This window comes from Lytechinus variegatus, chromosome 5 (genome assembly GCF_018143015.1).
Source record: "Lytechinus variegatus isolate NC3 chromosome 5, Lvar_3.0, whole genome shotgun sequence".
NCBI classification, from domain to species: Eukaryota; Metazoa; Echinodermata; class Echinoidea; order Temnopleuroida; family Toxopneustidae; genus Lytechinus; species Lytechinus variegatus.
Window position 1 is genome coordinate 35,290,308 of NC_054744.1, and position 72,089 is coordinate 35,362,396.

The 72,089-nt window shown below is 35.1% G+C and overlaps 2 protein-coding genes across 2 annotated transcripts; one reads left to right on the forward strand and one right to left on the reverse strand.

Annotated features, from left to right (window-relative positions):
* Positions 1 to 2,978: 2,978 nt before the first annotated feature.
* On the forward strand, positions 2,979 to 32,710 carry LOC121415432 (DNA polymerase subunit gamma-1-like). Its single transcript, XM_041608635.1, has 23 exons — positions 2,979 to 3,041; positions 7,263 to 7,989; positions 9,058 to 9,186; positions 9,832 to 10,027; positions 10,687 to 10,848; positions 11,302 to 11,445; positions 12,063 to 12,142; positions 12,746 to 12,928; positions 13,612 to 13,857; positions 14,308 to 14,529; positions 15,637 to 15,727; positions 16,309 to 16,398; positions 16,994 to 17,151; positions 17,764 to 17,935; positions 18,942 to 19,077; positions 19,748 to 19,854; positions 22,899 to 23,038; positions 23,568 to 23,690; positions 24,431 to 24,493; positions 26,504 to 26,618; positions 29,634 to 29,885; positions 31,345 to 31,462; positions 31,781 to 32,710. Exons 2-23 carry the CDS (start codon positions 7,301 to 7,303, stop codon positions 31,912 to 31,914), a joined length of 3,750 nt encoding a protein of 1,249 aa, XP_041464569.1. The 5' UTR covers positions 2,979 to 3,041; positions 7,263 to 7,300; the 3' UTR covers positions 31,915 to 32,710.
* Positions 32,711 to 45,842: 13,132 nt separating this feature from the next.
* Positions 45,843 to 56,034, reverse strand: LOC121416016 (RNA-binding protein 8A-like). Its single transcript, XM_041609448.1, has 6 exons — positions 55,937 to 56,034; positions 52,109 to 52,168; positions 51,001 to 51,075; positions 50,140 to 50,276; positions 48,013 to 48,155; positions 45,843 to 46,911 (listed from the first exon to the last, which is right to left on the reverse strand). The coding sequence occupies exons 1-6, from the start codon at positions 56,004 to 56,006 to the stop codon at positions 46,893 to 46,895; spliced, it is 504 nt and encodes a 167-aa protein (XP_041465382.1). The 5' UTR covers positions 56,007 to 56,034; the 3' UTR covers positions 45,843 to 46,892.
* Between the last annotated feature and the right edge of the window lie 16,055 nt (positions 56,035 to 72,089).

The following is a 72,089-nucleotide window of genomic DNA, read 5'->3' on the forward strand; positions in this document are numbered from 1 at the left end:
CAATACCGTATTCGGTATAGGGTAGTTTTCCCCACTTTCTGTCATTTTTTTTTCAATTTAATTAAGGAATAATTTTAACTCTCAAAGATTTTCTTTAATCATCATTATTTCGATCAAAATATATCATCATTTATTAATATAATATTGATAACTTTATTTCAATTTCAATATCGTCAATTTCAGTGATCCGAAACTCGGTCTTCGTTCATGGGAGAGGCCATAAAGACTATTAGGGCTATAATATGCCAAGCGTGTAGAATAGATAATCATCAATTAATAAATAAATACAATTTGAGATGTCCTTAATCACGTTGATTGAATACGACGTCCAGTGTTTCCTGAAGTGATCACCTGCATGCAGTCTTCAACCACAAATAAAGGAGATTTCGTACCAGAAAAAAACATTGACAAGCAAAAAAGAAAAAACGAAAAAAAGGGACTCGTCAGGGGGGGGGGCAGTCTCCCCTCCCCTTAGGTACGCCGCGAAGCCGGAAGGGTAAGCGTGGATGAGAGGGGTAGAAACACCGTTGCTGTTCAATTTATTGTTATGAGGATGGGAAGGCAGGGGTGGCGGAACGTATTCTCGTTTGGGGGCATGTCAAATTAAAAAGAAGGGCACTTATAATTATGTCAAATCCCGTTTTCAAGTCAATATTCACCAAATACATTTCCTCGCACTCCGAGTTATTGTTTTAGGTATATAGTGGTATATGCTTCTTTTTCATGACGTCTTAAAGTGATTGCCCCCTTTCAAGGTCTGAATATGAAACATTTTCAGTCCTTGCTTACGTTCACATTAGTGGATTGGTGATGTCTGCTCTTCATGAATTCCTAAACAGTCCTTTAAATGTCTCATTTTCTGGTCTGAATATCACAAATGTTCGGCTTGCGCTTGGTGCTCGCATCAAGTGAATTCACACAAAACAAGCCTTATGAATGCCCCTCTTCTGGTCTGAATAAAAAAAAAAATCATTTCGCGCTTCGCGCACAATATTCGAGTAATGAGATACCTTTTATGTTAACGATTACAATCACTATAAAAAAGCGATTTATGTGTTTAGGTGTAATTCTAACAAAATCGGCAAGCGCATTAGATGATATGGTGAGATATGTATGCTCTTCATGAATTCCTTGAAGATAATCCTTTACATAATCCTGTTTGGGGTCAATATATATGATAAATTTCAGCTCGCGCATTAATTGTTTGTTTAATGAGACAGGTACGTATCATGATGACATACATTTGCTTAAATGTTTCTTTATAGGTCTGAATAAAGAAAAAAGTTTGCCCTTCACGCTCGCATTATTTGAAACAAAACAAATGTCATCTACGTTTTTGTTAATAGAAAGATATAGGCCTGTAACAAGAAGGCAATATGACAAACGATTCGACAAGACAGTGTTATTGAGTTGATACAAACACAAATGTGTTCTGAATAAATAAACTCTTGTTGACGCTGAAACGGCTAATATATCGGGGCGTAATTTTTGTTAACGATTCTTATCTCGCATATTTTCTTTTATATATTTCTATTCCTTTCTAAGTTCCGACATTTAAATTACCAATTCTTTCTTCCCCGGCCTATATAGCACGTTTTCTATGATGCGAAAGTCGAGAATATTGGCCACTCACTGTCGCCCAATGCCCTTGGTCCTTGTTCCGTCGCCCTATAATAGATCAACACACTCTGAAACAAATTAATCAAATTGATTGTACTTCAGTTTAATCGGTTTTGTCACAGTTTCTGCTATCATAATTAGGTTTGAACAGATATTCTTTGCGCTGATGTGGTTTACGGTACACCATGTGGAGTGTTATAGAAACAGTGGATAGAAGAAGAGAAGAAATGGATAGACGAGAAAGTGGAGATTTGAGAGTAGAGCATTCTTTCTTGAAATGTAGTCCTGAAAAGGACTGCGTAAACCAGAAGGAATTGATGAGTGAGAACAGCTTGAGTAGTAGAGCTGATGAGGAGATGCTGGCTTGAGTCGGTGAGTAGAGGATGATGAGTAGTAGAGAGACTCGAAGTTTCGGACAAGTTGACTGTCCGTCTTCAGGAGACGGACTCCTGAAGCCTGGGGGGCCACTTACATTGACGAGTAGATACCATGCGCGACCAAGAAAAACACGTAAAAATAAGGATGTCTTTTTCGGCACGTTCCGTACCACGGTACGTAACGTAATAAGGGTGTCAAAAACACAAAAATAATGAAAAAAGGGTATTTATTTCGATAGGAAAATTACGTGATTAGGGTCGAATTTGCGGGGGTTATAAAACAAAATTAAAATGTTTTATAATGTCCTTTTTGCCCCAACACTTCGTGTTTGAGTCCGATTTGCGCGAGGTGTAGAAAGTGGGGTCGTACTAAACCAAATTAGGTAAAGCCGACGACCGAAGCGGGACCCGTAACAATAAAACATTCCTGTACTTGTTTAGGGGTTCATTTCAGGGAATATTTCACACGCCAATACTTGTTAAGGGGTGCATTTTCAGAATATGGAAATTACGTGTTTAGGGTGCTTGCTTTTCGAGACCCTATGGTCGCGCATGGTATCCACTCGTGAATGGATGCCCCCCCGGGTCCTGAACCTGTCCGACTAGTCAGCAAGGGTCAATCGCGGGGTCAAACATATTTAGGGTATGTTTTTTCCAATGAAGTTTTTTTTTTTTAAAGACTAGCCAAAGCTAGGTGCTTTTTTCACCAAGCTTTTTCCCCGGGGTCATTCTGACGACAACTTTCTTACGGGCCAAAATAATAATACCAGCAAAAAAACTTGTTTAGGGGTTATTTTGCATACAGACAAAAAAAAATCTTTTAGTGGGTGTTTGGACATTATTTGGTCAAGCATGTGTACAGCAATGCAATTGACTGCCCCCCCGGAAGAATAGTTCTCATATGGGCCCATAGAGATAATGGGCCCTGGACATGCTGGATATGGGATCGAGGAATTTAGATAGTAATTTAGATTTTTATTTGTGTGCTGTAAGACACCTTTAGCGCGCTCTAGTTGAAAAGGATCGCGGTCATTCCTGAATACGGTGAGAAATGCGTCTGTTTTCTAAATTATAGAAATCTCTTTTAAAATATTTGCATGAATATTTATAGACTTAAACGTTTTTCCAAATTTGTGTGGATGTATGGAGGTTTAGAAAGCTTTATAAAGTGGTCGCCTGCATGCAGAAACGTCTTAACCCTGGCCAGGCAGCGGCCGCAGGGAGCTCCGGACCGGCCCGCAAGGGCCAAGGCGTGCCGTAGCCCAAGCTTTGGCTTTGCGGGCCGGGGTGATATTCTGAAAACGTTCCTATCTTTACTTTGTTCTTATCTTTTATGTTATCTCACTGAGTCTAAGAAGACGCTCGGCTAAAATCCTTGCAAATGGGTATTGTGAAAATCTTTTTAATGCATTCTTATCTCTGTTAGGAGAACTTAGGACTGCCCCCTTCTTCAAGTTCGACAACACACCCAGGCCATGAGCAGAGATGCCGGCAAGACAAAGATAGGGAGTTAGGTGAAAATGCCACTTTCAGAATTTGTATCTGTCTGTGCACCCATGTATAAAACAAATGTGAAGCCATTAAAGGAGGGGGAAAAACCCTATAGAAACCTATACCATGAGAAACATTGAAGTTTTATGAAAAAAATGATGTATAATCATGATAATTCAAGGACATGCTTTGCCCCGCATAGCAGCGCATTGCACTTTTAAAAAAAGTATTATACAGTCCCATTTATTGCATTTTGTGTAAGTTATGAAAATCTACTTTTTGCTGTAAAAAATCTGCACATTCTCCCATTTAAAGAGAAATATCTCAATATTTGATATCATGAGTTGATTTACACACCATTCTTTTTCTTATTTCACAAGCTTTCCAATGGTACCAAATTTGTTGGGATTCCTTCAAGATTTCATTAAGCAACTGTCTCCCAACTCAAACAAGATTTTAATTTTCTTTTTGACAGAATAAAACTCTGCATATTTCCCCCTGTAAATTGGAATATCTCTGTCAATATATCAGACAATGAGTTGATAGAGGCATCATTATTTTCTTATTTCACAAGCTTTCCAATGATATCAAATTTGTTGGGATTCTTCAAGATTTCAAAAAGTCACTGAACTCCCTAACAAAGACCAGCTATGTGTGAGATTTTCTGTGAATCTGAGTGAGATCACAGACATTGTGTAGGCCTACAATGACAATGTATGGAGATAGGCTGTGATAGTTGCATGAGACAGAGATTTGAGGGGATGAACAAGAGTCCAAAATGCTTGAGTCTCACGCATAGTGCATGAGACTTGGTAGCTCTGCATGAGGCATGACATGCATGTCCCATTTTTAAAATAAATGCACTTTATTTTTTTTGGCAGTTTTATATCATATTCATAGAAGCTGCATGTACACTGTTTCTGGCGCATTGCACGAATTAGGCATTTATACGCAATGACTGATTCTATTGTTTTGAGACACGTGCACAAAGTAAAGAAAGAAAGAAAAGAAAAAGCTGGTACGAATAAAGAATAAAATATGAAGAAAGAAATTAAGTAGGTATTAAAGTAAGAAGACAGATAAGGGTCAAAATGAAGCAGAAATAAATAAAAAATGAAAGGAACAAAGCAGAAAATAAAGAAATAAGCAGTAAACAAAAGAGGCAAGCAAAAAGAACTTAAAAAGAATGAATAAAAGAAGGAAAATGGAGAAAGAAATAGAACGATTATCAGTGATAAAGTGAAGAAGAAAAAAAATGAACAAAAAAATAAAGAAAAGAAAATAATAAAAGAACAAAATAAAAAGATTGAAAAGGAGAAGATAAATGAATAAGGAACCAAAAAAGAAAAAAAAGTTAGAAAAAACAAATAAAATAAAATAAGAAAGAAAGAAAGAGAAAAAAGGGAATAAAAATGTAAAAAGTGAAGGAAGAGAGAAAAAAGGAAAATGAAACAAAGAAAGATGAGAGAGAAAAAAATGAAAGGAAAGTTAATGCAACAATAAAGACTACAGAAAGACAAAGGAAAGAAAGGTAGATACAAAGAAAGAAATAAAAAGAACAAAAAAGGGAAAATAAAAAGTCAGGGAAAAGAAAAAAAAAAAAAATTATAATGGAAAGAATAAAGAAAAAAATTAATAGAGAAATAAAGTAAAGAAAGAGAGTAAATGAAGAATGAATGAAAAAAGAATGAGTGAAATAAAAATGAAAGAAACTAAATAAGACAAAAACTAGTGTTAGAAAGCAGAAATAAAAAAAAATGAAAGAACAAACGAACAAATGAAATAAAAAACAAAATGAAAAGAAAAAATTAAAGATTAAGGGAAAGAAGAAAAAGAAAATGAATGAATAAAAAAGAAAAGCATATATAAAGATGAGAGAATGAAAGAAAAAAAAATAAGGAAGAAATAAATAGATTACTTAAAAGTGAAGGAAGAAAGACAGAAAAAGGAAAAAAGAAATAAAAGGAAAGAAAAAGAAAAGCAGAAATAAAGACATAGTTAAGAAAAATAAAGGGAAAAAATAAAAGAAGAAAAATGAAGAATAAATCAAACAAAGCAAAGAAAAATGAGAAATAAATTAAAAAGATTCAAACAGAATAAAAGGAGAACAAACAAGATAGAACTTCTCCTTTTTTGGAGAGTCCAGTTTGTGATGATTTGTTGTATAACAGTTGTTTCATTTGTGAAAGCCTCTGGGCGAACGTATGAGATGAATAGCGATTGATGCCTGTTGCAGCCTGTCACGTGACCAAAAGGTCACGAATGGTCATACATCAATTGTGAAAGGGGCTGTTTGTTCTTACAGGACATTTTTTATTTTCTTTGATATCTTCTGCTGCAGTATGCTGCAACAGAGAAAACAGAAATAAAGTGAATTTGGGGCCTGCATACTCTAGATTTTGAGAATTCAATTAAGAGAAAAAAAATTATTGTTTTGTATCTGAGCTTGTTATGAGCTTGATTTTTTACTTCATTTTGTGTGTACTGTGTGATCAAAGAAAAAAGTCCACACAACCTGGGAACAATGCACTTCATTTTTTCTCTATCATTGAATCTTTACAATGATAGTACAATTTATGTATTCACTACATTTGATATAAATCAATTTGCACAATAAAATAAAAGTCACAAGGTCTACATAAAATGTATAAACTGAATCAAACTAAGTGGTCGTGGCTTGAACCACCGTAGCTGCAGAACTAATATTTTAAAGATTGTTCAATTTGTAATGTTTTTAACCAAGGTTAAGATTTTGAAAAGTCATAACGTAGTATGTGGACCTAGTTCATGAAACTTAGATATACATGTAATGGTAATCAAGTATTACTGAACATTCTGCCTGACTTTCAGGTCACATGACCAAGGTCAAAGCCAAAGGTCATTTAGGGTCAATGAACCTAGACCATGTTGGGGGAATCAATATCGAAATCTGGACCAAGGTTAAGCTTTGGAAATGTTGTCATAACTATATTGACCTAATTCATGAAACTTAGACATAAGGGTAATGGTGTATCACTGAAGATCTTGCTTGAGTTTCAGGTCACATTACCAAGGTCAAAGGTCACTTTAGGGTCAATGAACTTTGGCCATGTTGGGGGAATTTGTGGAATTGTAATATCTCGAAAATTTTGTGGATCTAGTTCATGAAACTTTGACTTAAGAGCAATTGAACAACCTTGAACATCCTGTGCAAGTTTCAGGTCACATGACCAAGGTCAAAGGTCATTTAGGGTCAATAGCAGCATGCATAGCAGCAATGAAAACACTGCTGCTATATTGAATCGTGTAATGCAGGTGAGAGTGCCAGAGGCATTCCACTTGTTATTCAATTTCAATTCAATTCAATTCAATTTATTGTTTAACCATCAAATACAAAAACAATACAAACAAATTAACAACAATGAAGGGAAATTACAATGATGGTAAGGTGACCCTGGAGAAGCAAGGCTTATAAAAGGGGCCACCAGATAACATATGTATCAACAAAATCTTTTGATTTACAAAAGAGAAGCAAATTTGTTTGATATATTTTTTACTCATGTCGGACCAGTAAATTTTCTATTTCTGAAAAGTTACTGGCCCGACAGCAATTTTTACTGGACTGGAACTATTGGACTGGTGCCAGTGTTGCACACTGCTAAATAAATGTATGTATTTAGAATACAGAAAAGATATTTCTGACTGACTTGCGCTAAAGAGTATTTTGTGGCATTATACAATATACACTGCCATGGTTTTATTTGTGTTTTCTTTCTACCTTTTTTAATTCACTAGGGATGAACAGATAATGACAAACCCCTTGTCAGCAACAGATGCTTCAGCTGCCAGGTTTGCCCTTCATCATCAACATGTCTATTGTGGGAAACAGTTGTAAGAAATCAATGGTTAATACAGTATGCACTTTCTGCAGATCGATCCATTACAGGCATCTCTATTGCTCGCCCAATGCTGTGTTGCTTAGGAAAATACTACCAAAGTTAAATGGATCCACAGGTTCATTACCATTGTCAACAACGTCTGTCAGAAAACACTTGCCCAGTGATGGCAGTGCAAGTTCCAAACAAGTGGAATCGTATTCATCATCATCATCACCATCATCATCGACACCAGCTGATTCGCCATCAGACTCCTCCCAATTGAGAATGAATGCAATCAACATTCAGATGCTTTCAAAAGAGCTTCATCAGCAGATATTCAACTTCCAGCGCAGGAAGGCTTCAAGCAGGTCAAAGGTCAAAGAGGTTGTGGAATCCATTGATGATGAGCTCTTGGAGAAAACCAAGCAACATCTTCAGAAGCATGGGCTGTGGGGAAAAGAAGGTTCCGTCTTACAGGATGTTGATTTCAAACTTCCAAGACTCTTTGGTAGTAGCATTGATGAGCATTTCCAGATTCTTGCCAACAAGCAGAGTGTTTCCTATCTTGACATGGCTCAGGAACTTGCAGAAACACTCCCTCCTCCCATGCCTGAAGACTGGATTTTCAAAGAAGGATGGACAAAGTGAGTGTTTTATGAAGTACATGTAATGTTATTTCAACCATAAAAAAGAACATAAAATGGAGATAGACGCTTAAAAGCTTGTTGAGGTTAAGGCACCAATTATTTGTTTTGATTTTGTTGCTACATGTAGTTCTTCTACTGAGGCCTGTTTTCATTTTAAGTCTTTCAATTACCATTTTAATTACATGCCAAGACTACAGTCATTTAGGCTGGGCTCATGCAAGTTAAAGGGGAATCCAACCCAAATAAAAACTTGTTTTTATAAGGAAAAGAAAAATCAGACAAGTTGATTGGTGGAAGTTTGAACAATATTGGACAAACAACAAGAAAATTATGAATTTTTAAAAGTTGTAAATATTGGTAATCACTATACCCATGGAGACTTCAAATTGGCCGCATATGGGATGTGATAGTGATGTAAGGCAAGGACTACTCTTCCATGTACTCCAATACACATTATGGCTAAAATGTCATTTTTCCCAAAAGTTTTATTTCAAATTATATTTTTCTTTCACGAGGACATAAAACAATATACTCCCTGGGTTATATTTAGATTACTGCCCCAGGGGAATGGGTACTTAGGAGAAAACCACAAATCCCTGATAATAAAGTACATGGCCTATGGGGAAAGTTGTCCTTGCCCCTTGTCATAATTTACTTACTCAGTTGCCAATTTGAAATCTACATAGTATTAGTGATCTCAATTTTAAAGCAGCTATAACTTCCTTATTGCTTGTCCGATTTCTTTCAAACTTTCACCATTCTGTTTAATTTATTTTTCTCCTTCCCAACACAACTTTTATGACCAAGGCTGGATTCCCCTTTAAATATTAGTGATGAATTATTTTTCCTTCTATTCTGATTTTCCTTGACTTTCTAGTTAGGCCTTGAGGCAGTTTTATAATAGGAAGGAGTGTAGTCTCTTTATGGGTAATTCAATTCAGGGTCCCATGGTGATGTTTATGGTCTGAAAAAGGCATAAAGTGATAAGATGGACTTGACAAGTATTTTAAAATTACTAGATATACATGAACACCAAAATATTTCCCACATTTTTGTCACGACTAGGTATGTTGAAAATGAGACACCTGTTCCTGCTGATTTTCCAGAAGACCAAAGTCTTGTCTTTGACATGGAGTGTTGCGTTGCTGAAGGCAATTATCCTACATTGGCTGTAGCAGTTTCAACAAGTGCATGGTAAAATGAAGAGCACACAATTATAAAGTGAGGATTAAGTAGGGAATGAAATCTGATTTCTTCTTTACTTTCTCTCATAAAGCATTTATTTTGAGATTTAGTATGAAAATGTGACTTTTCACTCCTAATTTCACACATGAATCTTCAATCATCATTGTAATATTGATTGCAATCGGTCTTTAGAATCATCAGACCTTTCACATGCTCACTCGAAAACTGATTTGAATTCAAATTCCCGAGTGAAGACGGTATGTGTCCTTGGTCGATCAAAGCACTGCATCGCAAATACAAAGTATGATGAGTGCATGACAATTGTATTATCTACGGAAGTGCTTGAACGGTCAATTAAGCTCTTCACCAAAAAGATGTTTTTGCAGTCAAGCCTTTCACACCCAGAATTCGTACTGTAATTTGAGTGAAACTTAACTGGAATTCACCTCCGAAGTAGAATTTGACTTTGTGATGGTGATTAGAATTTGTGATTCTAATCATGATCTAGTTTGGTTTCATACGGGCTAAATATTCGTCATTAACCTTATTTTTCACTGGAATCATCATTCAAATTACGATTTTTTTTATTGTGTGAAAGGGTAGTATATGATGCTATACATAGGAGTTACTTTTGTTTTTTATCGTTTTCACCAGGTATTCATGGTGTAGTCCTCGACTGATTGAAGATCATCTTTCCCTATCTCAGAAGATGACCCTTCCAGATCTCATTCCTTTAGAGACTAAGAAAGGCTCTATTAAACCACCCAGTAAGAAATGGACAGAGAGATTGATAGTTGGACATAATGTGAGCTTTGACAGAAGCTTTATCAAAGAACAGTATCTCTTGCAGGTTAGAGACAAATTGTTACACTCAAGACCATTCTCTCTGTAAGGTACCCTGTCATTATAAATTATCACATTCCATCATAGACAAAACAATTGAGAATGCACGAAAGCCACTATGAAAAGACACAAAGTACTTCTAGAGTGGGATTCTTGCTAATAGATGCAGCACAGACTTTTTACAGGGTACCAAAATGCTCTCACCTGTTCTCTTTATTTACCCCCTTTTCTCTTCCATTCTCTAAATAACACTGGAACAACAAAATCTATGCTGTAAAACTATCACACTGAAGATTCTTTTATGTTGTTGTCAGAGTATTTGAAATGCCTGGAAAAAGACCTTGCACCTCACTGGAATGCAATGTTTATTTTGTCCAGAAATTACAAATTTTATACAAGAGTAATATGGCACATATGTACAACAGTTGGATGATTATTTTTATTTGATTCTGTTGAATTTTTCTTAGATTGTTGCCACAACTGTCATTTAGAGTAATTTGTTCAGTTAGAAAGGTTTTGAAACTTTACTTGTGTTAAAAGAATTGATAATGAAAAATTTTCATTATCATAAAGTTGTATGTGAACTTGTTCTTACTTTGAGTCTATTGTAAAATGATTACACTTCTCCTACGTTGTATTCATTAAACATGTCTGATTTCTTGCCAGGGTACAAAGACTCGTTTCCTGGACACTCTGAGCCTTCATATGTGTGTATCAGGTCAGACGACCCTCCAGAGGGCGCTGTGGCAGGTCAATGAAAGAGGGGGAGGGCGTACTGCTGCACCCTGGATCCAGAAAAAGCACAATAAGAAATCCTTTGGGACTCCAGTAAGTTTTTTTTTAGTGATTTTAGTGATTACAATGGTAATGGTGGAAGTCTGATAATCTTTTATTAATGATTGCGTTATTTCAATCTGGGGAGCATTTCACCAAAGGACTTGTCTGACTTTTTATCCAACAGTTCCCATAGAAACTGTGCTTCTCAGCCAGTCAAAATGAAGAAAAGTTGGCAGATCGGACGACAAATTTTGACAAATTGCTCTCCAGAATACCCTCGTAATGTAGAATCTAGCTTCTTTGAAGCAAGAGTACATCTCAAGAAAAAATCAAGCAAGGTAAATCCATTTCAGGACAAAAAATGTCAATATTTGTTTAACAAATTAATGATAATCTGTATATATATATGTATGTATATATATATATATATATATATATATATATATATATATGCATTTCAGTTGGATCTATAATAACATATGAATTCAATAATTTGGTATACAGGCCACTGCATGGTTAGCAGAAAGCAGTCCTAACAATCTAGCGGATGTATACAGACTGTATAATGAAGATGGCAGACTACTTGATAAGAGCAAGAGGGACACCTTTGTCACTGGGAGCATGACTGATATTCGATCAGATTTTCAGGTGATTATATTTAACACTCGTTATCAATATCAAATGTCAAACTTTACAAAGCACATTCATGCATCCAAAGAGATTTCATTCAATAAATTAATGTTTTTTCTGTTTGAAATTATCAAAGATGTTCAATGTTCCCTTACTGTGACTTTTTTTTAAGAGTAAAACCTTGTTTTACTTTGAAATATGTTTGTTTAAACATTTATCACTTTCCCCTTTGTATATGAATATGAATGATTTTTTATAAAGCATGTTAAAAAATAGTGAGGGGTCAAATTTGCCCCACCAATGAAACAAAGACAACAAAAAAGATATGGGGATAGGAATTATTACAAAATCAAGTGATCTGAAAGAAAAAAGAGGGGAAAAATTTGCTTTATTTTCTACAGAATTCATTGAACTCCTAATTAAACTTAGACTTGCAGACAGGGTGTAGCAAAGAGAAAATGTTATTTAGGCTTATGTAAGTTTCCATGAGATCACCAATACTCCACCTACTCTCAGCAAGTTCATGTTCTTTTTTCCATTCCAAATGTGATATAAATATACTTCAACAGATTTGTCTGGTTCTTGTAGTCTCTCCAAATATGTATTTCATTTGTTTTAATTTTATTCTTGAATAGTCTCTAATGACATACTGTGCTCAAGATGTTGCTGCAACACACCAGATTATCAGCAAGCTTCTTCCTATGTTTCTTGAAAGGTAAATAGGTATACCACTGCAGGACTAGAAAATGAGTTTCAATACAAAAATCATTTAGGAAAGCATGATCTTGTACATCCATTTAAATTTGTATATTTATCCAAGACTTTAAGGAATTCAAACCTGTCCCAGTATATTGTTGGTATTCAAGGTAAGCTCAAGAATAATGCTAAGTCATCAAAATTGCGATTCCCTGAAAGGAAATTGTGTTATAGCAGCACATGAAGACCAGAAAAATGTTGAAAGTTCATGCAGGTCAAAGGTCACTTGTGAACAGCATCCCAAGAGAGTGTTGTGGGTTCAAATCCCAGCCCCAGGTCCCAGCCTTGGTGTAACTTCCGTCAGCAAGAAATTGGTCTACATTGTGCTCCACTCAACCCAGGTGAGGGAAATGGGTACCTGGCAGGAATTAATTCCTAGAAATACTTGTGCATTGTAATGTCGCTAGGCTAAAGTTAGGTTATTATATCTAGGTCTTATTGAAGCGCATAGATCTAGAGATGTTATATCTTGTGAGTGATACAAGAATTGTTTATTATTATTGTTGTTGTTTTTATTATTATTATTATTATTAATGTATTTCTGTGAAATGGCATTTTCCAGGTTCCCTCACCCTGTAACCTTTGCAGCCATGTTAGAGATGGGACAGGCTTACCTGCCTATCAATCAGAACTGGGACAGATACCTGAGAGATGCCCAGGAGACCTATGACAACCTGCAACAAGAGATGAAGCAATCATTGATGCACATTGCCAATGATGCTTGCAACATGCTACATCAGGATAAGTGAGTCATCCTTTATAGATAAAGTCTTTGAGACTTGCAGCATATGTCCTCAAGACATGTGGACTACAGGAGGTATTCTGACAATTAAACCAAACTGAACTAAACTAGAATTTTAAAAAACATTTCTATGGAATGCTGGGCTTCATAATATTTCATCAATATTCATGGCAACTATAATGTATAAATGAATTTATTAAAATTTATAACATTTTTGTATGTTTCTATTTGCATTTCGCAACTTAAATTTTTTGGTTAATTTTTTTTGCAGCGGGATAAGTATTGTTGATTGGTGAATGAGTGGGCAACTGGCAGTCCATAAACTTGTATTTTAGGTTAACCCAGTTTGGTTATTTCATATATGTAGATTTTGATATTGCTTTTTTTATCACTTGCTTTATTGTTACCGTATATCTAGGAGACACCAAAAGTCGAAATTCATATTTACCCTTTATTGCTAGAATCGTCTTGAGATTACATAGAAAATATGATTTAATAATTTTAGGATTACCAAACGCCATTATCGTCACTACCAAAGGCTTAATATCACCTCTTGGCATGTATTCTTTGTTTGATCAAGCACATTCTGCATCTATTCATGAGAAGTAAGAAAAGTTTTGTTACTTATCATTTGAAAGTTCTGGATAAAGCAAAAGCAAAATGCATTTTTTGTGTAATTGATGCAGGTACCGTGAAGACCCATGGCTCTGGGAATTAGATTGGTCAGTGGATGATTACAGGCTCAGGAAGACCATCCCTCATTCAGAAAGAACAAAGAAGAAAGATAAACAGGAGGAATGTTCCAGGGAGAAAGAAGTGAAAGATGAAGAGGAAGAAAGTGAGGAAGATGCAGAAGAGACTTGCGTTGGTGATGTACTAAAGACGGCAGAAAGGATTCCCAAAGTAAATCAGCATATGACTGGATATCCTGTGTAAGTGGTAGGGAAGTGCACAACTGAGTGCAAGATATTTTTTCATTCAGAAGAATAGGTAATTTTGCAAATCTGGTATTTGCTCTTGCAACATTTGCTCTTGTCGTAATATTTCAGAAAACATGGTGATAGTATTTTGGGATTTGGGTTCAAAATTAATATGAGAATTAGGATTATCATAGTTGGTTTTTATGTTGGGTTTTATGTTCAACTCCTAGTGCAGATTTTCCATGATGAATTATCATAGGTAGCATATGTTATGTACCGTAAATGGTTTGCTTTCTCAAGCCCTTCTGGAATGGCTGACCTTAATGCAGTGAGGCTTGAAGAGTTAATGCTTCATCATTGAGTTCTACATCAACAATTATTGAAAAATGTTCTGACATACTGTTGACCCATCTTCCTAACCTCACAGTTTGATGTTATTTACTATCATTGTCTTCATTGCAGTTGGTTCCGAGAGCTATGCCCCAAGAAGTCTCATGCTGACTGGTCTCCTGGACCTTCTCTGATCAGCTCACAGACTAGGATCACTCCCAAGCTCCTGCGTCTTACGTGGGATGGGTATCCATTACACTACACCAGTAAGCATGGGTGGGGCTACTTGGTGCCTGGCAGACCAGAGAGTAAATATCAACCCAGAACTGACCCTGGACCCTCCTTCCCTTTGAAGTGAGTGTGATAGAATTGATCTGTAATCAGCACCCTGTAATCTAAACCTTAGCGAGTGACCATGAGACTAATTTCTATGATTGATTGCATTGATTATTGTGTATGATCAATCTTAAGATTAAGCCCCAAAATCAATTGCTAAGCCTTGTGCTGTGGGGTCCAGGGCCCTGTCTTACAAAGCATTACGATTGATTCGATCAATCTCAAGTATTTGGAAATCCATCAATTTCATAATTTCTTCTTTAGGAAATTTGTTCAATGTCCTTTGAAAAAAAAAAAGCATACTGAATTGTCAAGAAAATAGTGAATGTATGAATGTCATTTCTAGCAAATATTTTGAACAAACATGTATTTTAGATGTTGACGTTGCTGGCCGTCCATAGTTGATGGGATCAATCGCAACTTTTTGTAAGATGGGCTTCAGAACTGACCTGATTGGAAAATGATAGTGTATGCATATGTATCAAATTGATGTTTTATTTTACTTTAAAAATGAAATGGTTTGAAACATTGCATTCTCAATCTGACGTAGGGTTTTCTTCATTCTTCAAATTGAGTGTGATATGTAAATCAATTTGTGTTATATAAGCTCTTATTTTTCTGTGAAGGAGATATACCCATGCACTGATGGAATGATAATAGACGGAAGAAAACATTATTTATGATAAACTTGGAACATTGAGTTTCCATAACACACAAAGGGTAATGTTCCAGTCTGTGGATAGTTGTATGCATCCTCTCCTCAGTTAGTTGACTGACATATATGATCTCATCCAATCACATGCAATCATTTCAATAGCTTATAACGTATGTCAGTGGCAATCACTGTCAAAGACACTTCATTGTGATTGATTGATTGATATAGGAGCGCCTGGGCGTTGTGGCGTGCGCCTGTAATCCAAGCTGTGGGGAAGTTACAAATTGATGCAGAGGTTCGAGGTTTGAGCCCTGGTCACGTCTTTCGGACGGTGACATTAAAGGTCGGTCCCAGACGTAAATAATCATATCTGATTGATACACGTCTGACAAAACTCAAATACACACACACACACCTTACAAGGTGGATATGTGCGCAATATAAATGCCCTATATTATTATCTCCTATAGGAGTCTGCAAGACATGATGTCTTCCCAGACTGATAATGTTTCCAGTGATGACATTGCTGATGAAATTACTGCAAAGGGAATTACTTCCAAGGTATGACTCAGTTTGGGGTAGTAAAATGATTTTTAAAAATGACTTATATATGAAGGTAAATGTTACTAATACTAGATTATTAATATACATGTATTCATTAAACAATAATATCCATTATCCATTATCCAAGACCAAAACATAAATCTACTGAGATTTTCTTATCTTTTCCTTGTCAAAATTGAACTTGAAATACAAAGAAGTAATATATTTTATCATCCTTTAATAATACGTTTACCTCACTATGCTTCGATGCAACAATAAGTTTGCTGGCATATTTACATCTACTCTTCTCTCAGTAATGAATATATTATATGATATATAAGTGCAATTTGTTATTAAATCCACACTACTTCAGAATAATTTGTGAAGAAAATTATTTTGTTAGTATATATTTATCCTTCACCATACACCTATCCATAGCAGAGACAAATGAATATTGTGATGGCTATGGCTCAATTCTGTTTTAGCATGCTTAAACATATTCTCTGAACATCTTTTATTGGTACTTTTTAATCCCGGAAGGATTTTACTTGAATTAGAGGAGATATTGTTTCATATATTATTGTATGTTTGTTATTTAGACATCAAGATCACCTCCAAGTCATAGTGGAAGACTTCCTGTCAAAGACATCAACATTCCAGGATGCTGGTTCTACAAACTACCTCACAAGGTTTAAGTTATTTCACTCCTATATTGGGTCACTTTAAGTACAATTTTGAAAGTAGATGTAAGAGTTTAGTTCAGCAGCTTATTTTCACCCTGATATCTATTTAACAGCAACATCGTTACTGTAGCTAAAAATCACAGATTGTTTTTAGGCTCTACATGGTTGACCATAGATTTGTTTGTTCTTCAAGCCTGATCATATTTGATCACTATATTGTGGAGCACTATAACATGTAGAGATGTAGAGCAGGGACCACTATGCTATTGAAATGATTAGGATTGCTCTTAGTTTGATATGGGTAATCCCCTTCTAGAGTATGTGGGGTCGTCTGATAAGTGGGACTGTTTCATTTCATGTTACAATCAATCAAACAGTTGATATTTATTGTGCATCACTTGCATTTGACCTTTAAGTTTGGTATGATTGCGCAGTGTTATGCAACCGGCTGGTAGGGCCCCATAATTTTTGCTCATTATAAAATCAATCTTTCAACTCTTTTAGATAACAGCTACTGATATTTTGTAAAAGAAAGGCTTCTTGTTCTTGATATTTTGGGGCTTGTCTGGAGAGGCTTAACAAGATGTTGTATATTATATAGGATGGAGCAGAGTTCAATGTGGGTAATCCCCTCGCTAAGGACTTCTTGAACAAGGTAGAGGATGGAACCCTGGGATCTGGGGGCGGGGCTCAGGCCAACAGGATCCTGGAAATCAACAAGTTCATCTCATTCTGGAGGAATGCACAGAAGAGGATTAGGTAACAGAAACAGTTCTATATTCTTGTCATTAACCCAAATTGAGACCCCTAGAATGGTTACCCCATCTGTGTTTAGCTGTTCTAAGTCTTGTTAAAGCTACAGAGAAGAGTTGAGCAAACAATGATTTCCTGAGAAAGTATTTGAAATCAAGTTTAATTGGGACCATATTATGCCAAATCTTGATATGTATGTTAATATTCATCTCACTCTGTGAAATCATGAAATCTAAGCTAGATAATGACCACACTTGAGCTTACCAACACAGATTAGCACATGTGGGACAGTATATTATTGCTTAAGAAAAGACCCAACACCTGGCTGGAATGCCATTTCTCAATCACACATTTTCTACCAGAATTGGCAAATATTTTCATTTATACAAATACATTTATATGAACATTTTTTCATTTGATAGGATTCTGATTGAGCTCATTTTCAGATCGTTGCCACAACAGGCGTTTATGATTAATCTGTCTTGAGGGCTTTATCTGTGGTGCAGTAGGTATCCAGATACTCTTTTAATCAAGGAGTGAATGCTGTTAGCAAAAATTGAATGAGCATTGCCTTTCCCTTCTGATTATCCATGAACCATACTGTTAATTAATATTTAGTTCTCAGATGGTTGTAGGCCTTGAAAGAGGTGATCTACCACTTTCAGTTCGGAGGAATCCTGATTATGATGATGATGGTTTCTACGGAGCTATCATTCCAAGGGTCATCACTGCAGGAACAGTTACTAGGAGAGCTGTAGAACCAACATGGTTGACTGCCAGTAATGCTCGAGTAAGTTCACTTAATTATGCAAAGCATTTATTTTTGTTTTGGCATTTAGAATGGATATTTAGTTTTCAGTGGTCTCATTTTAAGTTTATCTGTGTACTTTCCCTGCAATGCATGCTTACTGATATTGATTGAATGCTGTAAAAGGTTTGGAAAAGTCACGTAGATCAACTTTCACTGACTTCACCACATTTGGAATTTCACATTAACTTTCTTATTGCCCTCTGTCTTTAAAGCAACTTGTCAAAAAGTCTGCCATGTCTTATAGCAGGAATCCCGCTATAAGGATGTTATTTGTCTTTTCATTGCGGCCTTCTTGCCGTCTCCATTGTTTGTTTTTTTGGGTTATTGTGATATTATTTGTAATGAAAAGCTTCTGGCAGGATTCCTGCGAAAAAGATGCAGCTCTGACTTTCGACAAGGTGCCTATAAATTTGAATTCCTGCTGAATGATATGATCAAAAGCAAAGATACTACAAGGGGAAGATGGGACACTTGAGCGATTATTTGAAACGCTCGATAAATGCTCATGGGGAAGGGCACCCACTAGCGTTGAGTAAGTAAAGCACAGCACAACGGCACATGCTGTGTATAAAACATGGGGAAAATGAGAGAAGGGATTTTGGAGATGGCACAAGGGCAGCGTATGGGAATAATTCCACCTTTCATAACCCAGAAAACTCTGAAATATATTCATCTCTTATTGGAGCAAAAACATTTGAAGAAAAAAATCTTTAAATGTAAAAATTATATATTCATTCAACCCTTCACTATTTCTCTCATATGATTTGTACACAATTATATATACGCAAAGGTAAAAAAGGTTATTACATTTTCTTACTCAACGCTGTCAGGCGCTCTTCCCTAACGTTTCATTGCGTGCTCTATGTACTGTCCGATCTTCCCCTTGTATTATCTTTTTCCAAAGTGACTCAGACTTAAGATATGTTGCATCTCAATGAATCTTAAATCTTACTGACATTGTTTTTCTGAATGTCATTCATTGTAGACTGATCGAGTAGGGAGTGAGTTGAAGTCCATGGTCCAGTGTCCTCCGGGATATCATTTTGTAGGTGCAGACGTTGACTCTCAAGAACTCTGGATAGCAGCACTCCTTGGAGATAAAACATTTGCTGGTTTCCATGGTAATCTATTTCCAAATATTTGATGATTAGCTTGTCCTTCCCACTTAAGTGACAATTTCTATCTGAACAAATGTTATAAATGATTCTTTATTTTGTGGTGATAATGAGAGAAATATTTTCACGTGCAAAGTCAATGTAGTGCCTAGTGCCGATACGACGGTTTGGTTGAACGCGCGCATTGAAATCGCGGTCAGTCAAAACATTATATCACTCAATACAGTACACGTTTCCAATGGTATTTGTGCATTTTATTAAAAATTTGTATGGCATCACTGTGAAAATCCTGTCATATCTCAGAAAATAAAATAAATTGCTGCCTAAGAATTAGGTTATGAATAAAGTAGGACTTGTACTTTTTATTTTCTGCAAAGATCTCAAACTTGATTTTTTAAAACCAAAATTGACTGATACGACGGTTTGGATGACCGCCGACAATATGCTTGCATTGAAAGTAAGCATTCTCTGGCAAGTTGGATACCTCTTTGAATTCAAATTCAAGTTCTAAATACGTGCCTTTGATTGGATGAGAAAAAAATGTCCTAAACGATGTGAGTGGGTAAAATATGGATTTTATAACCTATTAAAAATTGAGTTGGTTTATCTATGGATGAGTAGCTGTGCACTGTAGATGAATATTATCTCAGTGTTTCGTCAATTTGTTTGTATTCAGGTTGTACAGCATTTAGTTGGATGATGTTACAAGGGAAGAAGAGCGAAGGCACAGACATGCATAGTATGACTGCTTCAACTGTTGGTATCAGCAGAGATCATGCTAAGGTAAGGCTCTGTTCATATTAGGATATTATCTTAAGAAGGTACAGACATGCATAGTATGACTGCTTTGACTGTCGGTAACAGCAGAGATCATGCTAAGGTAAGGCTCTGTTCATATGAGGATATTATCTTGTAAAAAGAAGGCGGCACAGACATGCATAGGGCCATGCGTTTTAAGTTGGGCCCGCAAATAGGTGGTATCGTTACATTTGCACGACAAGCACAGAAATAATTAATGGTATAAAACTTGAAATACATGTGCTACATGGGTATATTTGGTATCATATTAAAGGGAATCTTTATACCAATTACTTAAAAGAAAAAGAAATACTTGAGATTACTTCGTTTACCAGTAATTAGCAATTATGTAACATCAATTGGCCATTTTTGCATGGTGGTAGACGAGGGGAGCATAAATTTTCATTTCATTAAGAAACTAAATGTGTAACATCACAGTACCTAAATATGTAATAGTTTTGGGGATCACTAGCTTATTCTTGAATCATAAGTGGGTCAAATTTGAACTTTTAAGTTTAAAGGGTACCTAATTAAGCTAATTAGTATAATTAATTGATGTAAAACATGAAATTAACATGATTGAAATTGTGACTGTCTGATGTATAGGAAATGAGAGATAAAATACAGTTGTGGGTTACACCTTGAATAAAATTTAGAAGCTGCATAAATTTCAAAAACAAAAGCACAAACTAATTAAAGGCTTCAGAGATAAATCAATCTATTGTTTTAATAATTATGACCTCATGGTTTCAATATTGACAGCGTAGACTGATAGTGATAACTTTATGTCAGAATCTTCAGATTACTCTGGTAACATAATAGATATAAATACACCTTTTATGCAATTTTAATTAATGAAAACTAGTTTGTTGCAATAAAGTCCTCATCTGATTCTATTTACTTTTTTCTTAATGTTACATCACATTGCTTCTATAAATCAGTAAATGACACATATTTGGCTGGCACAAGTGTTCAGAGAATATTTTTCCAAATTATAAAAAAAAATAAACAAAAAACTACTTGAGAATGAAACTGGTACAAAGATTAAACTAAACAGAGGCAAATGTACCCATAGAAATATGTTCTGTGCATTGACATTCAATTGATCCAGTACCAAGAGACCATGTCCTGCAGAATGTTGAGCAAGAGGGTATATTTAAAATATAACACTCTAAAATAACATAATCAAAGTATTTTTGCCAGGTGTCTGGATTATTTATAACTTGTCAGTTGTTTTGTTCACACTAATTTTAAATAAGCTAAAGCAGTAATGAGAACTTTTCATTGTGCATTCACATTTTCCTATATTTATATGTTAAACCCGACTCTCAGTTGTCAACATGTGGTCCACCGGTCTTTGAGCCAAGAGGTGACAAACCCCACAATTTGAGTCAAATGAAATCATTTTTTATTCATAATAACCACAGCAAATATAATATACTGGTTAGTGTTTGCAAGTGTATTTATGCAACTAAAGGCAAGACTAATTAATATTTTAGGGGTAAATCAAGCATTGATACATATTTACCCGCAAAAATTGTGATGTGAAATTTGGTCTTAAAAGATGATTGCGCCCAGTTATTTTGGTAAAGTTATCCCCAACAAGTTATATATCACTGGAAAGGTCTCACTCTAAAGAGTTGAAATATGTATGTTATTTCCCTACAGGGTGTAAAGTTTATCTGATTCTCAGATTTATTGGGAAGTATGTTTTTTTCACAGTTTTCCACATATTTTGACCTTTAACTTTTTATGACATTACCCTATGCCTTTTCTGATTGCATTTTTGAATTCCTCAGACAATTTCCTTTCAGAATATATATACTTTTATGGGTAAAGGATGTCAAACATAAGAAAAAAATATAATTGTATAAAATGGTGCGATTTTCGAGGAAAATTTGAGTTGTAACGGAAATGGGCCCAACTCAAAACGCATGGCCATAGTATGACTGCTTCAACTGTTGGTATCAGCAGAGATCATGCTAAGGTAAGGCTCTGTTCATATTAGGATATTATCTTGTAAAAAGAAGAAGGCACAGACATGCATAGTATGACTGCTTCGACTGTTGGTATCAGCAGAGATCATGCTAAGGTAAGGCTCTGTTCATATGAGGATATTATCTTGTAAAAAGAAGAAGGCACAGACATGCATAGTATGACTGCTTCAACTGTTGGCATCAGCAGAGATCATGCTAAGGTAAGGCTCTGTTCATATGAGGATATTATCTTGTAAAAAGAAGAAGGCACAGACATGCATAGTATGACTGCTTCAACTGTTGGTATCAGCAGAGATCATGCTAAGGTAAGGCTCTGTTCATATTAGGATATTATCTTGTAAAAAGAAGAAGGCACAGACATGCATATTATGACTGCTTCAACTGTTGGTATCAGCAGAGTTCATGCTAAGGTAAGGCTCTGTTCATACTACGATATTATCTTGCTAAAAGAAGAAGGCACAGAACTGCATAGTATGACTGCTTCGACTGTTGGTATCAGCAGAGATCATGCTAAGGTAAGGCTCTGTTCATATGAGGATATTATCTTGTAAAAAGAAGAAGAGTGGAGGAGAGGGTGTGTGTGTGCGCTGGTGTACAGATGGGGCCCTCAAAAACGTTTCGTCCAAGAAAAATAAGGGAAAAGAAGGGCGGTGAGGGAGGGACAGGTGTATATACTCTGTCAATATTAATCACAAAATTAGAGTTTCATTATAAAAAGCTCAAACTGTTTGCTTGCTTGTGACTTTTAAGAAATTTTGCCACACACGCATTGTTTGGCCTCCATCAAAATTGTTTGGGCCCATTGCGCCACTCCATTTGTGTATAATACAAGTTCTTGATCACATTCTCACCCCCCCCCCCCCCGAAAAAAAAATTGATTACTCTTTTAATTTTCTTGTTTTCAAAGTGATTTGCCACTATGTTAATTTTGGCCACACCACCTTCAAAATAATCAGGCAGCATTTGCTTTCATAAAATGTACAGAACAAAGAGCTAAGTAACACCATGTGTTGTATATTTTATGATGCCAAGGTCATCAACTATGGTCGTATCTATGGAGCAGGAGAGAAGTTTGCCCTGAGGCTCTTAATCCAGTTCAATCACAGGCTAACTCAGGATGAAGCTCGGCAGAAAGCAAGGGATATCTACATAGCAACCAAAGGAAGAAGACTGTGAGTTCACTCTTCCATGTTTTCTTAGATGTTGATAATAAATAACAATGATCAATATTAAAACATAGAAGCGATCATAATATTGTCAGAACATGAGTAAAATAAAGCAATTTACAATATAAGTTAAAAGAATACAATTATTTTGTTATTACATGAAGCTCTTGTATGTTCATGATTTGGTGCTCTCTTGCATGTGGCACTTAATATGTAAATCAAACTTCTGTCTATGTTTTCTATCTACACAAATGCAGATGTTGCATTATCACTGTTTGAATTTGGTTCTATTATTCAGTTCTGATTATGATATCGTACATGTTAATATTAAACTGTAAAAGCACATATTTTTCCCTTTTGATTGTCACTGTTATTTGGGTGACTCAACTGTATATTATGAAACTGACATGAGAGATAGCTTCATTTTGTTTTATTGTACAACTTGTATTTAAATGAAATATGGTAATTGTAAGCTTTGAAACACTGTGTGTACAGGAATGACTTTGATGTGATGTTCATGTCATATTGTTTGTAGGTATCATCTTTCAGCTACTGGTCAGAGCTTAGCTGAGCAGGTTGATTTGGATACAGAGGAGAGTGATGGTTGGGTTTCACTTGAAGAACTCAAGATATTGGCCAAGAAATCACAAATTAAAGAGTGAGTCAAGCATGTGGAAATTATATAAATGAAGAGTACCTCCTGATTTTCGTTATTTTGGCAAATTCAAGTTATTTCACTTGTCAAAATGCTGTGCTGCATCTTATAGCAGGAATCTTGCTATAAGGGTGCTCTGCGTCTTTTCATTGTAACCTTCTTGTAATCTCCATTTTTTGTCTTTGACGAAATGTGAATATTGATAATGAAGAGCTGCTTGCAGGATTCCTGCGAGAAAGATGCAACTTAAACTTAGACGTTTGATAAGGTGTCTTAAAGCTATTTCAGACTTGATTTTCACCATTTTCAGTACAAGTAATTAGAAACAATTTATAGTTTAGTCATGACACATTTTTGAAGTATCAAATTCAGAGTAATATATTTTCTTTTCCCCATATTTCAACCTGAAAATGATCAAGATCTCGCCTTCAAATATCTGTATTCCTTAAAACTGGTTAATTTGGCAAATGCCCTCATGTTCAGAAAATCTGAAGTTATCCTTAAACTGACCATGCATTAGAATAAGATGAACTCTCCCCTCACCCAAGTGTAACAAGTTCCGTCATAAGAAGATTGAAGATGAAAATAATTTGTCTCGGTATTATTTGTATTGTTTTGTATTGTAAATCTTGCAATGCAGTAAAATTGACTTGTGATTTTATTTGTTTTGTACATATTTGAACAATGAGTATTCCTCTAAAAAGTACAAATTTCTCTTCTGCTTCTCGTTAATTGATATCTAGGCCAATATATTCCAGCCCACAACACATTGAGATCACAGATGGGAGGAAGTGGGAAGGAGGAAGGTAAATAAAGGTCTTTCATGTCATTGATTACGGACTTAAAGAAAGGGCTTAATGTGTAGAAATAATTTTCAAAACACTTACATGTGGAGTTTTCTTCCACCCATAAGTTCTAACATTGTGGATATCAGTATTCAGATCAGACTGCAAGAAATTTTCATCCTCTTGGGTATGGATAGCACGAAAAACCAATGAGTCGTCAGCAAATAACATCTGACCAGTGCCAGACATGACTCTAGAAAAAATATCATTAATGAGTAAATCAAACAGGAGCGGGCCGATTACACTACCCTGTGGTATTCCAGAAGTAACCGAGTACCAACTTGAGTAACAGCCTTTGTAAACAGCTCGCTGTTGACGGTCTTGTAAGAAAGACTTAAGCCATTTCCAGATATTACCACATATATTAAACTGTGTAGCTAACTTCATCAATAGTACATCGTGAGGCATAACATCAAACCATTCATCAATTGTGTTACACATGAACGACCTTTCATAAACCCGTGCTGCTGGGGATTCACCAGACAGTAGTCATCCAAATGGGCTCTGATAGATTTCGCCATAATGGATTCCATCAGTTTACAAACTATAGATGTTAGTGCTATAGGTCTGTAGTTTTTCAAGTTTGATCTATCACCACTCTTGAAAACAGGCGTAACATTAGCTTGTTTCCAGGCAACAGGAAGTTTACCATTTACAAGCGTTAAATTAAATATTTGGAGCAAAATAGGAGAAATTACATCTTTGCAAGATTTTAGAAGCCGTGGTGTTATACAATCCGGTCTAGGGGACTTGTCGTTAGGTAATTGTGTGATCAGTTCTTTAATAGTACATTCCTGTATAAAGTGTTTCTAAAGGGGGAATTGCATATTCACACTCTGTAGGTTCACCAGCAGCACTGTGTATAGATGCAAAGTATTGACAAAACAATTCAGATATCAGGTTTATACTCTACCATTATTATCAATTGTATGAGGACATGCACCTTTTCTCTGATCCCATACAAATGCAAAAAATCGCTTTCGATTATGTTTGTAAACATTTTGTATTGTTCAATGTTCTAACTGTTGGACATCAACTTGATGATAGGGAGTCAGACATCCTAAAAAATGTGATTTGCAATAAGGTAAATTATGAAAAAAATTATAAAAAATTTTCATGTATAAAAATACCATAGTTTTAATTCAATGCTGAATGCTGTGTTTTATCTTGTTTAAGGCATGGTCCCACTACACTTACAAATGCAAAGAGGATGTAAAACAAAAAGTCTTGTCATCCGTTGGGAAACGCTATGCATCTGTTGTGTACTTGCGTACGTATTTGATACGCTTTATCTATTAAGCATCCGTCCACTGATTTAATCTGCGCAAAAAAAAGTTTTGAGCTGCTTAAAACTTTTAGAATGGATCAACTTTTTGCTGTGTACAATGTAAATCTGCAACATATAAAAGCAAGATAGGTTCTATGTCTGTTATAAACCATTGAACGTCTGTTGTATCCTCTCTGCATCCTCTGAGCATTATAGCAACTCACATCCACTGCTGCTGAAAAACAGAAAGAGGGGGACAGATTTAAAATGTTAGTACATCGTTAGGAGCACGGAAATAGAAGGGATGTACATGTAAGCGTATGCATCTCTTATACATGTATAATGCATTCAAAACCCCCAGGAACACCTGCGGAGCCGTCATCCTCGTTCTTCGGCTTTCATCCGCTAGGCTTCAGATGAACATCCCTGCTACATACTACTCATGTCCGTTCTTTTTTGTTTTCAAGAGTTTCTGTCAATTTTGTGAATTTCTGTAGCAGATACAGCCACCTCCAAAATTTTGTTTGTCCGCTGTGTCATTTATGCATATGTGTTGTGTCTATCGGCCAGTGGGACTAGGCCTTTAGTGAGTCATTCATTTGACTTGGTGTAAGAAATGACACAGTCAGAAAATGATATAATGTTTTCATGAGTGAACATTTTTCTCTTTAGTGATGACTGCTGTATTTTTATTTCTTGTTCAGTGAGTCGGCCATGTTTAACGGGTTGGAAGATATAGCGCAGTCAGAGAATCCTCAGACACCAGTCTTACAGTGCAGTATCAGCAGAGCCCTTCAACCAGATACAGTTAATAATGAGGTATGCCAAGGTAGCTTATATTGCATGAACTAAATAAATCAAATGTGTAATATGAAATATTCAGTTTCGTGATTTTATGAACATGCCATTAGATAAAATTGAAAATAGCTACAGTAAACACTTATTTCACAAGAAAACCTGTAAAACCAAGATTAATTGTCACTTTACATGTATCGTCATGGATCTTGATCTGCTGCTGTAATCTAAGTAAACAATTATTCTGTAGATCGCCAACACAGATTTAAGCATGTGGGACAGTGTTGTTATGGCTTGAAAAAAAAATATTCAACTCGAATGCTTATTTCTCAGCAATTACACTATTTCTTCTACAATCCTTTTGCACATATTTTTTATTAATGAAAACAGTCACTTAGGTGGTCATTTTATTGGATTCTGTATGAACTTATTTTGACATCGTTGCCACAACTGGCATTTAACCCCCAGTACTTGTAAGGGTTTTTTTCTTTACGCTAATTTTTCACCTTTTCTCTTTCCTTTTATTTCTTAATTGATATTTAACATGTGATTACCAAGTACTTTTTTTCTAGAAAATGTATGATTGTAATCTTGATATAAAGTAATACATGTGCATGTCATATAAGCTCACTCTTATTATGTTCACATGTGTGAAAAATTCAAATTATCCTTTTATTGGGAGAATTCTGTGGTAATAACTGGTGAAGGTTTCTAAGGACCAACACATGCTCACAAAGGAATAAATGGTGTACAGTGAAACCAGTCTACTGAAACTCTATAATAGAGAGATTATCACATGGAACAAGAGTTGGCTTATTGTTCCATTATCACACTTTACAAAAAGACCCACCCAGGACAGCTGATTATGAGCAGGATGTGTGCTATTGTCAAAACCACTACCTTAAAAGCACTTCCAATCTTCACCATTGTAGACCTTATTAACACTTCCAGATATTCAGATATTCAAAATTTATTGTCATGCTCAAAATAAAAATTACATTGGCACAAAAATCATATTCCGGCTGTTGGCATTCAAAGAACGATATATAACATGTAATAAATAATTACAAAAATTATGGGATTAAATAATATACACAAAGACCTAATACTAACCCAGAACAAAATGATACGCTGCAAGGGCAGCTGCACTGAAAACTTTACCTGGTGCCGAGGGGGGAAACGCCTCAAGCACGGTGCCCGTCCAACACATCCATGGGCCCCGGTTCGACATTGAAATAATCACAACAGATCACACTACAAAAACACAAATTACCCATCCACACCACACCAATAAACATCCCCCCAAAACTCCACACCAAAAACACACCACACACCTCACACCACAACACAACCTACAAACACACAGTACCAACCCACACTACACACCACTACAAGTCATCGATAACAATGTCGAAACGGCACCCATCCAGTGCTGGAAACCACCACCACGCCTGGCGGTCCCCCCTCAGGACCAAGCAGCATTGCCTCAGCACAGCCGCCCCCGCAACGTATAAAAGTAATATGGCATGACAATGAAGTACAATACAAGAAATCAATTGGATTAAAATACATGTTGGAGTAAGTACTTGGAGGTATGTCGGTTTCAGTTTGAAGGGTATTGCCCACTAACAAAACAATATTGCACATGATATAAATGAAAGGGGGTCATCGTTTAAACTCTGCATTGTACAGAACCATTGCATTTGTGAGGAAAGAACATCTAAACCTGCTAGTCCTTATTCTTGGTAACCGGATCCGCCCAGACCTATTAAAAACTACAAAGCCATGGAGGGGATGGGTATCGTCTCTGATGATACTATGTAGCTTATCCAAACTGCTTTGTAAGCTATGTCTTCCAACTGGGTTATTGGCAAACCTATCACTTTACTGGCATTTTTTATTGCCTTACTCAGCCTATCCTTATTCTGGGAAGTTAGACCAAAAAACCAGATAGCACAGGAAAAAGAAATGATAGGTTTGATCAAACTTTCAAAACAGAACAGAAGAGTCTCTCTTTTGACGCTGAAAGATTTCAACTTCCTCAGAAAGTATACTCTCTGGTTCGCCTTTGAGACAATTTTTTGAGTGTTAACATTTCAGTTCAGATCCTTATCTATGTGGATGCCAAGATATTTGTATTTTGACACTATCTATCCATCCTCAAAGATTAGCTGTCCCACCACAAAAGCATAAGAAAAACTGTAAAATCACTTGTTTTTGTGACCCTTCTTCACCTTGAAAGTATGTGGTCTTCATAATCAGATCCCCATTCAGTCTGACCTCTCTTATCCAGACACTTAGGACCATTACCAATCCAGATAAGGATTTATCCGGATCTGGAAGACCCAATCTTAAATACACGCAGCTGTGCCTCCCCAATGTCTTCTGTAGTGGGTGAACAGTATTGACTGCAGTGTCAGTGCAAAGTGTAGGTGTTTTTTATATTGATTGGTTGCCCTTGAAATAAAGAGAATGACTCGATGAAATTAAGTCTGAAAATGGGATCATCGTGGCTGGCATTGCAGCTGGGCAAAGTCAGCCATTGTTAGACTGTGGGCTCAAATATGATAGATGGCATGTCCGTATCGAGGCCAAGCACTAGCTATCTAGACATGTGTTGTTTTTTTCCCCTGCAAAGAAAAAAAAGAATATGATAAAAATGGTTGCGCTGTGCCCTGATTTACTTGGAAATTATCCTTTCTAAGTTTTTAGGGTAAAAAAAAATTGTTAAAAATAATATGTTTGTAGGTAGACTATATTGGAAAATGTATGTAGTGGAAGTGAGTTTGGGTCAGAATTTTGATTTAAGATTCAAATCTCATCTCCCGTCGTACGTGCGAGATTGAAAAAAAAAATCTTAGCAAGTGTGCGTCCGGATAAAAGAAAATCCAGATGATTGGAGGCCGGATAAGAGAGATTGGACTGTAATTGCTGTGGTAATAAGACATTACCTCAGTATGTTTGTTTATGAAGGTATCTAAAGTTAGAAAATCTGACAAAAACATACCAATCATGTCAACTGTTTAAATCCCTTTGCAGTTTTTAACAAGCCGAGTGAACTGGGTTGTACAGAGTTCAGCAGTGGACTACCTCCATCTGATGCTGGTGTGCATGCGTTGGCTGTTTGAAATGTACAACATTGATGGACGATTCTGCATCAGTATCCACGATGAAGTGCGTTATCTAGTTAAGAGTGAAGATAGATATCGGGCAGCCTTGGCTCTGCAAATCACCAATCTCCTCACCAGAGCAGTCTTTGCTTATAACATGGGCATGAATGATCTTCCACAGGTAACTAATGATTCAGTCATTATTTATTCAATTTATGGTCCAGTGGTTAGAGCATTGGACTCCTAATCGCAAGGTTATGAGTTTGAATCCCTACTCTGCCATTGTCTACAATTTGATAAAAAGGCCCGACAGTAATATCTGTCATCTATAGGGTCAGCCATTATGACTGATTAACCTAGACGCAAAATGTTTCCTTGGTAATTTGTTATATACTAGTTTGACGTTTACCAGCAATACGTTGTCCTGACGAGTTCCTACGGGAGTTACCATAAACAGAGACAGAAACTCCCATAGGAACTTGGCGAAGAAACTTTCTGCTGCATCAACTCCGAGCTGGCATATATAACCAATTACACGTCTAGGTTAATCAGTTAAAGTGGTTGACTGTACTAGACCACACGACCCTCAGTCAAATATGAAAAGAATACAAAGAAATTGACAAGAAAATTATGTGTAAATACAATGACGGGAAGGTGATCCCAGAGAAGCAAGGCTTAAAAAAAGGGGCCACCAAATACATGTAACAAAAATAATAACATTTATCAATAGTACAAACATATAAGTTTTTATTACACTAATCTTTAAATAACACACCCATGCATCAAAAAATATATTAGTATTTGAGCAATCAATCCAACTTGATTTTTCTGAAAAATCACTTCAGAACCTTGTATTCTTACATTGTGACTCTGATTTGATTTAAATTTGCTCTAAAGTTGTGGTTTAACTATGGATATCTTCTTTCAACACAAATATCTAAAAAGATACAGGTTCAGTTTATAAAAAACATTTAACTCTCAAATCTTCCATAAATGTTTGGGAATGATATCTTAAATAGTTTTCTCCACCATAAAAGTATGAGGAAAGAGCACAATAAAGAAAAGAAAAATACAATGCGAACCAAATTTTGACAATTTTAGCTTCCCATAATTGTGGCACAGAGTTAGACCATGGCCAAAGTTAAAACAGACTCCAGAATACAGGTCACTGTCTGCAGTAGGAGAACTTTGAAGCTAGCAAGGTATCATTAGGTGGGCTCCACAGGCATTACCACTCAACCATGCTAACATCCAAAAAGAGACCAGTTAGGCAATAAAAATCAAATTTCATTCACAACAAAAATAGGTCCTTAAGAGCTGGTCCACAGATGCAACAGATTTCAGGAATGTGTTCAGCTTGTACTACAGCTTAGCAGGAGACTAATTTAGAGGACTAATTAACATTGTAATTAAAAGCTAATGCTGACCACTGACTGACATTCTGCTTCCCCAGAGGTGTATTATAAATATTTTGTTTATTTATTTTTCTCCATCTTTGTGTGAATCTAAATGCAACTTTACTGTACATTTTAATAAACCTCTAATAATTAATTCCAAATTGAAGATTTTCAGAAATCCTCAGAAAAAAAGGAACTATCAATTATGTAATGAGTAAGAGTCATCTTTGATCTTGTTTACAGTCTGTAGCATTCTTCAGTGCTGTGGACATTGATACTGTATTGAGGAAAGAAGTCACCATGGACTGTAAGACACCATCCAACCCTCATGGGCTACACAAGGGATATGGTATACCAAAAGGTAAGAAAAGCTTCACTCTTAAAGAGATGAAGGGGGGGGGGGGGACAGGAGGCAGAGATAGAATGAGGGAGAGGGGAATGGGCTGGCAGGGGTTGCATATAGTATTTAATTTCTTTTTGTTCTTGTGCAATGAAAAAAAAAGCTTTAAATTGCAACTTGTCAATTTCTTAGCAAATTGTGGAGATCCAGTAGATACAAAAAGGCCCCTTTTAATACCAGCAAGAAAAAGAAATAAAACAGTAAAAATTCTTCCTCGACACTTCTATGAGCTCTTGATTAATCTTGTACTCTGTTATGTTTCTTCTTGTGTCTGGTTAGGAGAGGCTTTGGACATCTATGATATCTTGAAGCTAACAAACAATGGATCTCTGACAAGAATATCATCAACCAGCAACAAGAACCAAGAAACACACAGGGATGGTAGACCACATGCAGTCAAGGCAGCTGGCTGAACCTTTTCATCATAGATATATTAACGGCTAAAGTTGGTCGTGGTACTCCTCAAATTGGCAATGCTACATTGTGTCATCTGCCTTTATCACAGTTGATATAGCTTTTATTTGTGGTTCAAATTTTTAAAAGTTGAAAGCAAATGTTGATGGTGCCATTTTTAATTTCTCCTTTTTTTGTAATTTAAGAAGGATCTCAAGGCTTATTTTTATTTTCAGATTACCCATCTCAAAACATTAATTATATAAATGATTAAAAAAGAGATATATTAATGTTTTGTCAGTACTATGTATCACTTTTCTCTGTATCTTGCACATATTTTTAAAAAAGTTCTTAATCAAAAGTTGTTCAGGTAAATGCTGTCCGCAATCATGAAAGGGTAAAAAAAGTAGAATACTGTAACAAATTATTATCTGCACCCATGGATTAACTGCGCCCCCATTTTCTGCCTCGGCTATGTGCAAGTTTGATGCAAAGCTCTATGGTTGATATTGCATGGCCCTCATTGCACTTCTCTCTAGCCCAGGTGATAATCTTATCTTCCAGCGCCGGCTACCTCGCTGCCTTCACCCTCATTGTCTTCTTTATTCTCCGCATCGCTTTCAGTTTGTCAATGTTGGCTCGCCATTGTCAGATAAGACTTGTCCACTCGTCCGTATGGCATTCCTTTGGCAAGCAGCCCTTTCCTTGCTTTCCCCCCATGTCTACATTATGTAGCATATATGCTATCCTGTTGACTTCATTCTTTTTTATTATCACCCGTATCAGACATCTGAGCTGGTCATTTACAAAACCGTATTGCCCTAGATTCATAAATATCGGGAAGGGATAGGTATATTATTTGTATTTTCCTTGGTCTCAATGCGCATATTTACTTTGCATGCAGAGACGACGCAAAATATACCTTTGTATTTTCCCTGGTCTCACATCCGGGCATTTGAGGATGCGTATAAAGAGATACGCTTCATAAGGATCTGTGCGCCAACAATATACGTAATAAAGACATCACTGGATCCAAACGCTTGCAAGTACGTCATAATGGTAAAGTGCAGAGCCTAGACCCTTATATTAACAAGACACAATATCACTATTTCAAAAAGAAATATCACCATTATCACGATTTTTGCTCTAGATATCTGATTTGGATGATAATAAAAATATTGACTGGCTCTTCTTTCGGGGAACATCAAATATATTGCCCTTAAAAGACCCATATTGCCCCAGTCTAAAGACTCGGGCCAATATGATTCTTTTGCTGGCAATATATTTGATGTTCCCCTCAAGGCCAGTTAATATTATATAAATATAGACTTTTTTAAAATTGCTTTTCTAAAAAAAGCAAAAATGGATCCTCATTCACAGGAGATGACAATTGTGTCCCTCAGTCATTGATTTAATAAATTTTTGATAAATTTATCTGCTCATTCTTTACATTTTGTTGTAATGTATTCAGCCTCTTTTCAACTTTTAAAATTAATTTTCTCAACCGTTCTTTTCTGCTAACTTCTTCTTGGGGTAGATCCTTCCTCTTTTATTAAGATAACAGACATTATCTTTGCTCCTGTTTTCATTTCTTTTCTCTTTCATTCTATATTCATATTTTTCTTTGATTCTGTCTTTGATCAATAAATTGCTTTCTTTCCTTTTGCATCAGTTTCTTTATTAATTTGTGAAATCATTTCTGTTTTGTTTATAAGTGTCATTCTTTTCCTTTTTTATTTGGTTTCAGTCACCTTGAAGAAACAATTGCATCTTTTGGAAAGCTAAATTCCTCAATTAAATGGCTTTGATGAATCTTTTCTACAAATCTCACTTTCCAGACAGCTGAATAATACTCTAACTTATATTAAATATAACAAGTAACCTGATCTTGATGGTTTACCTTCTGAGTTCTATGTTTATTTTGGATATAAGTAATTTGCTTTGCATTCGTATCATTTTTCTTTGCAGAACAATCTGATGTCTTTCTTGGAGAGAAACCAAGTAATGACCTTAATTCCAAAAACAGATAGAGAAACATTTATACTTCAAAAACTTTAGACTAATATCCTCATTAACTGTTGATTATTAAATTTTAACTAAAACACTTGCAATTGATCTCTCTCAAATTTTATCCATCACACCCAATCTGGCCTCATAAAAGGATGGAACATTGGTAAAATGTGCAACTTATTATTGATATAATCTAAAAATACTGCTACTGCTATCCTCCTCCACATTCAAAAGGCATTTGACAGTGTCTCTCATGAGTTTCTTATTCATGCGCTTAGGAAATTTAACTTTTCATGTAATATTCCAATTATTGTTTTAATAACAATTTTTTTATCTTCAGCAAAAAGTAATGTTTTGCATTATGGTAACATGACAATTTAACATGACATTTAAGTTACATGAGCTTACTTTCTCATCTTGGATGTCAATTCTTGCAGAGAGTTCGGCGACGTGAGTGGAAACAAGGGCTTCAATGCGAGTATCCATACGTTTCTCAAAACAGGCCATGTAGCTCGTGAACCAAAAGTGGGGCTGGCTCGGCAGGAGCACCTGCGGGCTGGACCCCAGAGGAGGATGGAGCTTGTTCTACGGCCAACGAAGAATTACCAGGATCGTCTCTAGAATCAACTGTATCAAGCTTAGGTTTCTTGGATTTAGAGCTAGAGTTCACTTTCTCTGGTGAATGAGGATACTTGTCCTTGCCCATGGTGATAAGGGGGTAGTCCACTATCAACAAAATTGCTTAAAATCTGAATTTTAACACCTTTCCAGGCTCCGGGCGATATTTGGCTGAACTTCACAGCATGGCGGTCACGTGATCTCCATAATTATTATTCTTAGAATTAACCACAAAAGTTTCTTGTAAAAAAAAACAATGCTGGGATTGTTATTTATACATGAACACAATCCAGCAAGACCATTTCATTGAATGGTGACATATTCAACTGCAAAAAAAGTGGGGAACTCGGAGCCAGATAAATTGAATTTGTTACATATCTCATACATGTAGCTTTCTTTTGAAGAACTTGTAGTTTACATACATGAGTCTTATATGTATGCCCCAAAGCAATATTGCAATACATTAAATGCTACAAATTAGCATTGAAATTATTCTTTTCTGTACGAAGAACTTGCAAGTCCTGTTCAAAGTAAAAAAAGAAACAAATGACCTCACATCATTGTCAGGTGCTTGATATGCACATCCAACAACAGTCTAAAGGTATTCACAACAAATTCTATGTACATATATTCGTAGCCCAAAGTTACTTTTGACAAATCATTGCGAATTTTATATTCAAGACCCTCTCTAAAATATAGAGCAACACCAACCCCTCTTTTATTTTGATAGCAAACTTGAACAAGAGAATATTCAGGGAAATGAAATAAATTCACATCTGTAGATGGTTTGAACCAGGTCTCTGTAATCCCAATAATAGAAAAAATGTGTTTTACAATGGATGAGAAAACGACAAGATCTTCAAAGTTGTTAGATAGGCTTCGTGAATTTATATGAAGGAGAGAAAGTTTGCTATTACTTTTAAAAGAAAATTGTTACAATTAATATAATTACACTCATTCTCTACAATCACAGCTTGGTCCTCTATGTCATCATCCATGAAGAAGAGATGTACATACTTAGTACTTAGTAGAATTTTAGCAGCCTTAAACATCTTGGAATATCAAATTTGAAAAGTATACATCAAATACCTAAAGTACAGCTTGGGATAGCCATTCAAAGAGGCATGCACATACACACCACGACACAAATACACACAAAAAGATACATACAAGAGCACAAATATATACAGATGAATAAATGTATACAATGAAAGGTAAATATAGCAAACAAAAGAAACAAATGTCGAGTTTTTCTCACAAAGCACTAAGAAAAGTGATTAATGATTATTCAAGGTACATAAAAAGTAATACAAGGAGAAAACAATGAGTTTACCCTCTGGGAGACTAAGAAAGATTATCAGCAGCTTATAGCTACGTAGATGTAATGAAGTAAAGATGATCTCAAGAAACAGTTTACAGGGCAGTAATTTGTTGCAGAGATGTAAAGACCTTCTTAATTTGGACACCATCTTGGGAGGTTTTTAGGGCAGCTACAACCCTTCCATCAGTTGACCAGGCAGCAGCCACTTTGGGGTGTTTCACCAGTTTCATTGGAATCTTGTGATTTGCCCTAGTCAAATCCTCTTGGATGGAGAAGCCAGAGTCCTTCATCTTTCGTCGATTCTTCAGCAGCGCAAATTTCTGTGCGAATGTAATTTCACTAATATCGGGCGGGGCTTGCTGCTGGAGAGCGGGGCTTTCTTGAATGATGGGATCTGTCGATCTCGGCCTTGGTCAAGTTGTAGCCAAGGTGATTTGACACAATCTTCATCACCTGATCGTTGGTGTCTTTATCTGGTGCTTCTGGGATTCCAAAAACACACACATTCTTTCACCGGCTATATTGTTCCAGATCATCTTACAAGTCGCTATCCTTGACTGCAATTTTTCCACAGACAACTTGAGGAACTTGATCTCCTTTTCCTTCATAGCTAGGTCAACCCTCGAGTCATGGCTCTTGCCCTCCTGTTTATCTATTCTTTCCTCATTCTTTTCAGTCCTCACTTTGAGGATTTTGGCAACACATTTCTCAAGAGTCTCGAAGATTTCAGCTTCAGTTAGAGCTCGTTCAGTAAAACAGCTAGGTCTGAATTGGGACTAGTAGTGGTGTTAGTATGAGCACAGACCACCTTTCTATTCTTGTGACATTCCATGACCAAAAGGAAGGAATGTGTTATGTTAGCAAGGTGGAGGAAAGAAGGAATGTAGAATGGTCAAGTTGCAGGAGGGGAGAAATTTAAATTGAGAGTACTTAAATGTAGTCAAAAATCATCCCTGAGGTACATGTACAAAGGTAATGCCTGTTAAAATCCCATGTCCATATTTTATGTCCAAACTAAAAAAAAAGAAGAGAAACAGCAACTACCCACAGAGAGTAGATTACACCATTTGTTGGCTTTGGCTACCCTCGCTATCTTGTGAATAACATGGTCTTCAAGTCTCTGGGATGTTACGCCACAATAGAGGTATGCTCTTGTTACTTGTGGTTGCCCCTTTTGTGATAATGGTTCACTGTACAAAAAGAAAAATAAACACACCAAATTGTCTCAACTGGTCTGTGTGTGATTATTATAATTCTTTTATTCTGTTGGGTTGCTTTCCATCACCTTTAATTGTTGAGTCATTTGTTATGATTTTCGGTAACTTGGTACATTATATGAAGGTGATTGTCTGCACCATTGCCTGCAATGGAGACATACTTGCAAAACTGGTGCTTGTGTCTTTGTGTTTTGTTTGTGGATTTTTCTCCCCTCTTTTTAGGGGGAAGGGGTTGGAGGGTGTTGTGCCCAATCCCCATCCTTTCTATAGGCCTTCGCACTATTCTTTTTTTTTTATATTTCAGTTTTACAGTTGTTGGTTATTTCTTATTTAATCAAAGTATATTTTGTTTTGGTTAATCATCCCTTTAAGGTAATTATAATTGTCCTAACCTTTCCACTATAATACATTGCCATGTCTTGAAAATATATACCATTGTTGAGCACCTTCAAGTTTTGATATGCTGCCCAACCATCACTGATGATATTGGTTTCTGCCAAACAGCATTGCTAGATAATGAGATCTAATGTTGCCCTGTTCCTCCTAGGGAGACCCTGAAAGAAACATCTTCCAGTCCCGCGTTCCACAGCTCCAAACGCCCAATGGCCGTCAAAGTATTGGCTTCTGTGATATTTTCTATGAAACAATGTACTGTCATCGGTCTCCATGCTTCTCCCTCGCTTTATGTTGTGGTGCAGATAATATTTCTTATAATTTCCTTGCTTTTATTCATTATTAAATGTATAAGGTTTTTCTTTCTTTTTTTTTCTTTTTTTTGGAAAAATTAAGTATTCTCTTTCCATTCATATCCATGATTACATATCTCCTAGCTTTCTAATAGGCAGGTACTCGCCTTTTCCGTTGGTTGCAGATGACATTTGCCACAGAATGTAGTGTACAGGAAACTTTGTTTTGTCGATCCTGTTGATGGTGGCTGTATATATATAACATTGTTCAGCACAGTCCATGTCATGATATGCTTGCCTAACCATCACTGATGAAGTGTGTTCCTGGTAAACCGTTTTGCTGAACTATGGGCTCCAGTGTCTCCCTGTCCTCAGGTAGAATCTAAAGGATATATCTACCAGTTCGACAGCTCAGAGCATAATGATCGGGACATGTCATCGACACCAGCTAGCTGGACTATTATCAAGTATGAGCTCTTCAAATAATTTGACCATAATATCAGACCTTGTATCTATCTGTATCTTGACTTATTTTCAGCTGAAGCTCCTCAATTACCTGAAATAATTTTTCCTTTTTTGAATTCCTTTCCTTTTTCTTCCTAGAACTGTATTCAATACAAGCAGATGTAATTGAACACTTTAGGGCATCCCAACCAATATTAGAATTACATTCAGTGTCGAGGTGAATTGATTTAAAATCTTCAATTTTATTTACTATTTATTGAGCTCTGAATCATTGTGTAATTAAGTTTCTAGAACCTTGGGCCCCTTTTTTTCTTCGAATCTTTGAAATTCAACATGACAATTGAATTATCAGATTGAACACCAGGAATAATCTTTGAACTTAAACAATTATAAACAAGAAGTTCTGATACCAAAGTAAAATCTAATCTTAACAGGATCCTAGGATTTGTTTGATGTCTAGTATACTGTTTTAAGTGAGGATGGAATTCCTGCCAAATATTTATTTATTCAAATATAAGATCAGTTAAAAACTGTTTTACATCATGGTCCTGACATTAAAAACATAAATACATGTAAATCAATAATATATTATAGATGAGATAAAAATCAAAGTAATATCTAAAAGATTGTGTTTAAAGTGATACAATGCAATACAAGAACATTTACAATATATTATACAAAGAAATAAAGTAGATGTAATTAAATTGAAGTATTTAACAACCAAAAAGTACACGATTCATGGACAAAATGTATGAATTAATGGTTATAGAACTATATGAAAATCGGTAAAACTCAGGATAATAAAACATATTCATAAGTTGAACACTGATATGTAATAGGAATAAAAAAGTGGTATAATTTACATTAAAGTATGAGAATACATAACACATGTGTTTCATGTATTTATATGACGCAAATTGAATTATAAAATATAAAAAAAAATGATACGTAATAAATTGTCAAGAAGATTAAATTCTACCAATCGAAGTTGAGGTCATGTCGGCAGATTTAGAGTTTGTATGACTCTTGTCTACTGCCCTGATAATCTTAATTGGAAAGGACTGCATTGAAATCACCAGCACAAGTCAAGAGAGAATGGTTGAATTGTTCAACTTTGGCAAAGACATCCAGAAAAAGTTAGGATCATCATTGTTGGTACCATAAATATTTATTAAGGTTAAAGGGAGGTTGTTTATTACCACTGTCAAAAGCAAATATATTCTATTTGGATCAGCAAATGAGGAGTTTAAGGTAAGAGAAAGATGATTATGTAAAAAGATAGCAACCCCTTTAATATAAGAAGTATAGCTTGAAAAGAACACTCTCTGACACCACTGTTGCTTTCAAAAGGATTGACCCCTGGAAAAAGAATGGCATTCTTGTAAAAAAAATTGCATCACTATTAATGGATCTTAAATAATGAAATGTTCCTATTGCCAATCTTTCTAAAGTGTTCAACAAAATCAGACAATTCAACTGAAGCCTCAGCCGTATTATTGTGTTCCCTAGACTTCAAAGAGGACCAATATTGAGCTGGATTATTATTTCTTAATTCCTGCAATGACTCATTTTGCTGTTTACAACCTCCTTTTTTCGTCTCAATAATCTTCTATAATACTTGCTGGCTTCACAAAAATCATCCTCTGCTGAAAAAAGAGAAACTTTGCTCTTATTTTTTAAATACCTATTCTTTTTATCAAAAGATTCCCTTCTAACTTTCTGATATTCTTTAACAAACTATGATTTATTTACTTTATTTTCCTTTCCACTGCTCTTCTGTCATATATGTACACACACCAACTTGCTTCACAGAATCTACAAAACCTTACTTAATTCAGTACAAACATCCACTTTTTCACTTATCACATCAACTTCCAGGCAATCTATACCTGAAGAAAGAACATCTAAAAGATTTCCTTTTTCATCAGATTACACATTCTGTGATAACCACCATATTTTCCTGTTTACTGATGCTGAGATTGTTGCTTTACATAGTATTTATAACTTTTAAGATACATGTATCAGAGACATTCACAATATCAGATTTAGTTTTTAAAATGTAAACATTGTCATAATCACTACAGTAAACTTCCCATATCCCTTCATTCAACTTACTGGCAAGTCCATTCACATTCAAGCTGGTAATCGTAAGTCAGATGGGTATATCCAAATCCAAAAGGAAGTCGAAACCCTCGTAGCTATCCTGAATTAAGTTCTAGGAGAGTCCAGCCTTTTTCAGAGTTTCTTCTCCCCAACGAAGTTCGTGAAAGAGGTCATCCGGAGTCGTCAGCATACATATATTTCTCATTCGGGTTCTTCTTAAGTGTGCAATAAATCTTTCCATCAATCGTCCGGTCAAACCTTTTCAGTCTTCTCATCCTTTTTTACTGCATGAAGCAACTTGTCCCTACCTGGGGCCAGGTGCTCTCCAACCATAAGGTCTTTGAATGAGGTTGATTTCATCAGTGTCCTATTCTTTATCAGAATCTCTTTATGAACATCCCTTCGCATGAAACTAGTCACAATTTGTTGCTAATGCTTATCCACAAGGGCGCGGCAAGGGGTGAAGGATGCCAGAGGTAGCTACAACTGTTTAAAGGAATTGGAGGTAGTTGGTCAATAGTGGGTGGCTGAGACTTTGGGATCAAAACAATTTGACTTCTTTTTTCTAAAACAACACCCTTATTAAAAAGATGCATTAAGAGTATGTTTATAGTTTATTAACTCTTAATTCAGTAGTGCCTTTTATAATTTAAAATGAATGAAATAGACAAATTGGAGTTAAATTACTTTCTTGGGCATTCATCGTTGGGATGGAAGGATGACATATTTACTTCTTTGAACTGTTTAATATCAAACACATGATACAAAGTCATTTTGTAATTTTTATGTAAATATGTAACTCTTGTTTTTTATTTCTTTTTGTGAAATTTTACAAAAAATATATTTGGGCCTAATATTTTCTTTTTGATTCTTTATAATCATGCAAAATTGTTGATAGGATTGTTTTATTTATTTTTTATATGCAAGTGTAAATGCTGTGTACATTATAGTGTATGATTACCAAATGTCTATATTATTAAAGCAATGTGCTATACCATATGTCAGAACTCAGTTGTTTGAATGATTTCTGTGTGATTTTAGCTGAAAAGGAAAAGTGGAGAATGTATAGGATAAAAAAAACATTGACCAGCAAGAAAGGAGAAAGGCTTGAGCCAACGAAGATAGACAAATGTCATGGAGAAAGAGCAAGAGGGAGAGAAATTTTAAAATGAAGAGAGGGAGAGAGCAGGGAGGGAGTTGAAGAAAATGAAGAAAATAAGAGAATTACACATAGCTCCCTCAATCACAATGAATCCATCCATCTGCCAATTGATCCTTGATTAATTGATGTCTCTATCAAATTCAAACTCAATTTGGTTTTATTAAAATATATTCATAAAAAGTCTGAAGACTAACAATGTGATGTTAAAAAAAAATGTAATATGTTAAAGACAAAATAAACATATAACATGCAGTGGCCATTATTAAACCAATTACAAAAAAAAATGTTCCAAAATGCTTTAACATTATTACAAAGTTAAATTAAAAGTGCAGGTGTGTATAAATCTATATCAATCTTTCAATCGATATACATGTATCTATCTTCCCAACTCGTCCATGCATGTCCCTCTCTCTAACTTTATATGTATTTCTACCTTTATATCAATCTTAACTATCCCATCTGTATACCTAATTGTATATATATTCATGCATATATATATATATATATATATACACACACCATTTATCCACATTCTAATTTTGTATATGCCCGTCCTACAGGATGTATTATGGTATCACACTTGATGTCCGTCAGTCTGTCTGTCCATTAACTTTTCTGTGTAAACGCGATAACTTCAGTTTAACTTAACCTATTCTTATATAATTTGCTTTGTATGATACTAGCATGGAATCCCAGGAAGCCTATTGATTTTGAGGTAAAAAGGTCAAGGTCACAGTGATGTTTTCATCTACCTTTCTGAAGTCCTTGTAAATGCAATAACTTTAGTCTGACTTAACCTTGGCTTATATGTAATTTGGTGTATATGATACTAGCTTGGATCCCAGGAGGCCTATTGATTAGAGGTCAAATGTCAAGGTGACATGTTTTCACCTTTCCTTCTGAAGTCCTTGTAAACGTGATAACTTCAGTTTAACTTAACCTAGGCTCATATAATTTTGTGTGTATGGTACTAGCATGGATCCCAGGAAGCCTATTGATTTTGAGGTCAAAAGGTCAAGTCGCCACCTTCCACTTTTCTTGCTTGACCAATAACTCCATTTTCCACATTTTCTACGCTACAGGCGGGCGTATCATGTGCTCGCCCAAATGACAGTGGTGCTCAATAATTAGTGAACCCCACCAGAAAATACATATTAAAGTGTAAAAGTTCTGCCATGTTTTAGATATTTAGTCATGAAGTGAGGCGATAAAATATTACATTCAATAGTTATTTCTCTGGGCTCGCCAGGCATTGGTCGTGTTGTCGTCTATATTCATCAGTCAGCATGGAGTGCATTTTTTGATGGGGTTCACTGACTTTTTGAGCATAATTATAAATTTGTATCAACCTTTCTATCCATCTACTTATCCATCTCTATATATTGTCCTGTGGTTCATTAACAGTATACCTCAATTATTCACAAGTTCATTGATCATCAATTCATTCAAAGATTATGATTGGCTATAAACGTAATTATTTTACTTGCAACACAAATCTCTTTCACCAAATTTAATCAGTTTGAATAAAATATTAAAATGCTTAAGACAAAATGGGCTAGTTGCATATTGGGACGAACTGAATGGTCAAACACTCCTGTCTCCCTCTCTGTCTTGATTTGCACATCTCGAAAAACAAAATACACACAAGGAGTAAACATTGTACAAATAATTTTTGCATCCCAAGTACCAACACACACAAGCATGATTATCTTTCCGCACATTCTCTCTTTCCTCATCGCACACAAGAGGCCCGTTGCAGAAAGAGTTGCGTTCAAATGCAAGCCAAAAAATCAATCGCAAGTCCCAAATGCGCACTGTTGATTGGTTGAAAATCAAGTTGCGCATGATTTTTAGAGATGCGATTGATTGCAACTCTTTCTGCAACGGGCCCAAGGTCTGATAATCGCAATGATCCACAAACTTTGCCCTCCCCTTGAATCATTTTGAAGTATACCTCAGTTATGATTCTGAATTTGACGATATTCAGCGATAATATTCAAACTTTGACAAAGAGTGAATACTTTGGTTCTCTACAAGTCACCAAAAAAGAAAATAAAATGCATCATCTGATAAAAAGATTGTGTTTTTCTTTTTATTTCTGTCTGAATTTTACATAAAAAAGGTTGAACAAATTATTTGTAACCACTGGACAGGATGTGTGAACATGTACTGCGCTTTCATCTCACATTTTTGGCATCAAAATATTTTACAAAATGTGACTCCTATTATAATCCCAAGGAAATCAATCATACTGAGATCAGTGATTTCTAAAGATTTGCTGACATCACACTCTAATTAAAATATTGGTTGGAAATTTCGAATTTTAATGATTTTTAATTTTTTTCAAAATTATTGATAAAGACATTAACAATGCTGGGGAAAACAATATTCAGAGCTCTCACAAATGATCAAATTATGAAAGACTGTAAAATACACGGACAAGTCCACAGTAATGTCAGAAATTGTGTAAAAATTCTCCTTCCCATAATGACCACTTGCAAACAAGTTTAAAAAGTCTCAATACTATCAGCATGTCAACATGGAAAAGGGATGGATATTCTGGGACACATTAAAGGGCAACAACGTGAACAAGATAAAAATAACTAATGGGCAATTTCATAAACTAATCAACCTTTTTGAGCTTTCAGCCGCCATTTTAATTCGTTCTAACAATACTTGAAGAATGGTTCAAATCAAGCCATAATCCTTTGACAACACACGAAGCAGCGAAGATAGTCAAATCATTTCAGGCGTTTCTGACACATTGAGAATCAGACATGTACATATCTGGAATTGCCCTATTATTACCCCCCTCCATTTCATGATCTGCCTAATAACATTTGTAAAAAACCAATACAAGTTTGCACCAGGGTCCTGTTTTACAATCTGCTATGATTGATCCGATCAACATCAATTTTATGGAAATCTATCAATGTCATAAATTTTTCTACAGGAAATTGGTACAATGTCCTTTGCGAACAAAGAGAAGCACACACTTAATTTCCAACAGATAATGGCTGTATAAATATACAGCATATCTGAAAAAATATTTTGAACAAAGATGCATTTTAGATGTTGACATTCCTGGCTTTCCATAGTTGTGAAAATTTGATCAATTGCAGCTCTTTGTGATGCAGGGCCCAGGGTCCCGTCTTACAAAGAGTTACAATTGATCCAATCAATTGTAACTATAGAAATCCATCAGTGTCATAATTTTTCTTCAGGAAATTTGCAAAATGTTGTTTGTAAAACAAAGGAGAACACACCACATTGTCAAGAAATTAATTTTTTATGGATGTACATTCATATCTCGAATATACATTCACTTTGCTGGCTTTCCATAGTTGCGATTGATCAGATCAATTACAACTCTTTGTAAGACTAGCCCAAGATCTCTCTTTAACTCATGGCCTTTAACTTACACAAGATAAATGTACACACAAGTGAAAATGCCCTAAGCAACATGATAAATATGCCTTATATTTTTTCATCTGGACAGAAATACATGAGCATACCAATAACATATTGCCTTTGATTACTGATACTTCCAAATATGGATGTAAATAAACTTGAAACCTAAATTAATCCAATATGAAGAATCAAGAAAATTATCATGTTTTCAAAGCTGTGGCAGGGATAGGAGTTCACTGTAAATGCCAATAAAATGTCTCACAATGGAAACAGTTTAGAAAAATTCATACACAAAAATAATAATTAAAAAAAAAAGAAAGAAAAGTAGATCAAATAACAAAATGTAGCCAACTATATTGGGATACATGTATCAAAGTATTTACAGGAAACATTTCAAATCAACATCTTACTTGGAATTATAAAGTTCAATAATACCACTGATCATACAAAATATGATGAAAGCTTTAATATGAATAGTGGGTCTGAACAATCAAAGGAGCCATTACAAAACTGTTTTTGTTTAATAGATTGCTGATGATGCCTAATAGAACTTATCATAGCAACCTTCAATAATTTACTTTGTAGTAAAATGATCTACTTCATACACCAAAAAGCAGACTATGGTCTGAAATTGAGCCAAGCTGGGATGGAGTAGTTATAGCATCATTCTTACAGGGAAAAGGCTGTGGATTCAAATTCATGATAGGGTAACAGCAAAGACATCTCATGAGATACCTGTTGCTTTTTCAAGATGTGTTTAGTACAAAATAGAGTATGCAAAATGAAACTCATAAAGCTACCAGAGGGCTTGTGTCTCAAAAACTGTTTTTTTGTGGCCAAGTGGTTTCAAAGACCTTATGCACCGGACAGCAAAGGAAGAATTATACTTTCTTGCTCAGCACTCAATGTTTACTTGGTAGCATCTCTCATATTTTGTTTTAAAACTGATTTTCAATGTGATGAATGGACCATGCATCCATCAAATGTGACTGCACTTTCTGAATTGATTAGAAGTCCCAGCATTACAATAACATGTTCTGTACAAATACCTTGGCCTTGGAAGAAGATAAAGGAGTTCCATAGAGAGTCAAGAGAATATATTGAGTAATGTGTAATACAACATATGCATGCAATATTGATTTCTGTGATGGATTGCCAACACACTTATCATGGACACAATGTGTCCAATGCAGTCAGTAATGCATTTGTACTGCATGTAGCAATTCAATTCCAATGCACTTCTCTGTGAAATACCTCTGCATTTATAGAGAATTGTTCTGTTCAGGAAAAGAGCATTGCATGAAACAAAACATCGTAAGTAGCTTTGCCATCAATGTTAAAGTCTCTCTCGACTTTTGGTAAGAGTGAATAACACTGTTCCAGTCAATTACAACATCATATGAATGTGCATGTCCTAAAACTATTATGGAGTGAAAGGTATGATATAAAAAGTGACTCATAGCTTGTAATATGCAACTTTGAAGAAATATCTATTGTTCATCAAGTGCCTGATGAAAACAAAAAATATCTGAACATTTTTCCCTTTTTATAAATATCCCTTCTCAAGCATGAAATGGGCTGAAATTTTGGATATAATCATTTTTATTTTACTTTTGATATAATCATTTGTATTTAACTTTCTCATATCAAATCACTGATTTTGTAAGAAAAATCATAAAAAACAAACAAAAGCAAAACCACAACACTTTGGTGAGATTGGAATATTGAATGATACTCAAGTATACCTCACATCATAGTCTCTTTACCACAGCTTAATAAAGACTCTTGATGTCCACATTGAATTGACTAGTGTTATCTCCATGATAGAGTGACCACTGATGGGAAAGTTACTATCAATGGCAGTTTTTATGCAGTAAGTTCAAGTTTGCACATTTTTTTTACAAAAACCCAGATGATCCGCTTTTCCTCTCTACTGGGTCACAAGGTTGAGGCATATACAACAAGAAAATTTTTACACAGACCCTATACTCCTTCAATACGTGTGTTAACGTCTTCTCCCACTCCTGTATGCACAGAAAAGTGTATAGAAAAAACAAAACAGAAAACAGCAATAGATTAATTCAATCATACAAATTGGAAAAAAAAAATATCAGGACAGAGACGTTTACATATAATTGATAATTTATGTGAAATAATACCCAACTTGACAGTGAAGAATAAACTCACTTCAAATAATGAATAACATTACTTTCTACAATAAACATAGTAGTTAAATTAGGTCAGAGAAATCTCCATGTAATTCTTGTATTTCAGGATGTATCAAGAGATGCACAAATTATGACATGGATTTATTAATACAATGTCTTTATGGAAGCCACAGTCTAAGTGAGTGGGATTTAAAACACTTTTTTGACTCACAGGTGGAGCACTGTAACCGCTTAAAAAGTTACTTTCACTATATTTATGTAACTGAATATAAGTTCAGGGGTCCGTTTCATAAATCTTGTTATAATAATAAAGTTTACAAAATAACAGTTATAAGCCACTGAAATCCTTCAATCTGATTGGCTGATATTACATTTGTTATAGAAATCTTGCATTTGTTATTATAAGAAGTCTTTATGAATCGGAGCCCTGATGTGTAAAACTAGGGTACATAGCATTTCACAAAACCAATATCACAAGGAAATGGGGGGGGGGGGGTGGAACTGTTCACATTATTTAAATGCACAAAAAAGGGTCAAATTGTAGAATGGTGAAATTCGTGTTTTGTATAATCTTTTCTCCCTATTACGCCAATGTTTCTACAATACAATTACCTTTTCTTGGTCACCAGAATACAACAGACACAGAGGTAGTCAATATCAGAAGGATAAACTCACAACTTATATAACTTTGTCCAATTTTCAAGCTTCACTTTCTTTAGGACTATTTTAAAAGTTGAGTGAATGTCAAATAGCTAATTTGATATTCTTGAATTGAGAATATAAAACTTCTATGGCTGAAGCTATGGTTACACCAAAACCATATTCTCCCGAATAATTTAGAATGATTCTGCCCGAATATGGCCTGCAGTTGGATTTGCAGTTGATTAGGTTCCGGTGTAACCCTAGCTTCAAGGATCCATGTACATAGATAATAATAAAATTCTATGAGAGACATACCTTTTCTTTGATCCTCCTTCATGTGGTCCCCTGACGAAAGCCCAGTCAACGTTGATTGTTTGACCTAAGATCTCTTCACCGTTTAAGGCATCCATAGCTTTCTGTGCTTCTTTGAATGTTTCAAATTCCACCAACACGTAGCCCTACAATCATAAGAGAGTTATAGTATTTAGAAGGACAAAAAAATGGACAGTTATACCTTAACAGAAATTAAATCTATCCTGAAATGCGCTTAAAGTGATTGGTCAACATTCTATCATTTGAGAATATTTTTTTTTCTGTCTACAATACGCAGGTTCAAGGTCAGAGGTCAAAAGAAGTGGGTCACGTGTGTGACTTCAAACAGAAGCATGATTTTGAAAATTCAATTTCAATTTGAAATTCCTGTGAATTTCAAAATGAAAGTAAACTTTCAAAATTATCATAATTAATTATAGATCTCAATTTTTTTATGTATTAAATTAAAGTCAAGATTAATCACAATTTCTGTCACACACGTGACCAAGAATGTCCCATTTTTAGATTCATAACATGCTCTTGTTGATATGTCCGAATGGTGTAAATATGAGTTGACAATTGGAAATAGCAATTTAGGAGTCTCATATATCGACGGGACATACATGCATTTTCAAATAGTGAAAAAGATGAGCAAACCCAAGACACAAGTTAAAATGATGGCTTGCTGTTTAGTCAACTTCTAATATATTTCTAACAAAAACTAATATGTAATACAAGCTGTTTATGAGTGCATTGGACAGAATATTTTGTTTCTCACGGAATGAAGTATGCTATCCATTGCACGAATTAACAAAAAAATCATTGTTTTATAGGATCCCCAAAACATACATGTATCTTTTCATTTGACAGTTATGGATTTGGATGCAGAGGTACTGAGTAAGTGCAGTCTGCCGATTGTCCCATAACAGTTTTACATGCTGCAAATGCAAGTGTTTTTTCCGTAGTGCCAGTGGTCTCTGCGAGTGTGTAATGGAAAAATCCTGTGGATCCCATATTGCATGAAAGTTGATGTCATTGTGAAATTGGCTGAATGATTGATATTAAACAACTATAAAATAAATCAAATGACAAGGATCTATCTAGGTGTAATATAAACAGGGTAGACCTAATCTTACCTTCACCTAAATTCCCAGTTTTCTCCTATTTTCCACACCAAAATGGAACAATAATTGGTACAAAATACACAGAGTTTTAACTTTCATCATTCACCTTTACCTAGTTACAGGGACAATATACTGAGCAAATAAGGAGGTCTTTCTCAAAGATGAATAATCCAGTTGAGGTTATCAGTGTATGAACCATGGAGATGTTTCTCATTTTACAATCATGCAATATTCAGACAGTCTCCATGACAATCAGAGAGACTCGGGACCCTGTATCGGTACAGACACAATTCATCATATAACATATATTTTAATTGTAAAGTCAATGAAAACCCATGTACAAATGAGTAATAATTAATTGCAAATACATGCACATGTGTCAACTACCTCCCTTTATGTAACACAGCTTATAGTTCAGTTGCATAACAAACTTGATCTAACATAGGAACAATGCTCTGCAGTAGAAAAAAATAAAGGTTTCCATAATACATGTGTAGCTATTCATAGTGGGAATTCATCAAAATAGTAAAGTTTTTATTCAAAGTGATACTGGTTGTGTAATATGAGAACTCCATCAAAAAACCAACAGAAAGTCTTTAGGCAAGGGTTTTTTTCTGCAATTTGCCAAAATAGCAAATTGATCTGAAATAATAAATTCTCTTTCATCATTACATCATAATTTAAAGTTGTTAAGTCAAACTAAACACAAGATTCAAGGGTTTCCTGAACACCACTTTTTCTGTAGTGATGGAAGAGTTTAACCAAGCTTGCTTGTGCCATGCTTGAGTGAACCCAAACTTTAAACCCTGCTTTCTCCTTATTTTTTGAAGCTATGACTGAAATTCATCTTCATTGAATAAAGTTCTTGCATGTGATAATTGGTGATCAATTTGACAAGCTAGAATTAAAGAAATTAAAATTGCTTTTTTAAACTTGATAAAAAAAAAATCAATTTTGGATGACTTATTGTGGATTTTGATGTGGGGACAATATTTTAATGACTGACCTTGAGGTAACCTGTTCTCCTGTCAAGGTTGACATGTGTGTTTTTTATCTCTCCATAATCAGCAAATTTATCCCTTACATCCTCCTCTGTAGCCTCTTCATGCACTCCGGTCACAAATAATATCCAACCCTCTACAGCTGAAACATGCAATGGTAGACAAAATATTTATTACAAATAATCTCACAAATCATGATTTTACACAGCCAAGGACAAACAATATCTTCATCGACATCAAAATAATTACATAAATCTTGATTTGACAAACAGTGGAAACAGAAACTAAGAGAGTAGATGGATGAATACGAAATAAATCAATAAATAATTGAATGAATACAAACCACTCCATTCATTTATCAATTAATGAAAGACAACAATCCTTGACAAAATGAAAATAATGAATAAAATCGCAGTGATAACAGATATGGCAATGCATCACACACAAACAATTTGCTTATTTAATGAGTAGTGGATGTGAACCACTCTTCAAGCCTTTGTAGAACAATGGTGTTCAGTGGAAACTATTCCTAGAAAACTCATTCTGGTACATGTATGTTTTTGAAAGCTAAGTGCAATCATTTTCATAAAATGTTACTAATTTTAAAGTTTTCTTACAATTAATCACAAAAGTTAGGTTCTTGTTGATTGATATACCCTATGAAGAATTCTGTGACCTTAGATCTTTACATGTATCTCCCACAAACATAACCACATCATTGTCGCTCCTATATGTTTAAAACTGATCCATCAATCTCTAGTTGTTGTGAGAACAAAAGCAGGATGGACAAATAACAAGAGAAAATAATTTTTCCGTCAAGAATGGAAAAGGGTATAAAACTATTCAAAAGTATTATTTTTACTTACATCTTTGAGGCCCCGTTTCACTTGTATCAATCTCAAGACCCTGGAATTCATCATCAGCAGTACGGATTCCTCCTTCTGTAGTAACACAATAAAAACGTAATTCACTGCGCTATCATCTGGTGCCAGTTTATTAAAAGTTATAATTATTGTCACTTTGCAATTAAGGCAGCTACCATGGAAACACTGATTGTTACTGGCTGCTGAGTCCTGTTACCATGGCCATTGCCATAATGGCAAGGTACAACAGTTGTTAATTCCTTTATGATACGAGTCCCTGGATCAAAGAATCATTGCATACCTAAACTAAAAGAGAAGAAGCATAAGTTTGATAAATTCCATGCATTAAAAACATATAATCTAGAAACTGAATATTCGGTGAAACAGTATGTACTTCTTGTAATTTTACAAACTAGTATCAAGGGCCAAGTTTTATATTTTTTACCATTGTTCACTGATGGTTTTTGGCACAGACCAGCAGTAACTGATAAGAAATTCAATATCACCAGAAAATTTCAAAATTAATCAGTTTCGGATGTAAAATTTCTCATAAAAAATGTCAAAACCTTTAATAAACAAGTGGCACTATTGGAAATGAGACTACCACTCAAGATTTCTCGATTTTATTTGCTTGAGTTCATCAGCAAGTAACAACATGATATTTTTGCATGTGGGAGTATGGCCAGATATACTATGTTTTTTGCAACTCTTTATTGCTTCACTGGGTTTTGTGCTATCTACGGAAAGTGAAGATTCCTAGTAGTTGAATAGAAATATGGCAGTGTTTGCTACACACAGTGCAACAATATTGCAATAATGCTATAAGAATTTAACAAAACTAATTGAGAACTGTACTTCTATAGTTGAAATGGTTGATTTTTGGCTTGAAATATACTGTGAAATTTCAGGAAATATAAATCTTAAGTGTTTATTTATTCCATATGTCCACCAGTGCGCCAGAAATTTCACTTTTGACTGACAGTAAATTGTTTCAGGATCAGCTGACTGACAGACCTGACTCTCACCTACATGTAATAAGCATTCTAGTATTTTTAAACCGTTTCTTATAGAATACAACTAGGTTAAAACTGTAGTTTGATATTGTACTTACCAGCGCCAAATCCTCTCCCTTTCCTCTTTTTTACGCTTTGCCTCAGCTTCTGAATACTTTCTGCAAGTTTAGAAAACAAAGAAAGAAGAATGGGTAAGAATTTAGATAAAACTCCACAAGCATCATCATTCAAGCAGGGAATTTGTGGCGTTAATACAAATTGTGCAAGCCTAACATGTAACTATCTGAATTTTGGGCAATAATATGATTTCCCCCGAAAGACACTAAGCCTTCGTCCACATATTATTTTGCAGAATAAGATTACATTGATAAGAAATAACGAGGGAAGAAACGGGATAAAGAAATGAAAGGAAAACATATATTTGTATTTCCTAATTTCAAAGCTATCTTTCTTCTACTTACTGCATTTGTACAATCAATTCAGCACATTGCTTGAATCATGCTAAGAAGATATTGCGTGTTATTTCATTATGAGATTATCGCAATCTGACCATATAAAGCATTTGACCTGGCTTTTAGTAGTATGCTGATTGTATTCTTAATTTTTTTTATTGCAAAAAAAGAGAGAAATTGTGCTAGACTATTCCTCACAAATCTTTAATTAAATTGATATTTTATTCTCTTTTATTGTGCGGAGTAGTACCTGTAGTGCTAACATAGTAACATTTTGAATTCATTGTCAAATAATGATGTAATCGACCTAATTATTATTTGTCATGATTTATTTTGTTGTGTATATTTTTGATGAAATGTTATATTTTAAAACAAAATTATTGAGTTTCCTTGATAGAGATGGTTGCCCCCCATCCTCCCCAAATAGAATGAAAAAAAAAAGAAGAGGAAAAAGGAGAAAAAGGAAAAAGCGAAGGGTGGAATAGGAAGAATGGTATGGACATATTGTTTATTCTTATTTTTGTCAAAAGAATAAAAACCTAAAGGCCTGTTCACACTGCCCGAGCATTGTTGGAGAGGTCATGGAGTGGTAGGGAGAGAGGGTCGAATTTCGACAACGCTCGTCACCGCTCACAAAATTGGGAAAAAATAAAAAACATGGGCGTTGTTTTAGCGTAGCTTAGCGATGGTTTAACGGTGGCGAGTGTTGGTTTAGCGGTGACTCGAGCATTGATAGAGCAGAGTTCTGTGCATGCAGGCGTCGCACACAGTGGCCAGAATGAGTTGAAAGTGCGCCAAAATTATTTTCCGTGTCATATTTTTACTTTAACATGTAGATTAAGGGTATTTTGGGGCGTAGGATCGACTGAACATAATTTAAAGCCCATATGACATCACTTTTATACCAAATTTTGATTGGCTACTTAAAACCTATCTGTGAAAAGAAAAATTACGCTAAACAGTGTGAAGTATATAAATACAAAATTGCTATGTCAATTCATCACCATTTCTGCACTTCATGATGCTCCTTCCAGTGGCTCACTTTATTCATCATCCCAGTATAGCTTCTGTATGAGCTGCCATAGGGATTACTTCATCAAGTATTAAGTATTTGTGTTACGTGTTACTTTAATATTGATCAGAGTGAATGTTGGTTTATGATGTCTCAAGTAAAATCGGCTCTAACATAAACAGCTAATTTTGGTATCGACTTAAATATTATTATTTTACAAATATTAAAATCTATTATGTAATTATAAATAATTTGTAGTATTCAACAAATTATTTATAATTATGTAATAAATTTTAATATTTGTAAAATAATAATTTTTATATATGGTTTTTCAAAATGGCGTCGTTAGCCGGAAGTATGTCATACATAAGCGGTTCAAAGGTCGACGCTATTGTATTTCTGTTGTTTACATGTGGATCGAGGGGTATACATGGCATCAGTTAGGTAAGAAATCATAATTTTTATACATTTTTATTTAACATTTTTTAAAACCTTCCTACGCATTAGGCGTAGGAAGGTGTAGAAATTAATAAAATAAACGTATTTGGAGCGATCATGTTATGAAAAGATGGATTTCCTGGGGAAATCCATCTTTGTTTAATATTGTCCTTCGCTTAAGACACTATGGCTACAGCGCCAAGACGTCAATGATGAAGAAGTATATGACAGTATATAAAAAAACATCATCATTGCGTCCTCAACTAGGAACCGTGTGTGTGACTGAATAAAGTGCTGCTGTATGTGAACGGTGGTTCCCAATATCACGATAATGTCATTACCTCCCCCAAAACATTAAATCCTGGCTCCCGATTGTTTTCCCACAAGTTAACTTAGTGGTTGATCACGTTGTTGAATGTTGGTCGCGTCACTCATTCAATGAACAAGATTATGATACAACCTTGTCAGTTACACCTCCATGTGTGGCAAAATCAACACTCACTGATGGACTGGTCCTCAAAGTGGCAACTTCAATTCAACACTGACAAGTGCAGTGTTTTGCATCTTGGATCAGGTGACCAAAGAGAGCACTACAACATCGGGAGTACAGCACTGAATGTAGTTAGAGAAGAAAAGGATTTAGGGATCATCATTGACGACGATCTAAAATTCCACAAGCAAGTGTCAAATGCTGTTAATAAGGCAAACAGGGTACTGATCAGCATAAGACGTACTTTCCAGTGTCTTGATTCGACCACTATCCCCAAACTATTTAAAGGGTTAGTGAGGCCACTCCTGGAATATGGAAATGTCATCTGGTCACCACAGTACATTGCTGATGCTAAGGCTGTCGAGAGAGTTCAGAAGAGAGCAACAAAAGTAATCTCCAGGATCAAACATCTTCCATACAAGGAAAGGCTTAAACACCTGAAATTACCATCCTTGGAGTACAGAAGAAAGAGAGGAGACATGATTCAAGTGTATAAGATCACTCATGAAGTCGACAGGCTTAACCCAGACCACTTTTTTCAACTAGCTGACAGTACTACAAGAGGTCATAGATACAAACTTGTAAAGCCAAGATGCAGAACAAATGTGAGAAAGCATGCTTTTAGTCACCGAGTAGTCAATGATTGGAACTCTCTCCCAGCTGAGGTAGTTGAAGCTTCCACAGTAGACACCTTCAAATTCAGGCTAGACCGATACTGGCAAGATAAGCATTATGATTCCCACTACTCTTAGATACGAAAAGTCAATTTTCACCAACTTGCCCCACTGCCTCCTTAATCTATTGAAGCATGATGGAAGATGACTAAATTAGAAGATAGATCTGGAAGCTCGACTGCTAATTCAGCATTCTTCCAGTATTTGCGGTAAGGTAAGGTAAGGTAAGATAACCGTGGCAATTTTGGCTTATTTTCTCTTTTTCTATGGGACAAATGCTTAATTTTTTACACTGTAAGTTTCCATTACAGCTTTTCATTATATAACCATGATAACTTAGCTCTTAAATTTGATTGTTTACATTATTTTTTTTGTTAAAAATAGAGCTTGAAAAATGAAAATTTTCTTGCCATATTACTTTCCACCAATAGAGGGCGTATACAAAAATATGCCCAAAATTCAAGTTTTTGGGTGCTCTGGTCAATACAAAAAATTATTTCAAGTTAATAAAATTGAATTTCAACTCTATGGAAATTAATAATTTTGGTCACAAAAGTGATATTTGAATGATTTTTTAAAGTGTGTGCTCAATACAGCATTGGCATACCATAGTCCTACCTGTAGATTCTCCACAGGCAGGATCATGGTAGCAGTGAACAAGTGGGTCGCGTTTGCAGGACAGACGTCCGACACACGACGTAACAGACACAGGAGCGCATACGTGGGACTGATCAAACCAACCATGTCAAAGTTAACTATCATGATTTACGAAAGTATTCTAGATCTGTCATTTTAAATTGAACAGTATTTAAATATAACAAAATCTATTTATATTGGAGCATCCATTATTCATTACTTACGATCAGATTCCTCGTCAACCTGAAATTCTTCATCTCCTTCTGCTTCGTGAATGTCCAAAACGTCCGCCATCGTGAAGATGTTTTCTCTCTGACGTAGAGGTCGGGCCGCCGAAAAAAATACAAGAGAGAGGGGGAAAAAGTGGAGGAAGTATTGAGACAGAAGAAAACAGAAAAAGAAAACTTTTCATGTACAAGTTGCACTGCTCTTGATTACCTTTAATCACATTATATTTATTTTGCAATTACATCTTTATGTGGTCATGACTAACCAAACATGTATAGCCTTCAGATGATTGCCTTACGGTTTGCTTATCTTTAACTGATGAAAGTATGCATGTTCTTCTTCTTCTTCTTCTTCCAGTAGTGTGCATAAACCTCCACGGAGTATCGTCGCACAACAGTTGGTTGTCTATCGGCTAATTAAACGTGTTGCTCGTAGCAAAGCTCGATGAAAATAAGTTGATATATATGTTGATATATAGATTATCATAATTTTTTTTTTTTTGTTGTTGTTGTTGTTTTTTTTTCCCAAACTCACCCAAAGTCACATTCCATCCTACAAGGGATTGTCTCCCAAAGTAGGTAGGATTTAAAGGCGTCTTGTCTCCGGGAAAGATCGAGACTTCACTGACGTTGATGTTCACATCAACGGGACAGACGTATCCCCATACTCCGGTACGGGTGTAGGATTGGAGCTGTGATTTTCCTAATTTCTTTTTCTGTCATCTCCATCCTGCTTGCATACTAGTAGGCCTATATAGCAAATTGTTAGCAATAGCCCTGGTTTTAATTTGTGAGACACACCTACTCGACTTTAAATCCTAGTATCCTTAAAAAAAAGAAATGATAAAAAAAGCATAGAAAAGAAAAAGAAAAAAGAAAGGAAAAAGAAATATTTGAATTTTACTTTTTTCCATTTTAAGAAAACAAACGTTAATAATATGATAATATACTATGGCGAAAATAGTCAAATTGACTGGTTGCCAAATAAAAATAAGAACCCCCCCGCTTTATACATGTATACAAAAAGAATATTTGATGAATTTCGATCCTCTGGACTTTCCAGGGGGGGGGGGGGCTTTTTGTACAGACTAAAACTATCAAGCCTCTAAAAAAAACTCTTCAAATTTTCAGATTTTGAAGGGCGAAAAACTCTTTTCATCTCCCTACCTCTTGCCCCATCTTTTTTAGAACATCGCCTCAAAACTCGAAAACTAGAAAAAGGTAGTAGATCAAAAAATGAATGTCTATATACGTCTTGGCAAAAAGCGAATTCCATCTGAATCTTTGAAGGAGGGCAGAATTAAAGCAGACCTTATATTCAAATGGGTATTAAGGAAATTCAGCCCAAAGTTTCTTCTCTCAACCTGAAAAGTTCTTAGAGGTCATTCTTGAAAATATTATTAATCCAAAGACGTTCCAGAACCCAACAAACACTTGCCACTTTTGCAAGAGAGTCGGGTGCATCAGTGTAACAAACATCCCCCACATACGCCCATCCAGCAGAAACCCTGGATTAGTGGAGGGGAGGGGGAGGGGGTTTGTGGCATGTCTACCTTTGTGGCATTTTCCCTACCTCATTGTCACTTAGCAATCGATTAATCACAAAACATAGGCCGCTATCCAGCATGTAGTCTTTCGCTTTATCTTTTATTTAATAATATCTAGATATATGATTAAATTAATTAATAAAAAATTTCATGATTCTCTTATAAATTTTGATACCTATTCATGTTCGCATTTTGTCAGATTATATTATGGTAAACATCTTGGCACCATTATACACAAGTATTTTCCGGACTTATGCATTTCAGTGCCAGGATTCATGCAATCAGGTTGAAACACAAAGACCGATTGACTGCTTCAACCGACCATTTTTCATTTTCAGAAATTCAGTTAAAATGTGTACAGTTGTACATGATTATTGACGTTTATTAACATTTTCTTTGTTAATCTATCATTTCATAACTTACTACTTTAACATGACCTCTATTTAAATATGTTTTGTGTAAATATTATTATGGGCTATGTCTTGTGTATATCTGCGACCGATAGGCTTACGTTTCTTCAAACGCTTAATTTTTACCTTCACATTTTTCGTATAAAGATTCAGTCAATTATATTGGCAGTTAAAATGAGATCACGCTATTTACACTGAATTTATTTGATTACTTTTTGATTGAAATCAAGATTTTAGATGAATGGCATTTTGATAAAAATCTTTTCAAAATTAAAGCATACGCACCTACATTGAAAACGATGGAAACACGCAACAACAAAAAGCCTTTGAGATGAAAATATGAATGTCTAAAAAGATCGTAAAATAGGCCATTTATCGTTAACAATATCCAATATTAAGTCTTCTGTATAGAGATGAAGACATGCAGACAATGGATGGAGTTGGTCCAAGTAGAGAATACATGTAAACAACAATTCCCTTTTTCAAACACAAATCAAGAAACAACATTTACAGCCACAAATATTCCATAATCCATATTAAGTTTCAAATGTATGATTTAGATGAAAATTATATACTGTGTTACATGTTTCTTTATTACATTTCAATGGTTATTACTGTATTTATGATGGATTTTGTCTACTGTTTTGTTGGAAATGAGAAAAAAATAAAACTGAAACTATCTATAGCAAAGCCCCGTACTTAGTTATATAAGTTATGGACATTCTGCAAATGTGAAAAAATTGGTATGAAATTCACACCGACTACTTTTAACATGAAATCACAGACCCGTTGGAATAGTAACGTAATCACATTAAGAGGAGGAAGAAGGATTAGTTTGAATATCGTATTTCACGTTGCAAGCGAAGAAGACATATCGACGGATTTCTTTCCGAGAAAGAGAAGGATCCATTCGGCCAGCTATATAGGGCACTGGTATAAATTGGCGCTGAGAGGAGAGGACTGCTCACCAGGAATAGATTGCTTATCAAATTCATGATTGCATTCGATTGATCTTTGATTTAAAGGGAATTGGTAGCCTTACAGATGCTTGCTTCATTAAGTTGGTAGATATTGATTTCTGGGTGAATTTCTAGGATGAAAAAATAGCTGTAGACGATGGGGTCTTTAAAATGTTTGGGTCATAGTTGCACATCAGTTTGTTATGATCAATCGCATATAAGTTTGTTTGATTTCATATTAAATATGAATTCGCATACAAGTGAGAAAACTAACGTCTGAATTGTAATATAAATGTTAAGTAATTAAATTTGACAGAATGCAGTATGCAGCAATGATCTTGTCTATTGAGATTTATGACAAACTTGATACTGGTCCTGACATCACAGTAATTTTACGAAACCATCAGCGGGTGCATAGCCAAAACTGAAGTCGTTATTGTAATTATATTGAAGGGGTGGGGATCGAGGTATCTGGTAATTCTGATCACTTCAGATATTTCCTTTTATAAAGCTCTTGATAATGGTCTCGAATTTTCGGCATTTTATGGAATCATTACTACCAGTATCATGGTTTGAATCTTTTGGAATCACATTCTGACTTGTGATCATTTTCTATCTCTGATTTCTGCATTTGAGTTCGATTTTACCTTTGCCCCTATAGTTATTGTTTGCATGATTTTCTTATTTTTTGCTTATTTCCTTTTATTGATGCTGTTTTGGAATGTATACATTTTAATAACAATAATAAATGCAATTTATTAGGCGCTATATCCATCTCGTTAGGGATTCTCAAGGTGCTCAAGTGAAAAGGGGGTGGAAACAAAATAGCAAACGAACACATAAATCATTCAGATAAAATGAGCTAAACAGGTAAGTGTTGTAGACTATTTATGCTCTTAAATTTTTTTTTTTGCCATTTTCGTTTCCAAAACGGAATTACCGGAACTTCACTGCCAATGACCAGTTTCAATGTGATCTTTAAAAGACAAGTTCAACCCAATAAAAAGTTGATTTGAATAAAAAGAGAAAATCCAACAAGCATAACGCTGAAATTTTTATCAAAATTGGATGTAAAATAAGAAAGTTATGACATTTTAAGCTTCGCTTAATTTCACAGCACAGTTATTCTGGTCGGGTTGCAATTGAGGGGACTGGTGACATCACTCAGTATTTCTTTTGAATTTTTATCACATGTATATGAAATATTCAAATTTCATCTCGTTGTCCTGTGCAAAAAAGTGTTTTATTCCTCCCTGAACATGTGGCAGGACCTTATTACTTTAACATTAGTAATCAATTTGGTCCTTATTAAATCTGTAAAAATAAAAAAATGTATAATTCAATCGTTTTAACAAAAGAAGTCGGTCCATGGTGAGAGACATCAATCAACGACTCTCTCATTTGCACATCACTAAGTTATAACTTTCCCTTTTTTCGTCCGATTATGATAAAATTTTTCAGTGTTATGCTTGTTTTATTTTCTCTATTAATTAAGATCAACATTTTATTTGGGTGGACTCGACCTTCAATGCTTCCGATTCGGGTTTTTTTTTGACACAGTGGATGATTAATTCAAACCCGAGCTGATATGGATAATGGATTTATCCAATACGCCCATATCACATAATTCATAAATATTACCATCGCACCAATTAATGGTATATCCAAACGTTAATACCTCAGTCACATTTGCTCTACGGCGGCCCCGCGGCGGCCGTATAAAGCGAGTCGAAAACAGCCATTTTATTCATTTCTTTATTCAAACCATCTGTATGTAGCTATTACAAAAAAAAATGTTAAAACGGCTGTTTTCGACTCGCTGTACAGCCGCCGCGCCGCCGCGCCGTAGAGCAAATTTGACTGATAATAGACTAGCCGCCGTTTCACACGACAAAAACCACGTAATTTGAATGATGATTCCAGTGAAAAATAAGGCTAATGACGAATATTTAGTACGTGCGAAACAAAACTAGAACATGCTTAGAATCACGAACCCTAATCACAGTCACGATTACAATAGCAATCACCATAACAATGATGAATCAAGATTCATGTGTGAAAAGGCCCCTTTTCAAGCCAACCAGGATCTCCCCGACTAAAATTTGTCAGGGTTTCAAACTAAGATGTTTATTCAGGTATGTAATTGCATAATCAAGCACTGTTTGTATTATGTTAAGCTTCCCACACTCTTAAAATGTTGGGCAACATAATAGTACTGTCCACACAACAATCGGTTAAAAAATATCCAACTCTGGGTAGCTTTCAACCATTACTGTGTAGTTTTCACCCAGAGCACAAATTATTGGTTTAAAACCTCTCAGAATTGGATAAAGTTTTAACCAAGTGCTGTGTGGACAACAGTATGTTGCCCACATTTTAAAGAGAGCTAGATGGTTTAATATAATTTTATATATTGTATGATATGAATAAAGACCTTTGGTAAACATGTTTTAATATTTATCTAATTTTTTTTCTGAATGACTAAAAAAAAGTTTCTCTTTTTCGAAAAAAAGTGCAAAATTCATGAAAATATGTAAATTAATCGAAGATAGCAACGACAAGGTTCTTAGTTTTACTAGTTTCACCACTTAGCTTGGCGCAATTCGTTATAATCTATTTGTATTTTATTAATGTATTTTATGACGTTTATGTTGTATGTCGCGTTTGCACGAACATTCCTATTTTGTCTATGCTCCTGTATTCATTATCTCACTTTATGATATTTTTTTTGATAAGTTGACTAAATTATGCCCTGAGTACATATGAATATATATATATATATATTGTAAAGAAATGGATGAAGAGAACAATGGTAGGCGTAGCTTAAATCAAGGTTCCCCAGAGCTATCTACCCTGGGGAAGCTCTGGGGAACCTTGATTTAAGCTACGCCTACCATTGTTCTCTTCATCCATTTATTTACAATATTTGAATAAAAAAGAGTTGCCGAAAGCTGTTGTACATGTAAAGCTTTACTTTTTTTTTTTTTCATATTGTTTTATTCTGATTCCATGAACAAAAATACATAACATTTCAAATTAACATTTCAAAACACATAATATTTTACATTTCATATTTGGACATTTTTCACTAACTTAATACCAGCATAAATCATATATAACTTAAAGGAGAAACAATGAAATCAGTTATAAAAATGTTTGAAACACCACTCCTCCCCCCCCCGCCCCAATCAAAAAGTCTTCCCTTGCACATTTGTGGAGGGCTATTTATACATGGAATACAAAGAAAGAACAAAACAAAGTAGACCCAAATCCAAAACAAACCAATTAACAAATAGATATACTGACACTAGGATCCCCTTAAAAAATACATATAATATGCCTAACACTTTTCCTTTCATGTATCAAATATTCAACAATGATTTAAAACTATATGAGATTACTTGGCTTGCACTCATCAAAGACAAAGCAAATCAAAAAAAGAAATCGACAAGTAAAAAAATAAATAAAAAAAAAAAAAAAAAAAAACATCCCAAAGAATCACCCATCCCAAAGGAAAACTTCATTATCCCTCCCCCCAAAACACACATACACACACCCTCACATACACACATACACCCTCACACACACCTACACAGTCACTTTCTCCCAAATCACACCTGGAAATCGCCCTCAGTCCTGCCATTTCGGTACATTCTCTCCCATTTTAATAAATGCTTGTCTAACTTGTTCCTTTTAATAGCTATTGCTTTTTCTTCATTTCGATATTCTACGACTCTCTGAATACTCTCTTCTTGAGTAGGAACTCTACCTTCTGACCTTGATCTAAAAATGATATATTTCATTAAAAAGATTACCGTGTTACAAAATTTCACTTCAAGATCGGATCCATTAATTCCCACATGTATATCTTTCCACTCTGCATTTTGAAGCTTTATCAAACTAAGTTTTTCAATGACCCTCTGCCATAAAGCTTTAACATCATTACAAAGCCAGAATAAATGTTCATAAGATTCCGGGTTATGTTTACAGAATGAACAGATATTAGTATCTTTAAAACCAAATTTGAACAAATGTTCGTTGGTGTATATTGCACCATGAAGTAATTTATATTGAAATTCTCTTACTTTTGGTAAGATTATTGTGATTCTAGGTCTTATAAATATTCCTGAGATTTCTTTTTTTGAGACATCAAAATTATTTACACACACACACACACACACACACACACACTCACACACACACACACACACACACACACACACACACACACACACATATATATATATATATATATATATAAAATATATATATATTAGGCCTAGAACAAAGTCAAACAACTTAAATGAAACATAGAGAGAGAGACAAAAACATAAACCTACCCCAAAACACAGAAGAAATATGAAGTAATTAAGTTATCATTTTTCATCTAGGGGTAGAACATTTTGTTAACTCAAGAAATAAAATGTTTTGTTCTCTCGAGTAAAAGGTAGATGAATTCATTAAACATCTAGAAGGGATGGAGGCTAAGGTATTCGTTAAATGTGGCACTGAGTGAGTGACATCCTTTGATCTCAGTGAAATAGATCGCAGTGACAGTGAAAATACGCATCAAGTTAGGAGTGATATTGATTTCAGATCCTACGTTAAGGAGAGAACAAACAGATGAAGACTCGGTCTTCTTGCCGTGTTATTACAGAGCGACAGTGGGCAAACAGTAGCCCTAGTTGCGGAAATGCACCTTTGATGGTATGGATAACAGATCTTTAATCTTTCCTTTTTCTTGTGAAACATTTTCTTGAGCGGTGCTCGCCGTGTGCACAATCTACATCTAGCAACCACTTTTAGGTCAACGATTTTTAGAGAACAATTTCCTATTGACCGGTGAACATTTCACGATGCACTGAATTATTGATTTCATGGGTAATGAAGTCGATATGCAAAGATGGATTTCTGTAAAGACATGAAAATACATATTTTGGAGTACATTTCGTTTTTTCAAAGTAAGGCGGGAATCTGAAACATATCTACAGTCTATCTACAGATTGCAGATAAACAATATTAAATATAAAAAAAACCCCACATGTCAGAGGGAAAGATTAATTCTTTAAAAGAATCAAAGAATCTCCCGATGAAAAAATGGGAATCATAATAAATATACATACACACACGCACACCCCCCACACACACCCATGTATATATATATATACATATACATAAATATGTATATATATATATGTATATATATATATATATATATATATATATATATATATATATATATATATATATATATATATATATATATATATATATATTATATCATGATTCCCATTTTTTCATCGGGAGATTCTTATATATAATATATATATATATATATATATATATATATATATATATATATATATATATATATATATATATATATATATATATATATATATATATATATACATATATATATATATATTCAGAGAGAGAGAGAGATTGAAAGAGATAATCAGATAAAATAGAGAAAGAGAGAGAAAAAAAGAGGAGGAGGGGGGTCCAAGTACAAATATGTTACCACCCGAGTAACACAGCAGTTCGGATTACAATGCACGTCATAATTGGACGACACCTTCATGTGAAATCTTATCTGCTATATAGTGCCACTGACTGAATATTTTTTCCCTTTTTCTTTTCGAATTTTGAATGTTTCTTCAAATTGAGAAAGAGATCCTGCAAAAAAGGACATGTGGTTCAAAAATAAAGAAAGGAATTTAGAGTTGAATGGCGAACTTGCTGACGCCTTGAGCATCGAGGGGGAAACGTAATCACCTATCGATAAAAAGGGAGAAGCACCTGGGACCAGCGCACACGACCCTTTAGAATGAGCATGGAGAGGAAAGACAAATGTTAGCTGTGGACCAGTATTGAATGGCGACATGCATAACGATTGGGGATATCCATCGTCATCTCTTATTTGGAGTCAGTAGGAGGCTGATAGGGTATGAGAGGCCACAAAGTTTGCTGGGTGGGGAATACTTCTTTAGAATTAGGATGTAAAAGAGAACAGATTTAGCGAACCAATCATCTTCTTGGGTTATGGCGTAATGAGCCAAACATTTTGAGGGGTGAAACATAATGGAGCATTATTACTGAAAAAAAAATTGTGTGCGAGCCAGACTAGTAACCCTTTCCTTAAAAAAACAATTTTTTTGTGATAGATTTTGACATGATATTAAGAAAAATATATTTTTTTAACCTCATTTCTCTTCTTTCCATTTCTCTCTCTTTTTTTCTTGGTCGTGAAAATTTAGGGCACCCATGCCTCCCCTCCGATCAAAACGCTTGTGACATGATGGCAAAGGCCCTGTCGAAGAAGTTGGTCTTGCCCGGAGTGGAATATCAGCACAACCATGACAACAGAGCCAACCAACGCTATCTGATATGGTTTCTGATAATCATAAAAATCTTGGAATAGTAACTGCATGGTGGACAGCCGAACATAACGCCGCTTTAAACAGACCCCAGACCAGTTGAGAGTACGATAAGAAGAAGTTTAAACACAATAAGTCGAATTAAAAGCGTTCAAGAAGAATGAGAGCAGGGATGAAAGATGGGGAATCGAGTAAAGGTAAATGAAATGAGATTAGAGGCGAAAGGGGTCAATACAGGAATCCTTTCTGTTCTTTCGAGGGAAATTCCTGCTCATCTATCGGTAAATTTAGATTAACTTTAAATAAAAACAATTCCACACTGGTTACCCAGTGAATTAGGCCATGGTATTGTGTCTAGTGACTGAGAATGGCGCCTCTGGATACACAAGACCTACAAACCGAGATAAGGTGTTCTCCTTAGAGAAATACTACTAATTCGGGTTTCAATCGAATTTGTAATCCAATTTATTGTCCCTCACCTCTCATAACGAGCAAATTCAGGGAAATAAGATGGATGCGAGTCAAGTCTTTGACTCTCCAACATTACAGTGGTGTGATGGATGCAGTGAAGTGGTATTAAAAATATTTTTACTAAAAGAACACTGAATAATTCTAGCTCCTGAATCATTCTATATGTCGTGCTTCCTACTGGTTTTCAAGCAGTCTGGTAAATAACGTCGGAAACCTACAAATCAACACATGAGTTTTGCTCCTTCCATTGCCTTCTATGCGGGTTGCCCCCGAACGTGGAATAGAGTTCTAGATTAAAGTCTCCATCGATTGGTGCATCACAAAAAAGGGCAGATTTGTTATTTTCTTATTATATTTTCTACTTAAGGGTGATTAACACCATATTTCACAATACATTTTGCTCCAACGTTAGCATGGTTAGATACAAGAAGAAGGTGAGCTGATGCCAGTTTTATTTTATGGATACGTAACTTACCCCTTTTCAATTCAATTCTTGATTCATTCAAATTCAAATAGGTTTAAAAAAAACATATGTACCATGCTAACAAATTAGAAATGCATACTCTAATACAGAGTAAATCGTTTCATAAATAAACAAAACATTGCCTTGATTAAATATCACAATCGAATGAAAGAGAACTTGAGAAGAAAAGCATAGAGGCCTAGTGAGAATAAGTTATCAAAAGAAATTATAATATATATTACACAGGCATATTTAGATCATTGTTGTAAAGTAGGATGACAGAAAAAGCATGTAAAATAGGGAGAGCAAAATGATAAGTACTTGGACAAGAGGACAATTTTAAAGACATCTTTTAAATAAATTTAGATTTGTTTCTGATACGAGGTACGGAATTCCAAACATCGGTAAAACTTAAGGGGAAAGATTTTTTTGTAAAGGTTGAGGAAACTTTAGATACATGAAAATCATTGTTCGTTCGAGTGTTATAATTGTGAACATGGCTATTAATCTGAATTTCTGAAACGTCTGTAAAAGTTCGATGGTTATACATTTTGAAAATAAAAGAATCTAAGAACGGCAGAATGATAAATGTGTAAGTCATGAACATGTATGATTATTTTTTTTAATAATGGTGCAAATGCGGGCAGCTTTCCTTGGCAGTTTAAAAGCGCGTTTAGTTTCGATTGATTGAAATTGCCCCAAAGTGGTATACAATATAATACATAAGGTAATATTAAGGAATGATGCAAAGTAAGCAGACCAGATAGAGCTAAGTAATGTCTGAGTTTAAATAAAATACCGACGCACTTTGATATTTTGTTATTTAAATAGTCTGAATGTACCTTCCATTGCAAATATTTGTCAACATAAATACCTGGAAAATTAACATCATCTGACTTTTTAAAAGGTTTTGAGTCAATGGATATGACAATATTTTCTCACATTACTCACAATGCTATATTTATTGTGGAATGGAACAATATATGTTTTATCAAAGTTGATTGTTATTAGTCTTATGCCATGTAATAACTTTGAGGAGTTCAGATTCAATATTTTTTTGTGTTTGGTTGTGTATAAATTTTTTATCATCATTTTTTTAAGTATTCGGTGATATCATTAATGTACAATAGAAATAACAGGTGCCGAGAAATGCCCCTTGGGGCACACCATGTTTAATCAAAGTATTATCTGAAGAACAATATTTCAAAATATGTATGATGGTAGCGATTATCTAAGTAGCTTGTAAACCATTTCAAAACTGTTCCCCGTAAACCATAATGATTCAATTTATATAACAAGATATTGTGATCCACAATGTCAAATGCTTTTGAAAAATCCAGAAATATCCCAAACCCAAACTTATTATATTATTAATCGATGAAATAATTTTATCTTGAATGTCTATAATTGTATGGGCAGTAGAATGATTTTTTTTTTCTGAATTCTTATGGGCTGTTAGTGATGATGTTGTGGCTACAAAGAAAAGAGTACACTCGATTATAAATACATACATACATTTGTCAATAAAATTAGAAAAACAGGGTAGAATAGAGATTGGACGATAATTGTTGAAACGGACCTATCACCTACAGTTGGAAGGCTCATCAGACTCATTTTTAAGAAATGACTTCGATGACACAACATATATAGTGTGTATTAACTAGGGGCACCTTAGCCTCCAAATATGCCAAAGGTCCACGATCAAGGAAATAAATAAAACAAACCCCAAAAGAACCCCTACCCCCCAAAAAAGATCGAAGAAATGGACAAGGATGATATAATACATTTTTCAAAATAATTTTTCAAAAGATATGAACCCCTTCAACATATTTTTATTTTGAAAATGTCAAAATTGTGCTCACTTGATCGCGACTTTTCAGAAACTGTCCCGCCATGCGACATGTTTGGCCTTACGGCCTTTTATCTTCTATGACACTGTATGGCGTGGCAATCCGATGTATTGACACGTATTTTCTGTTAATTTTTTCAGAGGTTGAATTGAGTTTGTAAAATCACATAATAAGTTTAAAAAAAGTTTCCTTGCAAGAAAAGCACTATTTCGATTTCTTGATTTATATTCAGTATCGCATTTTCATTCTAGACATGGGATCGGAAACCCACTTCGTATTTGAATGCATAAACTTTGCGTGGGAAAAAACGATTATTGTTCAAGGTGTACACGACCTTCACAATGCTTCTTGAATATCACTCTTGAAGTTTTTAAGCCTCGCGGTGAATATTGACCGGATGATATCGAATTTTCCTATTTGAAATTTGTGGTAAACACTTGCCTTCAAGGAACGCTTTGGCTATTTAAAAAAAATAAACAAGAAAATAACAAAGATAAGTAATCTAAAAAGTGTGTGTCGAATGTGTGTGTGTGTGAGGGTGTGCGTATGCGGGTGTGGAAGTTTGTATAATTATGTAAAGTTATGTGTATTAAGTTATGTGTATGGGTGTTAAGGTGGTTGTGTGTATGTGTGTATAATTATGTAAAGTTATGTTGAAGCTTGATTTAAAATGGGATGCAATGATAATACATTTAGGTTGATTTCTGTTTTCCTGCAAATCATTTATATAGCCATTGTATAATAATTATTGTCAAAATACATAGAGGGTTGGGGACTCAGTAAGTAATTTCTTTTTTTTTCAGATATAAAAGTATAATTTTAAGGAGTTTCATTGCGTCCTTATTTGCTTCAGTTCTTGGGAAATATATATGTACTTTTTTTTGCATATCTTTGTTGATATGAAATGAAGATTTGTATTTTTTTATTTATCTGCAGTTTATGTAATTCATTTGAATGAAATCCTTAATAAAAACATGTTGAAAAAATAAAAGTGTGTGTGTGGGGGGGGGGGGTAGGACCGGATATGGCAGCATCGGTGCGTGCGTAACACGTGAACGCTTATTTGAAGATGTTTATTTTTACGGTATGGCTGTATATGGATATTGTGTGTGGGTCTTCGTTTATTTTGTTTGTCAAAAGCAAAGCTGGTGTTAGTGTGTGCGTGTGTGTAGATCTTTTCCGTGTGAGTGGGGGTGTGCATGAAAATGTGTGTTTGTAAAAATGTGCTCGGGAACATTAGGGGCGGGGTGTGTGCGCGAAGGTCTGTATGGGTCTCATATGAATATGGGTATTAGCAAGATATTGAAGACGGTGTGAGTGTTTGCGTGGGTGTGCGAGCGCTTTACAGTGGGGGTGGGAATTGCTTTGTCACTTTTATCAATAGAATAATGGACAGTCGATGTGCAATTTGCATTTTTCTTTTTAACATGAGCCACATCAAATGAATTTTTATAAATACAAAAATTCCTGATCAAAAATTCCAAATATAAAGTCATGTCAACTATTCCGGATACCACTAATTGCTGGGTCTTTTCATAACTATTGCCAATGGTATTGTTCGTAATAATACCGGTTATAATTTCTACCAAAAGAGGCTATTGGTATATGTCTCACAGTATATGAATATTATGAAAATATCTGTTCATGCTTCTTAAAAGCATTTGTTTTACCATCTGCTCAAATGAAAGTATAATCTATACTAACACGTTTTTTTTAAGACAGACAATCATTACCCTGGCCCACAATTTTCTTAACATAATATTTTGTTGTCTCTTTCGGGCTAGTAAATACAAGGTTGTTCACGAACCACGAGTCCCTCCTGACTTCGCGATCAATAATGATAAATAATAATGATAATATGGAGCTTTTATGCAATACAGTTTCTAAGCGCCTTAAAATAAAATATGAAATATGATCTCTTGACACCTAGATGACCTTTGACCTCATCTTCTTCAACAACAATATACATGCGGTATTACCCTAGAATCATTTAGCCAAGTATGATGAAAATTGATGCTGAATTAAAGAGATAAGAGCAAGTTGAACAAAAACTCCTAAACAGGACCTGTTATCATGTGACATTTGGCCCCTAGATGACCTGTGAACCCATCATCCTCACGGACACGCATGTGGTATCATCTAAGGATCATTTGTACCAAGTGTAAACATAATTAATGTAAAAATAAAGAAATGAGAGGAAGTTAACCTTTTGACCCTAGATAACCTCTGACCCCATCGTCCTTATGGACACACATGTGGTAGTACCTAGGGATCATTTGAACCAAGTATAAACACAATTGATCATGAAAAAAAATGAAGTAGAAATGAAAAAATGGGCAAAAATTAACTTTTCGAACAGACCAACAAGAAAAGTGAAGTCTCTTCTGAACTTCGTCAGGCGAGACAAAAACTATTAAGCCTACACATTGACATGGTGTAATAAGTTTTATATTCTGTTTCATAATACGCCATGGGTGTGGAAAAAGAGAGAGATCGGACAAGATACCCTTTAGACATGTTAGATTGATAACGTCATGTGTGAGGATACCTAGTTTGATCCTATGACATTAATAAACATGGATGCATAATGTAATTTAGACTGAAAGGTGAGAAGAGCATTGCCCACGGCCCGATGTTAATTCGTAACCCTTCTGAAATCCCCAGGGTCGGCCACATGCGACAAGATCACACCTTCGAAACGGAATTTGTGTCCTTGAAAACAGGAATTTGAACCATGCATTAATAATGTGATGTGCAATCAAGCATCATTTGTTTGTTTGTAATCAAAGTTGGGATATACGAATGAGATGGGATTTAGATTTATAACACGGGGGGGGGGGGGTGTTGTAGGACGGGATGATGATCATTTTCATGTGACACAACCTAGACATGACACTAGATGAATGAAGATGAATGTATGGATGGATTTTGGAAGGTAAGCCACCATGTCCTTTCTCACTCCCCGGTTCTGTCGAATATCTATTATGTCTGTCTCAGTAGTTTATTTTATACTTTTAGACGATCTACATCCGAGCTCTATATCCAAGGGGATGGGGGGCGGGGGGGTAGTATATTTTGATGGGGAGGGATTAACTCGACCTGAATATCATTATGGTGTCATTTTATTTGCAATTATGTACCAGGGTTAATATAGAGTTACACTAACCACACTATCTTCTCTCATTTCATCTTATTTTCGTCATTTTCTTCCCTTCTCTCTTTTAGTGTATTTTGAATGTGAGCTAATAATAGTATTATTAAAGGATTTGGGAAGTACTACAGTCCCTCTACGGTGTTGTAGAAATAAAATCGTGGGGTGGGTTTCATATATTTCTGAATCAAAGCATTATGAAATAGTTCTATCGAGGGTGAGCAAGTCCTAGAACCGAACACTAAAACCCAAGAAAGAAAAAAATCCCTGTTCACATCAACATCATTGACTTCTGAATAAAATTATGGTTTATCTGTCAAGTCATACATGAGTGATTTATAAATGGCAAAGCTTTCTGAAGTATGATTAAGCAGATATTACTGTAGGTCGTATACCAATGAGCCCCTTTAATGCACTTTCTAACAATTTTGTCACTTTGCCGTTAAGTTATCATAAATTCCCTCCTTCCATTCAGATTTTTTAAATTTATTATAAAAACACGATAAATAACAATATGTTCATGTATAGACCACGGATGAGTTTTAAGCGCGAAATGTTTTCATATACTGTTAATTCAGCATAAGTAATGTCCGATGTGTCTTTTGAAAAGAGACACCTGTTCCTTCTATGCATACTTACTCATGCATGACCTATAGCAAATCAATCAGACAGACGTACAAAAGTAAGTTGATTGGTGATGGAGCACTCCATCGAATATTTTGTTTTAATAATAAATTAATTTATTAGAAACTTATGGCACTTTGAAGGGATTGAATATTTTTTTGTTGTATCATGGTTATGATTGCGATTTATCGTTAAAATTACTTGTATTGACGTAATAAGAGTGATATTGATATTTGGAGGGCAAATTGTGAGCTGTCGCTACTATTTGACAAAGATGTACAATGACAGAACGCCA

Excerpts from the sequence above, each read along its gene's own strand:
- LOC121416016 (XM_041609448.1), bottom strand. The coding sequence starts at position 56,006 with ATGGCGGACGTTTTGGACATTCACGAAGCAGAAGGAGATGAAGAATTT. Across the intron at positions 52,169-55,936 it reads GGTTGACGAGGAATCTGATC|AAAGTATTCAGAAGCTGAGG; the intron begins GTAAGTAATGAA and ends CTAAACTTGCAG. Across the intron at positions 51,076-52,108 it reads AGGGAGAGGATTTGGCGCTG|AAGGAGGAATCCGTACTGCT; the intron begins GTAAGTACAATA and ends GTGTTACTACAG.
- LOC121415432 (XM_041608635.1), top strand. The coding sequence starts at position 7,301 with ATGCTTCAGCTGCCAGGTTTGCCCTTCATCATCAACATGTCTATTGTG. Across the intron at positions 12,143-12,745 it reads CTTCCTATGTTTCTTGAAAG|GTTCCCTCACCCTGTAACCT; the intron begins GTAAATAGGTAT and ends GGCATTTTCCAG. Across the intron at positions 15,728-16,308 it reads CAAAGGGAATTACTTCCAAG|ACATCAAGATCACCTCCAAG; the intron begins GTATGACTCAGT and ends TTTGTTATTTAG.